Here is a 72,089-nt window from a genome sequence, read left to right as displayed (position 1 = left end):
TTTTGATACCATAGGTGATGGTATGTAGTGAGCATAAATGAGATCTTTGCTGGTTAAAAATTCAGCACCCTGAGATCTATATTATGTGCATTTCCCCATAATTGTCTACTTTTTTTTTTGTGCATTTCCCCACAATTGTCTACTTTCTTGTGCATTTCCCCATAATTGTCTACGTTTTTGTGTTAGTGCTGCTCTTGTTCATCAACCCTTTTCTTAAATTTCCATTGCTGACCTTAGCAGAAATGACATCATATTGGCCACAACCCAGAACCACAGAAACAGCTCATGTTTGGCTTTCCAGCCTTTTCTGCAGTCAACCTCTGCACTACAAACCTAGCAGTAGTTCTTTTATTGAGTGTTATGTGTGGGTTATCTGAGTCTGAAGAAGTTCAGTTATCCTGATCAGAGTTATGTGGGATGATGGGAAGAGGTTTAAAGCTGATGGTTACTACAAAGAAATGGAAAAGTAAAGAAATTCTTTTGCTCCTAGTTATTACCCCATAGAAACCTTCCTGTGTGTTCAGAACAGTCATGCCTCCTAGTCTGCCTTCCACTACGATTAAGTGTAAAGCATTAAAAAGGCAGAGTTGATGGTTATCAGAGAAGTTCTGTTTTTGCGGGATTTGCGCTCAAGTATTTGAAAGAAAAAGTTATTTCCTAAGCTGCTGCTAATTCCAAATGTGTTTTGAAAGCTGTTGGTTAAAAAGGCTGTTCTTTGTGGGTTGCAACATTCTGTATGAAAGTTTTCAAACCTAAATATGCTACATAGCAGTCTGAGTTTGCAAAAGGCAAACATTTCCTGCCCCCCATATATGAATCACTCCCATCCTTATAGATTGGATTGCTGGTTTTATCATAGCGCTGATAAAAGCTGATTTTGCTGATTTGAATATTCATGAGAAGTCTGTTGGGAGGGGGTATCTTTCCTTTATTAGGTTCATGGTTTTCATGGCTATTAAGGCTATTTTGTACCTAGTATTGCTTGTGAATACCCTTGAGCTGAATGACACAGATTCCTATCATTCAGACGTCAGTTCCCAGTTCTCAGACAAAGCTTAATTTACTTTGTTCTAAACTGAAGCCGTGGGCATCTTCCCCAAAAGAGAATGGCTTTTCTATAAATTTGGAAGAGTGCCACTCTTCCTTTTCTTCATTGCTCCTTGACTGGAGATGGCAAAAGCTGTGCCTACTTTTAAGACAAAAAGCGGATCTCATGCGTGTAAAATATTTTGACGGCTCTGTCTGTCACATTAGTCATGTATTCTGAGTAACTGATCCTTAGATAAAATATCTACTTTTTTAAACTGAGAAGTCTTCAATTATAGTAAGGAGTATAAACAAGCTGATTTAACCTTGTAAGCTTGACATTGTGACTTTTAGTTTTTGTTTCTTATGAAAGAGTTTAAACTGGGAAAATGTGCATCTTTACAATGTTTTCAGTCATGTGGTCCTGACTGTAGGTTAGAGCCTTGGTCTTCTGTTGGAATATAATCACAACTGCAGTGCCCTACCCACTTACATGGAAGACGTCCATGGACCTCCAGCAATTTATTTTGGAGATACCATGCACATCATTCCATTATTTTTTTTTATTAGTTTATAATATAAAATACAAAAATACAAAAGAAAATAATAGAAAAATAGAGGAGGGAAAAGGGAAGGGGAAAGTGTAGAAAAAAGAGGAAAAAAGAAAGAAAAGGCATTGATTTACAACTCCCTTTGGTGCAGTAGAATAAGATAACAACAAATCTCAACTTTTTACTTTTACATAATAGTATAAACTAGCCATTGAAATGTATTTGAACTAGCCATTTCTATAACAACAAAACTATCTAATCAGTAAAGCCCAAAATCAAAGTTGTATTTTTTTTTCCACCTCAAGCACAAAGTCCAGAAGTGGTTTCCAAGTAAAAACAAAAGTAATCATATTTTTTTCTTTAATCAAAGCAGTTAGTTTAGCTACCTCTGCTAACTCCATCAATTTTTGCAGCCGTTCATCCATTGTGGGAATCAAAGTGTCCTTCCATTTTTGTGCATAAATTAGTCTTGCTGCCGTCAACATATATAACATCAAAGTTCCAATTTTTTTCCAAGTCTTTGGAACCATTAAACCATTAAGTCCATTAAACCCAAAAGAAAAGTTTCTGGTTTTATCCATATATTCAGTTTGAGAATCTTCCGTATTAGGATGTGAATCCTACTCCAATATTTCTTTGCTTTGTCACTTGTCTACCATAAGTGATAAAAAGTTTCTTCTTTACATTTGCATTTCCAACATTCATTTGAAATACCTTTATACTTTCTTGACAGCTTGTCTGGCATTAAATACAGCAATACATCATCTTATAGAAATGTTCTTTTAAATTATAATTTAGTATGAATTTTAAACCTTTCAACCACATATTCTCCCATTATTCAAGCTTTACATTATATCCAAAGTTCCTTGCCCATTTTATCATGCAATGCTTTATTTATTTATTTTTATATTTATTTATAAATATATTTATATTTATTTTCCAAATTCAAATTCTTTTTTTAAAAAATCATTTTTATTAAACAGTTTGTCTTTAAAAACAACACAAAAAACAATCACACATATATAAAAACAAAACATGTTAAGACATAACGTATTGAACATTACATAACATTAATGGTAATTTTACAGCATTTCGTATCGACTTACGTATTTTGCTTTTGTAGTTCTCTATTCTATCATTTCTATTTACTACTCAATAGTAGGATAATCTCATTACTCCAGCACACACACACACACACACACACACACACACACACACACATATATATACACATTCATTGTTCTTATCTACACATTTATATTCGTTTATATTTACATCTCTTTATTTAATGTTGTCCAAATTCAAATTCAATAACAATTTATAGACCTTAGCAACAATATGTTCATCACTACCACACAGTAGGATTGCACTTTTGACAAAATTGTAAATATGTAAACCAATGGCAGACCCATCCTTCTGATTGCACATCATCCCAACTATTATGTAAATAGTTACTGATGTAGATGTATTAACAACTATTGCCTGTTTCCAAACCATTTCACCAATCTGCAAGAAAGAAATGATAGATAGCTCATGGTAGAAATATCTGCAATAGTTGCTGTAACACAAAACAGGCAAGGTTTTTGCAATCACAGTCTATCTATTCCCCTTTCTTGGAGGACAAACTCTCCATACACTCGCCTATCCTCTATCTTCTAAAGGAATCTACTTTTTCTGAGAAATGGTGGAGGTTTCCATCTCAATTAAAATATTATCAACCATTACTCCTGTTGTTTCTGCAGGTACAATGGTGGAGGTGCTCTTTTGTCCTTTCTTTCAAAATGTCTTGATCCCATTCCTGCTGTCAATAGACCACCCATGATTTACCGTATTTTTCAGAATATAAGACGTACCTTCCCCCCACCCAAAAGGGGATGAAAATTTAGGTGTGTCTTATACACCAAATGTAGCCCCGCTCACCCACTGGCCCCCACCCTTTGGCCTCTGCCTCCCAGCAGTTTACTTCCTTTCAGCTTCAGCACAGTCTAATTAGCACAAGTTGATTGGATCGGCCTCCAGACTCTCAGCTGTTTTGCTCTCAGATGTTTTGCACGGGCCTCTGCTGCTTGTTGGAAGGAGGTAAATTGCTGGGAGCAAAATTTTTTTTTCTTGTGCTAATCAAGCTATGCTGAAAACTAAAATGAAAGTAAAGCAGGCTATTTGCTGTTTACTGCAACAAGGCAAAATTGCTGGGAGGCAGAGGCAGATTTCTTTTTCTTGTTTTCCTCACCAACAAAGGTAGGTGCGTCTTACAGTCCAGAGCGTCTTATACTCTGAAAAATATGGTAGTAGAATTGGTGCTAAAAAACAACAATCGTGTTCAGCAATTTCTCAAGAAAGGATAAATACTTTAATTATTTGCATGATAAAGTTATCTCCTGTGCCAGGTAAGTACATTTCCCCCTTATTCTTTCCTTTTCTTCCCTTTTCTTTTTCTTAAGTGTCAATTGTCCCTCTTATACAAAAGGAGAATCTTTATCAGAGAAAGCCAAAGATTCTCAGCTTCACATTTCAGCTATGCATTCCTACATTTCATGACAGTCTGTAATTTCATGCCATCAAACACTAGTAGAACACGTTATACATGCCACAACCACGCATATGCCATAATCTTGCAGCTTGAAAATGCTTGTGCCATCTATCTGCTAACAAAAAAAATCTTTGAATGCTGACTCAGTGTCTCTGTAGACTCATACAGAAACAAAAATGTTTGCAAAGGGTAGAGTGCAACGGGACACTAATTTAAAGCGGTAGTCTTGATTTCCAATATGTCAATTCTTAATATGTTAATTCTGCCTGTAGTTTCAAATAATTCTCAGATTGTCTATCTTGTGTTTTATTCTAATTGCTGCTTAAGCTGATGCAAACCAAAAAACATTTATCTCCCCAAATTTCTCCTAAATTTCGAAGTGCATAATTATACGTAATTGTTTCCCATAGAAACATGCCACTATCTTTCCTACAGAGGTTGCAAATTTATAATGATGTTTCTAGAGTCACAAGCAGACCACTTATAAAATAAAAGGTTTGGAAGACAAAGCATATACAAAACAGTGGTTCCTCAGTATTCATTGTTAATTTGTTCCGGGAGGTACAATGAGTACTGAACAAATTTTTCCCATAAGGGGTAATGCAGTGAGTCACAAGGCAGTCGATACTGACCGTTTTAGAAAAGGTTAGCAGAAAAATAAAGAAAAAAATGTGTAGCATTTTTGTGGATGAACAAAAGGAAGAAGACGAGATAAAAGAGGAAACAAGCCAGCTATCAAAAGGGAAGTAATCTGACCTCAGAAAATGCACATTCTTCAGGTCCAGGGATCTCTGCAGGGTAGTTTAAAAAAAAAGTTAATATGGAAAACTTAATTATACCCTGTGCAAGAGGAACTTGCTTTTATTCACTCCAAGTCTTCATTAATCAAACTTATCCGATGTGCAAGAAGTTTAGCTGAATTTTTCTATGATGATGTAATGTATATCTATCATGTCCTTCCTTTCCACAGATGAGACCTGCTCTAGTCTCAAATCTTTTTATTTGCACTATTTTGCATTGTTTTAGCACAGCAGTTTAAGTGACTGAAAGCAACACAGATAACATTTTGTGTGTATTACACACACTGTGAATAGATTGGGGCATGTAAGCTGTTTCCAAACTTTGACCCAGTAACCGATAAAACCACGAAGGCTGAAAAAATGTAGCTCACCCTTATCCTGGATATTCAAGAGAATACTCAACTTGCTTTTGTTAACCTTTGGTCTCCTCCTAGGTCTAATGGTTAAGAGGAAATAAGTTGCTGATAAGCATTTCCTTGACTGCGAAAAAAGAAACCGAGTGATTTAAAGGTTTGATGTAAGTAGTTTTTGCCAATTAGTTTATTCCTGGGGCTGTAGTGATGACTCTGCCCCTAACAGCTGCAAGGATATTAAGTTTATTGCTTTATTAAGATAAACAATGCATTGTGTTTTGTAACTTGGCCTTGATCTCAAAAGCTAAGTCTGGTTGGATGTATTTCTTGGAAAGGAGACCACCAGGAATTACCCATATTGTAGGCTGGATTAAGAAATAAATAACTGAATCCCCAAAGAAAGCAATTTGAGATTGCTTCAGTATTGTTGCCATGAAGTCTGCATATTTATTTACTTATTTATTTAAAACAAATAGCTACTAATCAACTCTGGACAGCTCCCAATCAAATCAAAAATATATAAAATCATATCTGAAACTAAAACTTAACAGATCAAAACATTAAAAACAACAAAGAATAGGTGCTAACTCTAACCTGTAATGTGCAATTATCCAATCTTATCCCAGCATTTGGAGGAAAAGCCAGTTGTTCAAAGCTTTATGGAAGGCTTGGAGGGCAGAGGCCTGCTGAACTTCAGGAGAAGATCCCTAGGACAGGAGCAGTCACAGAAAAGGCTTGCTTTCTAGATCTCATCAAATGGCAATATTTAAGGGAAGGATCTAGGACATTTACTTGTCCTACCAGGTCCTATCTGACCTGGTTGGACAGTTAGATGTCCTTAGGGAAAGGAAGTCACACAGGTTACCTGACCCTGTGCCATAGAGATCTTTAAAGGTGATCACTAGAACCTTGAATTGCACCTGGAAAGAAACTGGAAAGCATAATGGTGTTACATGGGCAAAACTAGGAGGCCCCGATTACTGATTACTGCATTTTGAATCAGTTGAAGACCTTGAAGATGGTCTTGAAGGGCAGTGTTGTGACCCAGGCCCACATAGTTGATATTAAATGCAAAACAGTTCCAAAAAACAAACAGATTTTATTAAAACAGCTGAGAATTAACTCATTCTCAGCGTATTCTAAATGAAATGAAAGCAAAGTCCTTAAAACACTAGTCTTTAGTTTATCTCTGACCTTGGGATAATTAGGCAAACTGCCAAAGGCTTTTTTTGGCAACAGTTCAGGAACAGAAGAAATAACTACAGCCAAACAAGAAGCAATTCTCTCAACAGTTGTTTTCCGGCAAAGAGGCCAAGAGCCATTGCTGGTCTTTTAAGCCTTATGGGAGGGGCCAATCATCTCTTGGCCCTACTCCCGAGTCTGGCAGCTCTTCTCATATGTGCACTAGGAACAGGCCCCTCCTGTTCCACTGCCTCTCTACTGTCAGCCTCTGGAGGCTCCGAAATCCGCACATGACTCCCCGATGGCCCTGGCCCCATCTCTGCCTCCAACGCAGAGCCCTCATCTGGACCTTCCCCAGCCTCCAGGACTGGCCCATGTTCTTGCTCAGTCTCATCGCTGTCTGACTCCACTGCCAGCTCCGCCGGCTGCTGGGGGACCACAACAGGCAGCCCCATGTAGAGTGCATTGCAGTAATCCAAACATGCATACATGTACCTATGGATGTATACCAGAGTTCAATTCAAAGGAATCTTTATTTTTCCCTCTCCAATTTGACATCATATTCTGTGGAGATTATGATGTGGAAGTGTCAGGCGCGAAAGGTCATGTGAAGTTCCAGTTAAATGGTTTATTACTAATCATACCTATGCACAGTAACCTACTCAACAAATGATCAGCATTATCTTGGTATTAGATAAGGTTCAATGGAATTCAAGGGCGATTTGACTTGGTCCGTTTGTGACTACATGGACTGATTCTAGACTGATTCCTCCTCCAGGTTTTGCCACTCCTTCTCCAACAGGAAGTCTAGCAATCGTGACTGCATTGTTTTATGCAGTAATTACATATTTGTAAAATACATAAATCTAAGTGAGTGCAGACTCAAAATATATGCAAAGCACTTTAGAGTACAGGTAGTCCTCAATTTACTATTGAATGATTAACAATGGCTCAAAGTAACAAAGGCTTCAGAAAAAATGACACATGACCTCTACTGGCACTTAGTTGCATCACTCCTGCAGTCATATCAATCAACCATTTGCACCACCTTGTGGTCACATGATCACAATTCGGGTTCATATTTTTGTCTGGTTGCAGCATCCTGTATTCACATGACCATGATTTGCAATCTTTCTTTTGTCATTTCCAACAAAAAACATCCATTGGGGAAGCTGAATTTGTTTAATGACTGTGTCATTCATTTAATGACCACCATAAGAATTATTATAAAATTGATTCTGATTTGATTTATGACAATGATAACTTGGGATGAAAATTCCGGTCTCAACTGTGGTCGTACATTGAGGACTACCTGGGGTGTGGTATAAATGATGAATATTTAAGTATATAATTCTGTACATTTCTTTTAGTACTGTGTTTCTTTCATAAATCTCTTGAAAACATCTATTAAGCTCTACTCCAATAATAAAAACATTCACATCTCCTTTTTTTTCCTGATTTGCATGAGACTTAAATCTCTCAGACAGTATGAAGTCAAGGAAATAACACCCCTTTTAAGCCTTTCAACTTACAAGCAAACAGCTTAATAAGCAGTTACTATTTTTTCCCCCTAAGTAGCTATAGCGAAATGCAGTAAAAGAACAAGGAAGAAGTTCACGACATGGGGAAATGAATAATACAAAAGGAAAAAAAGCTTTCACCACAAAACATTCCTCACAAATTATTTTATAGCCAAGAATTCCACAGAGTACAGTGAAATAAGCTCCGTGAGGTAACTGAACTATCTTGGCAAGTTGTGCAAGAACTGTACATTTCATTTTCATCCTGAAATGAGTTTTGATGAATCTATTTTCTTTGTATGGACTAGTATGTTTATAATATGCATTGACTAGATTTCAATTAAGAAAAATTAGGAATACCGGTGAAATTTTTCAAGGAAAAATTATGCATTTTCAGATGCAAAGCTATACTACACCTTTTAAAGGTATTTTAAAATCTCTCCTTTATTACTTTACAAATAATTCAAGATGGCAAACGTATCTAATATTCCTTCCTCCTCCTATTTCCCCACAACAACAACAACCCTGTGAGATGGGTTGGGCTAAGAAAGAGTGAATGGCCGAAGTTTTCATACCTAAGGCAGGACTAAAATTATCCTGGTTTCTAGACCACTTCTTTAACTACTACAAACCCAAACTTTGATTTGCAGTCCAATCCAATGCAAATTTGCTTACACATACAAGCCACTGAATTCAACAGAACATCTTTCCTCAAAGGAAGCTTAACATTTTGAATTTACTGGTGCATGGCAGTGGTGGGTTTCAATTTTTTTTACTACCGGTTCTGTGGGCGTGGCTTGGTGGGCATGGCATTGCTTGGTGGGCGTGGTTTGGTGGGCATGGCAGGGGAAGGATACTGTAAAATCTCCATTCCCACCCCACTCCAGGGGAAGGATACTGTAAAATCTCCATTCCCTCCCCACTCCAGTGGAAGGTTACTTCAAAATCCCCATTTCCTCCCAATCAGCTGGGACTTGGGAGGCAGAGAATAGATGGGGACGGGGCCAGTCAGAATTTTTACTACCAGTTCTCTGAACTACTCAAAATTTCCGCTACTGGTTCACCAGAACTGGTTGGAACCTGCTGAAACCCACCTCTGGTGCATGGCACACAAAGAAGTGATCTTTAATTGTATTTTAGAATTTGCCAATACCTAAGAGGACAATCCAATGTAAACTCCTTATTATTCTTCACTGATTCAGGAATAAAATGCAAAAATGAATTAACAGTCTCCACAAACATGAAAAAGGATACTTATGAGCTATGGATATCTGGCAATAATTGCTTCAAGGTACTTATTGGCCCAATAATACAAATATTTCTCCCTTTGTACAAAAAGTAACTAAAACTACATATACATATGAGTGAACAAACTGAATTCAGAATATGCAATCTTAAAAATATAAAACTTGGAATTAGATTTTATTTACAACAGAATGAAATTCAAGTTGTTCATTATAGAAAGTCTTTTATAAAATAATTAGCACTATTTTTCAGGTATATAATTTGCTTTTAAAAATGTCATCAGACACTTCCCATGCCGGGTTATGAAAGGGAAAGAGCTACAGTATGAACTCAAAGTAAAGCAATTTTGCCTTTCCATTCTTCTCATCTATTTCTTGTTGCCCTCCTGAAATCAATGGAATCAAAATGTGCTTAACTTTGGTTAGATTGTCCCAACAGCACAGAGTAAATTGCTGTCATTTCACAGCCCAAAGTTGTTCTCCACATTTTTTTTTTTTTTTTGTGGCTCTTCTTTGCAAAATCACTAATGCAAGGATTGAGATTCCTGCATCTTTGAACAATGATTTTTCAACTGCAAATCTCTATTAATCTCTGAACTCAGAACTTCAAACAATTGGGTATCCAAAAACTTTCTGCCTTTTTACATGTTCTGGTGTTTTGTTATGAGAAGGTATGTTTCTGTGGATTGGACTAGTTCCAGTCACATGTCTATGGCCAAAATTGGGACCAGAATTTCCATTACTAAGCAAAGTGATTGTTAAGTGAATCATGTAGGTCAATTTTATGACCTTCCCCCCCCCACAGTTGTTTAGCAAACATTGTAATTAAGTGAATAGGGTGATGATTATGTGAATCCATTGATGTTGCTTGCTAGAACATGGCTGTGAAGATTACAGATGGTGACCTCATGAGCCCACAACCTTTGTAAATACATCCCGATTACCAAGTGCCCAAATTTTGATCACATGATGATGGGGATGCTGCAGTGGTTGTTAAATGTGAGGACTGGTTGTAAGTCACTTTTTTCAGGGATGTTGTAAAGGTGAATGACCACAAATGAATGGTTGTAAGTCAAGGACTACCCATATTTGGGCAACTTCTGAATCTATGATGCATTTTGTCACTGTTTGACATGAACATGGATGCCTCCTGAAAAATCAATAAACTTCTTTTTCTTGGGTCCTCTTGTATTTCCTCTATTTGAGAAGCTCTCCAAATTCAAATTCAATCTACAAAATAATTTAGGGAAGATGAATAGGGGCCCTGAAGTATTTACTACTGTACAGATCACAGGTTTTCCTTTTAAGGAAGTGTGTTGAATTTGATGTTAAAGTAAATTATTTTCAATACAAAATATGTAAATATCTCCAAGAAAAAAAAAAACCTGCACCATTACTGTGGTGATGTCCAAATAGCTCCCTATACAAAGGCAATAACAGACATTTGATGAGATACTCCTGTATGTAACAGAACAACATTCCTTAACATTTTTTCATGAAAAACAGTGATAAAGTTAAAAGACAGAATTTCTGCTGAGGCTCTACTATACCATCTGTTAATTTCCAAGCAACTATTTGTGCACCCCAGTAAGAATTTCTGGCACTGGCATTATAATATACAAGAAAATATGATTTCCTACACAAAACCATAAGATAATTTGGAAGACTGGCTGGCAGCCACACATATTTGCCATGAGGATGAGATGAAAACATTAAAAAAAAACAACATACAGAAAAAAATATACAATCAATTTTTATGGTTAAGAAGTATAAATATGAAAATAAATTAATGTTCACATTAGCATTAATTTTTAGCAAACACAGCATTAATGGGTGGCAAGGAATAGTCTTGAGAATGTTATCTGTGAAGAGTTTGACTCTGTAACCCCTGATGACGTGGACAGGACCTTGGGGAGACTTAGTGCGGCCACATGTTTGCTGGACCCGTGTCCCTCCTGGTTAGTACTGGTTTCCCGGGAGGTTACATGAGGCTGGCTCCAGGGAATTATCAACGCTTCACTGAGTGAGGGTTACCTCCCCACGGCCTTGAAAGAGGTGGTGGTGAGGCCTCTCCTCAAGAAGCCTTCCCTGGACCCGGCAATATTAGCCAACTACCGTCCCGTCTCCAATCTTTGCTTTGTGGCGAAGGTTGTTGAGAGTGTGGTCGCACGACAGTTTCCGCAATACCTGGAGGAAATGTCTTATCTAGATCCATTCCAGTCGGGCTTCAGGCCTGGGTACAGCACGGAAACGGCATTGGTCGCATTGGTAGATGATCTCTGGAGGGCTCGGAACAGAGGTTGCTCCTCTGTTCTGGTCCTGTTAGACCTCTCAGTGGCTTTTGATACCATCGACCATGGTATCATGCTGCGCCAGTTGGAAGAGTTGGGGATGGGGGCACCGTGTTACGGTGGTTCTCCTCCTTTCTCTCGGACCGGTCGCAGTTTGTGTTGGCAGGGGGGCAGAGGTCGACCTCGAGACGCCTCATATGTGGGGTGCCTCAGGAGTCGGTTCTCTTGCCCCTTTCGTTCAACATCTATGTGAAGCCACTGGGTGAGATCATCCGTGGCTTCGGGGTAAAGTACCACCAGTACGCTAACGACACCCAGCTGTATATCTCCAGTCTGGGCCACCCCAATGATGCCCTTGAAGTGATGTCCCAGTGCCTGGAGGCCGTGCGGATCTGGATGGGGAGGAACAGGCTCAGGCTCAACCCATCCAAGACTGAGTGGCTGTGGTTCCCGGCATCCCGATATAGTCAGTTGACACCATCACTGACTATTGGGGGCGAGTCCTTGGCCCCCACAGAGAGGGCTCGCAATTTGGGCGTCCTTCTGGATACACAGCTGTCCTTGGAGGAACATCTGACGGCTGTAGCCAGGGGGACCTTTTATCAGGTTCACCTGATCCGCCAGTTGCGGTCCTTCCTAGATCGGGATTCCTTGTGCACAGTCACTCATGCCCTCGTCACCTCTCGCCTAGACTACAACAATGCTCTCTACATGGGGCTCCCCTTGAAGAGCACCCGGAGACTCCAGCTAGTCCAGAATGCGGCCGCGCAGGTAGTTACGGGAGCTGCATGGCGCTTCCACATGACACCTCTCTTGCATAAGCTGCACTGGCTCCCAATGGTTTTCCGGGTTCAAGGTGTTGGTTATCACCTTTAAAGCACTCCATGGCATAGGACCTGGATATCTTCGAGACCGCCTGCTGCCACCAATGGCCTCCCACCGACCTGTGCGCTCCCACAGAAAGGGCCTCCTCAGGGTGCCATCGGCCAAGCAATGTAGACTGGTGGCCCCCAGGGGGAGGGCCTTCTCTGTGGGGGCACCTGCCCTCTGGAATCAACTGCCCCCAGAGATACAAAGAATTCAAGACCTCGGTGCCTTCCGCCGTGCCCTGAAGACCTTTCTTTTTCAGCAAGCCGGGCTGGCTTAACACTTTTTAAAATGTTTTTTAATAGGTTTGTTATTGTTCTTTTAATTATGGGGCCAAACATATATATATATATATATATATATATATATATATATATATATATATATATATATATATATATATATATATATATATCTTTTTAAATTGTTTTTAATGTTTGTATCTATGTTTTTTACTTTGGCTGTACACCGCCCTGAATCCTTCGGGAGAAGGGCGGTATATAAATTTGATAATAAATAAATAAATAAATAAATAAATAAATAAATAAATAAATAAATAAATGTTCATATTACCAAGAGCTTTGCAATCAATATTAATTACTCAGTAGACTACAGAGGGTTTTCTGCTCAGAGTTAAATACAAATCAAAGTAGCAGAAGCTTGCCTTAACATTTATCCTCAAATTATAGAAGGGTCCAAAGGACCTGGTAAAATTAGCAGTTTGCCCTTTGTCTTAGAAAAAGAACATTTAAAAAAAAAAAAAAAAGCAAACTGAGATTGTGAGAGAACATACATTACTGGTATTAAATTTTACTTTAGGACTAAAGGAGACTAATAAAGACTGTAAAAATAGAGTTTTGAGCTATTAATCACTGAATAAAAGCTGAGGTTTAAAACATACAAGCAAACCATGAAACGTGGTGCTGGCTACCAGCTTGGTCAGCTTCAAAAAAAAATGGGTTGGGCCAATTTATGGAAATTATGGAGAACAATGGCTATTAGCTTTGATGGCAATGGGGCTGTCTCTGAAGGCCACCTGCTAGGAGACCAGTGACCTTCCTCATGCAACTGGTTGGCCACTATAAGAACAGTCTGCTGGACTAAACAGACCAGGAGTCTGACCCAGAAAGGAACTGCTTCTGTTCTTCTGTCCCTATGTTATACCACAAACTGTAAGCTTAATTGACTTTCTGCTTTATGAAAAATCCTTATTATGATTTAAATTCCTAAATATATAATGGTATTTCCATATAGAAATTCTGTACAAAATAGAAATGTGTGGTGTTTTGAATCAACAGAATCAAAATATTTCATGTTTTAAGTTTACTGATTTCCAACCATATAGAATAATGGAAATATACATTTGCGTATGTATAGTGTAGTGTTGCGTAGTGTTGTTTGCTACCTACCTTTTATTTATGATGTAAATAAAATTTGGTCAAGAGCATTCTGGTTGCAAAAAAAAAAAAATGAATAAAACAAGTTTCCCTAGTCCCATATGGAACCAAACTCTTCTCTCTACAACTTACTTTCTTTTTACAACTACCTTTCAGTATTAATCTCCAGTGGCACAGTGATTAACAGCAATAGCAATAGCACTTAGATTTATATATCACTTCACAGTGCTTTACAACACTCTCTAAGCGGTTTACAGAGTCAGCACATTGCCCCCAACAATCTGGCTCCTCATTTTACCAACCTTGGAAGGATGGAAGGCTGAGCTGATCAGGATTGAACTCTGGCAGTGGGCAGAGTTAGCCTGCAATATTGCATTCTAATCATTGCGCCACTGTAACTCAAATTTACCATTAATTTTAGCATTCTATCACATTAAAATTTTCAATTTGCCAAATACCATTAAAACCGGAAACATACTTATTAGGTATATTTACACGTAACTATGAAAAAGAAACAATATATTTAATTACACACATTCTGACCACAGCAAGATCATTTACGCACAAAATTGGAAACTCGAAGAAATCCCAACACAAGATAAAATAATATCCAAAGTCATGGAATGTGCCAAGATGGACAAACTCACTAAGGAAATCCAAGAAAAGGAAGAATCTGACTACTATCTGGTTTGGCAAAAATGGTATCAATGGTTGGAGACAAGGAACACCAAACAAAAGAGGATCCTAAAAGAGTGAAACAAAATTCCGTACCAAAGGAGACATAACAACGAACAACTAAATTTTAATAAAATAATATTGTTATATAAGGTGAGAGGAGGAAGTATGTATAGAGGAATATAGGTCACAGATGTCGTAAGAAATTAGATATTACATTTAAATGTTTTTAATGTTGTGTATTGTTTTATGTGTACTTGTATGTGTATGTTTATGTGTATTTTGTGTGAAAAATAAAAAATTAAAAAAAAATTTAAAAAAATTTTCAATTTGCCAACTTTACAGAAGTCCACCTAATGGGGCACCTGTTGTATATTTCACTCACTTCTCTTACTTCCACTGTGACCAATATAATTGGACCCAGATTATTTGATTGTGACTCTATGAAGCTTACTATGGTCCTTTCCTTTCCTCTTCTCTCCTCTCCTCTCTCCTCCCCTCCCCTCTCCTCTCCTCTCCTTTTTTTCTGTCTCCAAATCAGGAGTCGATTCCTGGCAACTGCCTGGACAAGCCCCTAAGGTTTTCTTGGCAAAATTTCAAAAGTGGATTGATTTATGGATAATTAATTAATTATACAACAACTAAAGAATTAAATAGTCGCAGTACAAGGTTGAACATTCTTTACTGATTTCAATGGTATATTATACCCAGTATTGATTGCATTTCAATGTTGGGTGAGTTTTTCGACAGTGCTGAATAATTTCTGGGTCAAGGCTGGACCAGGTGCTTTGCAGAAGACTTACTGCTGGATCTGGAGTAGCTGGCATTGGATGAGACTGTTCCCGCTGGAGGGACACGAATGGTAAAACGGATGTTTTGTCTGTGCTTTTTAAGAGAGGTGTCACTGTGACAGTAGGTATTGTTAAGCTCCTCTCTGTGGAAAAGCTTGAACTGTTGAGAATTACTGGTGGCTGTTCTAAAATAAAAGGTTTTGTCTTCTTTGATCTATGGCATATTAGGAAGATACAAAGAACAATGGCAATTATAATGAATAAAGCAGTCACAGAAGAAAGGGGTATGATGATTATCAACCAGTTCCTGCTGCTCAATGTCTGAAGCCAGGTGCTTTCAGTCTGTGTATTTATTGTGGTCACAGACCAAACAGTATTATCTTCATCATACTGTCTATCTTTCTGATGCTCCCAATGGATTTGGTCAGACCTGAAAGTCTGTGCTGGTACATCTGTGTGCGTACCATGCTTTGGAACAACCAGATGTTCATTTTCTGTAATGTAAGTTTCTAAAATGTCAACAGTAGTTAAAAAAGGCACTTCTGGAGTAAACACCTGAACCGGTGAAGGATCCTGTTGCACTATGACAAAGTGGAACTCACCAACGGCAGGCTGAACATTGTCTGCTTTAAGTATAAAGGAAAAGGAATCATTTAATACATCAGTATTTGTCATATTAGCACTGGTTTCAAGGAAAATGACACCCATGTCAATGTCCCTTTTTGTGAAGAAAACCAGGTTCTTGCTTTCAGCGTTACTCAACGACTTCCTTGAAAGACTTCCATAAACTGGTGACATTATGACTTCAAACTGGGGGTTGCTTTTTGTCAGGTTGGCTAACTGTGTAGCATCCAAATAACTTGCATTGAGCTGGTAAGACATCCTGTTGGGAATGGTCACATTAAGAGCCATTTGCAAAAGAGGTTGTACTAAGAGCTTCAGAACTTGTCCTGTTAGATTACTGTCTCTTGTGAACACTGTAAATTCTAACGCATCGCCAAAAGCAGTGAAGTCTGCCATACAGTACAACAATTTTTCTGCATATAAATCTCTTTGGTGAAATGAGGTCACCTGTTCATTCTCAATCAGAAGACTCCCATATCTAAAAGGCTTTGTGACTTCAAACCTGATTTCAGGGTTCTTCCCATTTGTTATGGCCGAAAGATGAACATTTGTAATAGCAACTCTGTCCTGTCCCTGTAGAAGAACCACTTCTGTGAAGTTAATCAATGTGATGGACACCGGTATCACATCAAGCTGAAAGAGTTTATACTGTGGACGGTGCTGCCCATCGGTCACACTAAAATAGAAAACCCCTGAGAAAGGGCTCCCATCTTGTACAAACCAAACGCTGCCATCATTAATATCAGCTTGTGTGAAATTTTTGATAGACTCATTCAAACGAGTCCACAGTGCTAAATGCCCATTTTGGGGATCAGTTATAACGGTATATTTAATCTCTTCTGGTGAGTTATCCAAATCTTCAACGTTTAGGTTATCTTGTCCTAGAACTGTTCGATCTCCTTGCAAAACATTCAAACACAGCAGTTTTGACTTTAGTTTTGGAACCTGGTCATTCACTGGTACAACAGTAATATTAAATGCCTCTTCTATAACATCAATATTGGGTTTCACGGTAGACTTGCTTTTCTCATTTAGCCACACAGCAAAGATAAAGTGATCGGTGAGTGATTCAGAGTCATCGTGAACATAGGTAATTCCAAATTTGTTAATGATATACTGGGAGAAATGGGGTTTGTCTCTAGTAATATTTCGTTCTCCCACAATAATTCTGCCATGTTGAGGCAATGCTATGACTTCATACCACACTTCAAATGAAGAACGCTGTGTCTGGGGTAATTTAGAGAGTAGGTTTGAGCTATCCAGCTTAGTTTTATCAATTAAAACTTTGCCACCTTCCTGGACGACAACACCTACAAAAGAAAAAAAAACCTTTCAATAGAAAATTGGAGAGTGAATCTTAAACATAATAGTGTGTTGAGACATCAAGCAATCCAACTGGAATTCTAAGGGAAAGGCCATCCACTGGTTACTTGTGTGAGTAATTCCAGTGGGCAGAAAATATTACAATGCAATTTTTTTTTCTGAGTAAGAGCAGAATTAGTTCTGACAAATGTTGGAAAATTACCATTTGAATAGAAGAAAAATGTTTTGCTATGTTTTGCAACTGGCACAGAAGAATCAAATGTGAAAGGAACACATGGAAAGACAGGTAGGCAGATCTTACAATTATAAGCAGCCCTTTTCCTTCCCATTGCAGTAGAAAAGCAAATTGGGTAAATGAAAATGGAAATGCAAATGGTGGCATTTCAGTGCCAGCTGGACTATTTAAAATATACAAAGCTGGGTTGGCTCCAGAACTGGCAATCTTTTTCACTCATGCAGACCAAGTAATGCACATTCCAGGAGACAGGAATAAGGTATCATAGTTCCATTCTACAAACAAGGTAGGAAATGCATGCAGGACGTGGCTTCAGGAATTCTTAATAGGAGCTCTATTTTGGGTTAAGTAAATGAGAAGGAGAAGAGGAAGAGGGACATTTAGAATAGAAGAGTCACTATCCTTCTGAGCTGTAACTCTCCAATCCCTCCCATAAAATGCCTTGGGAACTTTGTCCTAGGGTTTGTTTCAGGGGTGAAATGCTCCCAGATCGGGCCGGATCGCCCAGTCCGGTAGCGATCTTGGCCGTTGGTTCAGCGATCCGGTAGCAATGGCAGAGTGAAGCTCCACCCACCCGCCCAGGTGTCATTACTTCCTGGTTTTAACCAGGAAGTAATGTGGTTTTTACCTTCTGTGCATGCACAGGTTTTGCGCATGCGCAGGTCTGCACATGCACGTGATGCACGCATACATGTGCAAGCAAAGCGAGTGCGCACGCGGTGCTTGCGCTTCCGAACCTGTAAGGCAGGTAAGTAGATTTCACCCCAGTTTGTCTGTTTTCTGCAAATTCCCTTGCAGGGTCCAGCCCATTTTCAGTCTCAATCTTTCTTTTCCAGCTTTTGTCCTTGTATCAAATTTGGCTATATTCCATTCAGTTTTGAGAGAGTTTATCCTCATCAGAGATGGACAGTGTTCTGAATTCTTTTAACATAAATTTCTTTTCAATACTGTATCCCAGTATCTTGGGATACTGGGATACTGTATCTTGGAAAGAACTGAAAGATGAGAAAACTGGCCTCCACACTGTATCGAGTTGCCGAATACTGCAAATTAAACTATCTAAGGAGCCTCTTTAGAAAAAAAAACAGGACAGGGGGAATAAGTGTTTTGGCAGTGGAATGTCAGAGCTCAAGAATATATCAATCCCTTTCTGATTAAGTAGCCTGCAAGAGGCAATTTGCATAGTTATTAGTGGAGTTAAAATCAGTTTGAATTCTGTCTATTAAAAAAGCTATGAAAAAAATCAGGTAGTCTTCAATGGGTTGTTATTATTAATTAATTAATTAGTATACTGCATGAAAGTACCTCAAGCCAATTTGGATGGAACATCTATGCATACTATTCAATCAGATCCCAATCTCCAAAGAGATTGAGCCAAATGGTGTATTGCCTCCCACTCTACTTCATTTTTTTATAAATGGCATAGTAGCTTTCTAATTAGAACACCGTGCCTTTAAATTACCTCATAAGCTGCAGACCATTTAATTTTATGATAGTAAGGGACATATTGAAGAAAGTACATGTTCTCTAACCTGGTAACAAAATTTCTAGTGAGGGAAGCCGAAGCAGAAAACACAAGAGAACTCCATTTACCAAAATAGTTCAAGAGACATTAATCCCAGAGATTTGAGAGATCTCAAGGAAGCAAGTTCCAGCAAGCTTCTGCCCTGAAGCTTCATTTAAGTGACCATCAAAGTTGAGTATATTATTATTTTACTTTTATCCTGCCCAGAGTCTGAATGATAGGGAAGATTAGCAATATTGTTAAAAAAAAAAAATTCAGAAAGAAACATATGTGGTATATAAATGGAACTCAAGTGAAACAGATCAAATCGTTTATATCTTTGGGAAATTACATTTTATTCTTTCTTTTCTTTTAGATCTAGTATAGAAAAAAACATTAAAAACATAACTCAGCAAATGTTTTATGGTTCCCTTATGTACAATTATAAAGACTAGCATTATTTAAGTGCCATTGAGTTGAGCCCAATGTTGGTGACTGTATGGGTAGAGTCACTCTCTCAATCTGTCTCCAATGATAATCCATAACTCTTCCAAGAAAATACTATTAACCTTTTTGACCTGTCCATCAACTTTATTATAAGGATTATAGATCACTGTAAAATGTACATGTTTTGTTTCAAACTCTGCCATGCACAATGAAACAAGGATGTCATCCTTTAAGACCAGATTTCTGTTACTTGCCTAAACTAATACTTTCCAGATTATCGTTTCTAACTCTTCCAGGTGGTTTAATTCATGCTGGAAAAAAAAGAGTTGAAGAGGATATGCAGAAAAATGTGAGCCCTCTTCTTAACTTTTGAGATTTTGAGACAGAATTAAAGTTGCGGTTAAGGATGAATACTTCGGAGATATAAGAGAACAACTCCTTATCAGGGGTAGTATTCACTTACCTTCGCTACTAGTTTGCAAATTTTATTTTATTTTATTTTATTTTATTTGCTTTAATTTATATGCCGCCCTTCTCCGGAGACTCAGGGTGGCTTACAATGCGTTAAGCAGTAGCCTTCATACTTTTGTATATTTATACAAAGTCAGTTTATTGCCCCCACAATCTGGGTCCTCATTTCACCTACCTTTGAAAGGATGGAAGGCTGAGTCAACCTTGAGCCTGGTGAGATTTGAACTTGCAGTAATTGCAAGCAGCAGATGTTAATAACAGTGCTTTAGTCCACTGTACTACAGGCTCTTCAATTTGATTTATATGCTGCCTGTTTCAATATTTTCAGGATCAGACTCAATAAGTTTAGTAAGAGTTAAAGGTTTAAATATATCTCCTTTTATTTACAATAGGCATTCTATATTCACTGAATATTCACAGATAGAAGCAAGGAAAAGGGTGCAAACAGCTCCTTATATATACAATGGGAGGAGCTAGATATGGGAGTGGTGAATCATGAATACATTAAGAAGTGAAGAATAAATTAACCCCTGATACCCCGTTCATATACTATTTACACATTAGAGAATAAGGCATTTATATCTGACAAATCCCCCTCTAAATGCCGATTCGTTATGCAACACCAATTACATTCAGATTCAGGACAATACAAAACATACAACTTAGAAGTTAAATATTTGTGCTGCTTAGAAGGTAAAGGCTTTGTCAATATGTCAGCTAATTGTTCTGAAGTATCACAATGCACTGCTTTAATAAATCCATCCTGAGATAATTGTCTTACATGTTTAAATTTTATATCTATGTGTCTGGACCTTTGTCCAATGGCGTCAGATCTAGATATTTCAATGGCTGCTTTATTGTCTTCATGCATAACAAAAGGCAAAGCAGGTTTTTTCCAAACATCTGAAATTAAATCATTAAACCATACAAGGTTATTTGCAGCTTTGGATAAACAAACATATTCTGCTTCTGTCGTTGAAGTGGCCACTAGTTCTTGTTTACCAGTGTACCAGTAAACTGGACAGTCATTTAAGAGGAATATATAACCAGATGTACTTTTTCTACATGAGGTGTCTCCAGCCCAGTCTGCATCTGCGTAACATGTAAGCTTTGGTTCTTTATTGTCGTTAGGTTCTAACATTAAGCAAAAGTCTAGTGTACTTTTCAGATATCTTAAAATTCTTTTAACAGCTTCCCAGTGGTACATTGTTGGCTTGCTGACATGTCTGGATAATAAATTGAGTGGTAAAGCGATATCTGGTCTTGTCCAATTAGATATATAAAGAAGTGAACCTATGACTGATCTATAAAATGTGTTATCTTTGAATTCGGGGGATGATTCATCAGTATTTCTTAGAAAATCAGTTTGCATAGGAGTATCACAAGGTTTGGCATTACTTAGATTGCATTTATTTAAGAGTTCTATGATCTTATCTCTCTGAGTAAGTTTGAATCCTCTTTTAGTCTTATTAATTTGAACACCAAGATATTTGTTTACCTTGCCTAGAGATTTCAATGAGAAATGTTCATTTAGCTTAGATACAAAAGTTTCTCTTCTCTCTTTATGTTTTCCTATGTATAAAATGTCATCCACATAAATCAATACAAATTCTATGTAATCATCATCCTTTTTGACAAAGAAACAGTTATCAGCAGTGGTAGCATTGAAGTCCATGGTTTTAAGTACTTTTACTAAACAATCATACCATCGTTTACCAGATTGTTTTAACCCGTATAAACTCTTGTTTAACAACCAAATCTCATTCTTGTTTGTGTATTGACTGTGAGGTGCTCTTACATATATTTCCTTATCTAGTTTTGCGTGTAGATACGCAGTCTGTATGTCATATTGGAATACATCGAGATTGAGTGCTGATGCTACCACTAGAGCTGTTTTGACACTCTCTGTTCTTACTGTGGGGGAATACGTGTCAGTATAGTCCTCCGGATATTTCTGTGCATAACCTTGTGCAACTAGTCTAGCTTTGTATAGAGTATTGCCTCCCTCTAAGTTCTTAATTTTATATATCCACCTGGTACCAATAATTGTTTTATCTTTAGGTGCAATTGCAGGTGTAAATACATTTAATCCTTGTAAACTTTCCATCTCTTTTTTCATTGCTAATTCCCATTTTTCTCTTTCTTTATGAGGGAGTTTTAACACTTCCTCATATGTATTAGGTGTTGTTGACTCACCATCCATATGCATTATATAATCCTTGTATTTATTTGGCATTTGATTTCTGGTGTTTCTAATTGTTTTTTCAGGTTTACTATTGTTATCATGCAAATATCTTGCTTCCTTTTTTGTTAGTGTGTCTGTCTTTATTTTGTGTTGGCTATTTGTCCATGTTTTGGTTTTGTTTTTATATTTGTTGATATTTTGCTTTTCTATAGTCCCTTTCTCTTGATATTTTGTATCTTTGTTGTTATTTGGAAATATTTCATTAAGATGTATTTTAGACCAGTTGGCCTGTTCATGGAACACAGCTGTTCTAGAGACTATAAATTTGTTATTACTATCAATGAATCTGTACCCTTTAGTGCCTGTCTCATATCCCATAAATCTGAGTCTTCTGGACACGTTCTCTCCCTTTCTTCTTAATTGCTTAGGTATGTGTACGTCTGCAGTGACTCCAAATATGTGCATGTGTGCTAATTTAGGTTTCCTATTATACATCACTTCATATGGTGTCTTATTTACAATGCTGGACCAGGTTCTATTCTGTGTGTAATTGGAATAATGTAAGGCTTCTGACCAGAATTGTTTGCTTAAGCCAGCATCTTCCAATGTGCATCTAATCATGGTTTGTAATGTTGAGTTCTTCCTCTCTGCAATCCCGTTCTGGAACGCAGAAAATGGACTAGATGTGTAATGTAACATTCCTTTGTCCTTTAACCATTGGGAGAATTCTTTAGACATGAATTCACATCCCCTATCTGTCATGATTTGTTTTATTTTGGTATTGTGTTGCGTTTCTATGCGTTTATAAAATTCTTTAAATTTTTGAAAGGTTTCATCTTTGTGTTTTAATGTATAGACAAATCCATAGCGGCTATAATCGTCTACTATTGTCAAGAAGTAACGTTTTCTATAAGTGATTGATGGAGTTAGTGGACCAACTAAGTCCATGTGTACTAAATCAAAAATTTTGTTGGTTGATCTAGTAGATTTTCTTGGCCTGGGGCTAGTTTTTAGTTTTGTAGATTTACATACTGAGCATTCCAAATAGTTTTCACAATTTTTTATTTTAACACCTTCTGCGTGTTCAGTCATTTTTTGTACTACAGGAAAACTGGCATGTCCTAACTTCCTATGTAAGATGTGAGCACACTCATCATGAATTGGCTTACCTATTTTTGGTTTTTTTTCATTGTGTGCATCTTTGTGATCATGAGATATTTTACATTCATCATTGTCACTGTTGCTAATATTTTCATCATCTACTTCAATACAATCTTCCATATCTGAATCAATGTTGTATAACCATTTTTCCTTTGTTATTAGATAAGGTAGGCCTCCTTTAATTATCACGGTGCCTATATCTATTTTATTCTTCTCCAAAGTCGCTTTTCCTTTAGAAAAAACAATGTTAATGTCAGAATCTCTACTTAGTTTTATGGCACTTAGTATGTTATGAGGTATTTCAGGTATTAGCAATACCCCCTCTATTTTTCCTAGACCAGGCAGGGTCACATTCCCTCTACCTAATACTTGAACCTTTTCTTGGTTAGCTACCTTTATTACAAATTTATCTTCTACAAATGAAGACAATATATTTTTGTTATTAGTGGTGTGGTTAGTTGCTCCAGAATCAATAAGCCAATTATTGTTCTCATTCTGCTGTATGTTAGTGTTGTCTTGTTTATTTAATCCATTCAGTGAACCAGATTTTCTATCCTTTGAATTATCTCTGCCCCCTCTATTCTCTTTGTAATTTGGTGGGCTTCTATATCTATGTCTATCCATGGAAGACTGTCTATAATTGTATTTGTTTCTATATTCTGACCTATGTCTTTCTTTTGAAATTTTGGGGCAATCTCTCCTATTGTGTTCCCTGGATCCACAGTTGTGACATTTAAATGTTTCATTATATTTTTCTTGGAAAGCTACTTTCCTATATGGTTTGTGTTCTATGTGATTGTTAGAACGATTCCTTCTTGAATTGTCTTCTGCTATTAATTTATTGGATAGACTTTCTATGGATAAGTATCCTAGATTGATTGTGTCTAAATGTGACATATAATTGTCCCATGATGGATCAAGTGAGTTGATAATAACACTTTTCATTGTTTGGTCTGAAATCACCTCCCCCCTTAAATGCAGCTCAGCTCTTATTTTGTTTAAAGATATTAAGTGCTCACTTATGGAAACCCCTGGTTTTATCCTAGATGAAAAGAAATCTTTAGACATCCTTGTGGTGGTAGCTACACTGTCACTGTGAAACAAATTGAACATGCATTGAATAATTTCTGAAACAGTCAGATTTGGCTTAATGCTGTGATACATTGCAGTAGACACACTAGATATTAATAAGAAAAATGCTCTATGGTGTAAACAATCTATTTTTAGAGTCCAAGGTCTTTTTGGGGGACTAGTGATAAAAAACAGTAAGTTTTCCTTCATAAAGACAACCTGGAGCTGCTGATACCATTCTTGCAAATTAATGCCATCTATCCTTAGCTTTGGGAAGTCACTGGGTAAATTTCCGACATTATTAGGTCCATTACTTACAACCTGAGGTAGTCCGTGGTCTCGTAAATGTAGAAAGTTACAAAACGGCGTGGGGATGCTCGCAACGAGCCTGCACGGTCTCCTCGCCAGTTCATGTCTTCCCGGACCGTCTGCGTAGTCTTGCGCATGCGCGTTGTCCATTTCTTCCCTGGAGTCGTCGTGAAAGGTTCTCTTCATTGCGGCTCGCTCGTTCTGCTCCTCCTCAGACGAATCGGTCTCTGGTTCGATTTTGGGAGTCCTGACGACGGCGGCTGCTCTTCCTCTTCTTTTGAGGGCGTTGGTGCTTGTTTCGGTCTGTGGCGTGGGGCGGTATCGGCAGGGCTCTCTGGGTTCGGGCGTCGGCGCTCTCGTAGCCAGGATGGGAGCGGGCAGGTCTTGAGTCATTGGCTTGCTCGCTCGCTTCTTCGTTAGCTTTTTTGTAATTTTTAGTTTTGGCGCAAATGCAGCAAAAAGCGTTTTCATTGCTGATTTTATTTGATTGTTTGTTGAATCACCTTCACTTTCTGATTCTGATTCTTCTGAGGTGTTTGAATCTTCTTTTTCGTTTTCGTTGTCGGATAATGTTTTTCGCGCCAGAAATTTTGAATTGAGCTTTCTGATTGGCTCTGCTTCGCTCACCCTGGAGGCCTGTTGAAACCAAGATGGCTGCCATTCAAAATTTCGCACGGGATCACCGTTTTTCTTCTTCACAATAATTTTTTCTGCAGTCATATCACTCACTATTTTTGGGTCTTTTGACTTTTCATTAGTGATGTGTTTCTCTCTCGCTGCTCCGCTGTTCTTCAGCATATCTTGGAGGTTCGCGATGAGGCTTTCATCGTTCTTCTGGCTCTTTAATAGTTTTAATATCTCTGACCTGAGTTCGTTATTCTCTATTTCGATTTCCTCCTGGTCATCATTTTCATCTATTATTTCTTCGTCTTCAGTGGTGTATTCTTCGGATTCTCTCGAAATTGCGTTTGTGGATTCGTTGATTATTTCTTGTTCTGTTTCCATTTCTTTGCTGTATGCCCTGGTGTTGGGCCTATCTTTCTTAGACATTTTTAAGTTTTTTATTGAGTCAATTAACCATCCTCTGCTACCAGCTTGTTTCAATATTTTCAGGATCAGACTCAATAAGTTTAGTAAGAGTTAAAGGTTTAAATATATCTCCTTTTATTTACAATAGGCATTCTATATTCACTGAATATTCACAGATAGAAGCAAGGAAAAGGGTTATATAAGCTCCTTATATATACAATGGGAGGAGCTAGATATGGGAGTGGTGAATCATGAATACATTAAGAAGTGAAGAATAAATTAACCCCTGATACCCCGTTCATATACTATTTACACATTAGAGAATAAGGCATTTATATCTGACACTGCCCTTCTCCGGAGACTCAGGGCGGCTTACATTGCGTTAAGCAATAGCCTTCATACTTTTTGTATATTTATACAGTCAGCTTATTGCCCCCACAAACTGGGTCCTCATTTTACCTACCTTAGAAAGGATGGAAGGCTGAGTCAACTTTGAGCCTGGTGAGATTCGAACTTACAGTAATTGCAGACAGCTGGTGTTAATCACAATGCTTTTAGTCTGCTGAGCCACCTCAAATGTGAGTGTAAGTGTGCACAGGACCTTCCGTGCATGCGCAAGACTTTCCGTGCAGGCGCAGGACTTTCCGCGCATGCACAGAGCATAAAAAACGGGATGTGACTGACATCCAGGCGGGTGGGTGGAGCCTCTCACCGCTACCGGTTCGCCTGAACTGGATAAAACTGGCTGAATACCACCACTGCTCCTTATCATCTTAGAAGATGGGTAGACAAGCTAGGTTTATTATCCTCCTAGTCTCCTATATACAGTCTGAATGTGCTTTAGCGTAATTCAATGTTTTACCCTATTCGGCCTACTAGAAGGATAGTATCCTTATTAATATGCATGTCTTTCTGTTTAGAAGTTGAATCAGTAAGCCATATATTACTTTGATGTTTATTCTGCATCCTATTCAATTTATATAGCTCCTTTTTATATAAAATCCAGGAAAAAGAACACAGAAAGTATAAATAATATGTCTTTTTCAGACCAAAATATGGAAGTTGTCTATAATGCTGACGAGGTTTCTCCAAAGTATACGATTTTGAGATAATTCCATTAAGTTTCTGCAAAGAAGATCTCTCCTTCCCTGAATTTCTGCAAAGAAGATCAGATAATATGTGATTCCACATAACTTACCTGTGTTGGCCAGTAGCTGACTGCTCTGATTATGTGCTCTAATTTCATAGGATATGTTAATATGGAACACCTGCGGTCCCAGAGCAGCTGGTGGAGAAGAGACGGTAAATGTAAAATAATCTTGTGTGCTCCAATCAACTGATTGTTTGTCTGAATGCTCGTAGATGATCAATCCTTTATCCACCTGGGAAGACGAAAAAATGCTGAATTTGCTGGCAGTGAAAACAGTTACAAATACATTTTTATTTAAAGCTTTTGTTTAGTAAGAATGAATGTTTCATATCTTAATCAAAACTTGGTGTTAAAATCTGTAAACCTGTACAAGTGTTGTAGGTACTCCAAAACCATACACACCTTAATTTTGTGGATAGTTTTAAGATTGCAATCATAATTACCTTGAAACAGTTTTAATCTAAGTGATGTGTGCTTACAGAGCTCAGAGATTAATTCAAAATTTCCTTCAACAATCACAATAAAAACAGATTTGCCAATTATGATTATGGTTAGAGAGGGCAAAAATCTGAGAATGAATGTCTTTGAGTTTTAGAGAATGTAAACTTGGATGTGGAAAGCAGTTATTTCATTGTGTCTTCGGGGAATAAGTGGGATGACTTGGCAATAATAACAATATTATTATTGTTGTTATTTTTATTATTGCCAAAAAAATTCTTCTTTTCCAGCAGTTCTTGGATTGACAACATTGGCTTTATATCTAGGCTGCAAACAGATAGATAGATAGATAGATAGATAGATAGATAGATAGATAGATAGATAGATAGATAGATAGATAGACAGACAGACAGACAGACAGACAGACACAGACAGAGATTGTCAGGGTTCTGACCAATGCCCTAATTAAATCATAAGGCTCAAGCCAAGCTTCAAAAGAAATCCAGTTATTTATTAAGAGCTTCATGTCAGCACGATCAGATCAGGAATGCTTTGCAAGTTGACAGAAATGATAGTGACAGAGAAATAGCGATAGAGATATATAATTTAATGACCCTGTAATTCCTTGCATTGGGTTGGAGACGGGGTGACTGCACCCAGAGAGAGAAATATCTGCTGCTACCTAGGATCGAACTCACAGCGTCCAGACTGTGAGGTGAGATTTCACCTCTAGGCCACCACACTGCTCAGATTGAAGCGGTATATAAATGCTATAAAAATATCTGGGACAGGCCTGCTGATGAATATTTAGTAGAAAGAAATATTATGTACAGACTTATTGATATGGGTCTCATAATTACATTAAACTTCATTTCCTATTTATAAATGTGGCTCACAACAAATTCAAGTCTTATTTCTAAATTGTTGGCTTACTTCTCCTAAATCTTTCAGTCCTTTTCCTAAATTTAAGTGGGATTTCTTTGTATCCCACCTTTATTATTTTTGCAACTAACTTAAGGAGGCAAACCTATTCAACACATCTTCCTCCTATTTTTCCCACTACAACAATCCCATGAGGTGATTTAGGCTGAGAGGGAGGGACTGGTTCAAGGTCACTCAGATGGCTTTTCAAGCATTAATCAATATTGACAGTAGCCGCCAAACCCACTTCATAGTAAGGCTTTTCATAGTACTGTCTTCAACTACTGACTATTTTGAAAGTTAAAAGAAATATCTCCAACATTTTCATATTCCACCTAAATATCATTCTAAAAAAGATTAGGCAATGAAGAAATGTTTGTAAATGAGGCATGCTTCCAGTTTCCTAAGTAGATGAACACTTACCATAGATTGTGTAAAACTTGAAATATCCCGTATGTTATTTTCAGAAAATATACAGATCAGTCTTCCAAGTTTGGGGGAATTTGCAATTGTAAAAACAATTGTTCTGTTTTCTACCTCAACCACATCATTGGTGACAGCCTTCAGATGGTAGGATGTAATTGGTTTCCTGGAACCTGAACAATTATAATAATAGTGCAGAAGGATAATAATATTGTCAATACAGTTTATGATCTTCTTTAATCTTAAATTCTGTCTGCCCTTGAGCAGTTGAATCATTTAAAAGCAGTGCAATCCTCTGAACATTCATTGAGAGGTATTTTCAACCAAATGTATAATTTCAAATGAGGGATCTCATAACAAACCATTATCCTGTACGGAAGCTCTTTGCACCCAGACATCTCACCCAGCTGAGTTGCCTGATCATCAGAGAGGCTTTTCAAAGCATTTTTTAAAAAGCCTCTCTGACGATCCCAGCTGAGTTGCCTGATCGTCAGAGGCTTTTGAAAGCATTAGAAAAAATGCTTTGAAAAGTTAAAAAAAGAAAGAAAGTTGGCCATGCCTACCCAGTCACATTACCCCCCCCCCCACCAAGCCATGCCCACAGAACCGGTAGTAACAAATTTTACATTTCACCCCTGGTGTGTGTGTGTGTGTGTGTGTGTGTGTATGTATGTATGTATACGTATATATTATACAGTACATACAAACACACACGTGTGTATGTGTGTGTGTGTGTGTATATATATATGTATGTGTGTGTGTGTGTGTATACATACATTCATACATACATACACATACACACAAGCTTTTCATTCAAATCCCTCATTTATACTTTATGCCCTGGGGAACATCAAACAGCCTGCCAGTCTCCCTTTCGTCTCTGGTGTAGATGGAACTATTTTTGGTATTTTGGACATTAGATGGGGATGGATTAAGAATGGGCACCTGAAGTTTTCCTAATGAATTAAGGGGCACCTAAAATTCTCTTCCAACATAGGGCTGTTCCTCTTCATTCTCAGTGTAGATATTGACATGCTACGCAACGTGCTATTCTAATCTTAATCTAATCTATTCTATTAATCTATTCTAATCTATTCTATTAATCTATTTTATTCTATTAATCTCTAATCTATTCTTAACTTTTGTACTATATGTGTTTTAAGTTTGGCTGTCCACCGCCCTGAGTCCCCCTGGGGAGAAGGGCGGTATATAAATTGAATTAAATAAATAAAATAAATAAATAAATAATGCAGGCTTCGTGTTGATAGAGGTTGTGCCCTACAATTTGAAGTGATATAATATGTAGTTTCTGCACTTTGACCCAGCTCTTTATGAATGATCAAACCAACTGTTATTTTACAAAGATCAACCAGGCCAGAGTTTAAAAGAATTAGATCAACAGAAGGGTTTTTAAGCAATGTTCTTACATTCTTTCACTGAATACAAAGGGTGAAATCGAATGTGATCTAAAATCAAATAACAATGCAGTTCCAAAAACCTATGAGCCATAATGCATAATTATGTATGCTGCTAACATTTACATTTGTATTTATTTGGATAAAAAGTAAATGAACTGTATACTCAGCAGGTAGCAATAATAGAATGGATCAAAAAGGTCAACAAGGAACTCATCCAAGCTTGGAGAAAAGACAGTAAAAACAAAGAAGGTAAAAAAAAAATTCTAACAAGGACATTTGGCAAGAATTTTTTAAAAAACAAAACAGCAATTATTGCATTGTCTATAAATTCTGGTCAGTTAGTTTTGCTTTTGTATGGAGAATTGGTGGAACAGGCATAGCACACTTCTCCAAACAGAGAGTTTCTGAGTCTCTGGCTAGGAATTGTTGCAGTGCCAGCAACAGTATTGGCTGTCTGGTTCATGTTATTTATATCTATATATATTTATTTATTATTGGATTCCTTTATTTTACAGACTTTCAGGGCCCATTGATCAATTTGACTCTAAGTGGCATACAATGAAGCAATAAAATACTGTAATAATAACCAACGGAACTCAAATATTATACAGGAATATTATAAGTAAAATTACATTCATTCTGTCTCAAATGCTGTTCAAAACTATTATAAATTTATAATAGTTTCCAAATGTGAGCAGTAAATATATCAATTTTATCTCTGGAAGGAAGGAATTCCATAAGAGGGAGTTTTTGCAGAAATTGCATGCCGCTGTCCTCTTCTGCTATATTTCTTGGAGGTGGGTGAGGGATTCCATTTAAAAGTATGCCATATAACTTAGCTCAAAGTTATGAAAAATGTTAAAATAGCATCTTGAATTGCATTCAGAAATGAATTGGCTGTCAGTGCAGTTCCTATAGTATTGATGCTAAATAGTCATCTTGAATAGTTCAATGGAGTTCCATCTATAGCATATTGTAGTAATCCAACTATAAATTAATGGGAGTGTGAGTGGACTGTTGTTGTTTACTCTAGAAATGGCCACAAGGGGCATGCCAGCCGAAAATGGTCAAAATCTCATTTGGCCAGTCTTCACTTGCTGTTCCAACAAGAGATGCATACTTGTCAGATCCTTTAGATAGACCAGACCAGAAAATCCACAGACTAGACCTATATTTTATTGAGATTGTCTATAATCTTGTGCTGTTCCTCCCCTTTCTTCTCAGTGAATTAGGGAGATGTTGCCTGAACTGCTTCCAAATGTTTCCTGGATCTTAAAGAATGTTTCAACCCTCTTTGTCCAGGTAACAGTTCTTGAGTATTTTTTTCAAAACCATCTCCCTTATTTTTCTATAACGCCAGAGTTTTTTTCAGGGAGGATAAATCCATCAAGAGTTAAAGTTGGCCTTTAACTGGCTTCTGGATCAGAAGCCATTCTGTTTTGCTTGGGTTAAATCACAACCTGTTGCTTTCCACTCAAATCCTTACAGCCTCCAGACATCAGGCCAGGACTTGCACAACTTCTCTCAATTGGTGTAAGGTAGAGGTGTATCTATCTACCTATCCGTATCTCAACACACTGAATGACCTCCAACAGCAGGTTCACACAGATGAAAGTCAAACCTTGTTGTAGCTCTTATTATCGTATCCTAAAGTTCTACCTTTCTTTATAGGTTGGAACCAACTGCTCAAGAAATAAAGCCAGCAAAGTCCAAGTTTTTGTTATTAACATTGCTTCTGTCTCATCTGGATTTAATTTGAGCTTGTTCCCTCTCTCATCCAGCTCATTACTGACATTAAGCAATATTCAAGGGTTCTGGTCATTTTAGACAGCTAAATCATAAATTTTTATTCAGTGACTTTGGGCCAATCACTTTCTCTTAATTTAACCTCTTAAACATGTTATGAGACTAAAAGGAAGGAAATCACACATGCCAGCTTGAAGCAGCCAATAATAAACAAATTGTAAGGTAGAGATCAGAAGATTATGTATGACAATGTTTTCATGTTTTAAAACAGCCTTTAAAAATACCAGTTTTCCTTAGTTCTCGATTATGAATGTCAATTTTGGGGAAAATGTTGGCATAAAGCAGAGGTCTTCAAACTTGGCAGCTTTAAGACTTGTGGACTTCAACTCTCAGAATTCTCCAGCCAGCTATGGCTGAAGTCCACAAGTCTTAAAGCTGCCAAGTTTGAAGACCTCTGGCATAAAGGAACAAGACTCAGCCTTTTAAAATGTGTCATACCTAGCTTGCTTATAATTATTTTCACTTCCTATGAGCATTCTTATAAAAGAATATGCCTCAAGGCATTTTTGTGACCAAATGTCAAAATGAGGATCAAAAGCATTAAGCCATGTGTCAAATATGAATCACAAATTGCAATTTGCCACTGAGGTTGCTAAACATGTTTTTCTACCAGTAGCACATCTGTATTGCTGAAATAGTCTAGTTTCCTACCAGTTTTAATCCAGAAACCACATAAAATAGGTTCACATAATTTTAAAAAGTAAGCAGTATGTCTACATTGCCTAATCCTGACTTAGGATCAAGTTGGACATAATTGCATTTTGGAATTCCCAGTGTTGTTTTCTTTTTCAAAAAGAATAAGTTAAATATTTACCAATCATCTCATTGTTTATCTTAGTTTATTCCAAATAAATTAAGAATACAAAGCTTTACCTGGAAAAATTTCTAATCCATTATTATTTTCAAGGCGAATAACCAAATTTCGAGCTGTGATGCTAAATATCTGACGAGGTGCAAAGTTTATGCCATCTGTAACTTGAAAACTGAAACCTCCAGACATTGATCCTAGAGGAAAGCATAGTCATAAAACAACAGCAATAATAATAATTTAAAAAACATGTAGCAATTAGCATGCAACAAAATAAATACATTTAATTAAATTTAAATCAAGAATGATTATTTAAATTATTTAAATAAGAATGATTAGTTCTTCAATGCAGTCTTTTTGTACTGATAACCGACTTTGGGTCGAGGAATTATTTCTGAAAGATCAAAATAAACATTGTTCCTGTTGAATATTTTCAATCAATACATTATGGTATCTGTATGCTTTGGCCAAACCTACAACTGGCTGCTTGTTGGGATTAGTAATTAAATTGATTGTGGTCCAGTGTTTGAATTTGATTGCATTTGCTTCTTACATTCAGACAATGTTTCAGGGAGTCAGGTAGATCCCACGAAAAAGTAATAGACAATGTCAAAAAAACACTGGCAGTTGGAAATTGTGGCTTGATTTGCATGGCCGCAGTTTGCCAAACTGTGGTTCACTGCTTGCATTTTTTATTCATCAGAATTATTCTTCTGGAATTGCTACCTATCCTTGCATGCTTATGTGTATGTGCATATGCAAATATTGTGCAGGGAAAATATATATTCTAGTATTAGCCATAGCTCTTACTTGTACAGTAATCACTTCATTTCATTTGCATTTTAGTAGAAAGAAAAATGCTCATGCATATTTCTTATCTTGGTGTTTATCTGTCTTGTTCCTGAGTTTCTGGTATGGACTTTCATCTATTTGTTTTATTGAGCATGGTAGGAACATATCTGGAAAAATTTCAGACTATATTAAGTCATTTAATATTCTCTGGATTAATGAATATGAATTTCTGTTAAAATAGCTTGCTTGCTTCCTATCCCATCCACACACACACACAAAAACCAGTCATAGATATAAAAGCAATGGTGTGCAATGGAAGCTTTATTTACATGCTTTTATATTTCTGCTCCCCTCCTAAATCCAATCCAAACCTTAACTCTGCTTTCATAAAGCCTAAGTTTTATGAAGTTTGCTTTCTGAACATAAAACATAAAAGGATTCTCCTTGCAGCTAATATGTTATATATGTTATAAATCATGGAATTATCACAAATGCCATTCAATTCTATCTCTATGAAACTGATTTATTAAAGATCCCAGAAGTATAAAATATGTGGTTCTCCTATTGGGTTTGACTCTTAACTAGGCTATTTTTAACAGAAGTAAAAACATAATTAATTCTAGCATGAAATTCCATCAACAGTGCAAAATACCTCTATGGACGAATACCACTTGTCCTTCTTCAATATGAGCTTGGGTAAAATTAAGGATATTCTTGTTTGGAGAAGACTTGAGTGCCAAGTGGCCATTATTCGGAGGAGAAACAGAATACAATAATTCTACTGGAGAAGAATCTTTATCTTCTGCCAAGAGTTCATTTGTTGTTATTTCAGTGACTGATCCTACCCACACCTTAAAGAAAAAGAAGAAAAAAGAATTGTTACTCAGATTCTGGCTTTGTTGTTAAATATATAGTTTGGTAAACAAAGCTGGTTGAAAAAGCAGCTGAGCTTTGCTGATATATCTTTTTTAATAACTTTTATTGTAGATGTTTTTCAAAAGAATTAAAAACAGTACAAATTTTAAGTTAAAGAAGTTTAGAAGGGAAGGGAAGGGAAGGGAAGGGAAGGGAAAGGAAGGGAAGGGAAGGGAAGGAAAGGAAAGGAAAGGAAAGGAAAGGAAAGGAAAGGAAAGGAAAGGAAAGGAAAGGAAAGGAAAGGAAAGGAAAGGAAAGGAAAGGAAAGGAAAGGAAAGGAAAGGAAAGGAAAGGAAAGGAAAGGAAAGGAAAGGAAAGGAAAGGAAAGGGATTCTTTTCTGATATATTTCTTAAGGATTTTCTATAGGTTATAATACACAACATGGGGTCCACTAGATGTTTTGAACTATAAAAACAACTTGCTGATTCTAGGTATTGGGAACTATGTCCAGAATGTAGAAGAAACAAGTTACAGTATCTGCTCTGTAGCTAATCAATAAGAGTTTATTACTGTAATAACAACAATAGCATCCAACTAAATTAGATTATTAAAATAAAGCAAGCACACAATGATTGGGCCCTTGTGTGAAAGGCTCGTGAACATAGTTCAGTTCTGGCACACAGAATAAATCTCTGGTCTCGGAGGCACCTTGTTCTTTGATGTTAAGTTTGCATCTGACTATGATTAGTACATCAGTGGGCAATTTAAAAAAAAACATCTGACAAGACTGAAACCTACCCATCCCACTGTTGCATTTAAAACTCATTTCAAAAGACTTCAACTAAATATCAAACCACATCCTGCATTAATTCATATCTAAAGAAACACGGCATGGAATCGCATAGCCTGCGAGCATACAAATATGAATGAAGATATCTGAGATCACTGAAATAGCTTTGTTGTCTCAGTACCTGTCTCAATAGTATCAGTACTTCCTTGCACTTTGAAGTACAGATGGATCTATGATTAAAACAAATGGAGAAGTAACTGGGCTAAACTGATGTCAACACTTAGCTGCCTTTTGCTGACCTGGCTCAAAAGAGAGACAGACGCCAGGCTAAAAGAATTTGGAAGGGTGCCCAAAAGTCATAATATCTTGGACATCCTACTGCAACTTTCAGATAGGCACCGGATATTGTAAGCATGTTTGCACACACCTATACACACACACACACACACACGTAACTTTCCCAGTCTCTTTAATGTTTTTGCTGTAACAGAATTCCTCTGTATCAGAATTTCAGGACAATTCAGCAAGGTTTCCTCCCTATGTTTATATTCCATGCTTCTACCGTTTATTTAAAAATTCATAGACAATTCAATTGGATAAGATCTGACTAAGTATGCATTAAGTTATCTAAATTTCTATATTTCCTGATACTCTTCTATTCGCCAAACACTGGTTCGTCAGCTGGAACAAATTTGTGAACAAATTTAGATGACTGCTAAAAGCTCTTTTTCTTTCCCATATATGCATAAACCTAAGTCTCATATCCTCAACTTCGCTTATCTGGATTCCTGAGGAGCTTAGTTTACACATAAAACTACTCACACATACAAAGTATGGTCATATATTTAAATCTATTCACATATACAAGGTAAGGAAATATATCTAAAAGCATGTTTGATTTGATTGCTTTTGATGAAAGACAGAAAATTAGTAAAAGAAATGTTGATGAAAAATTCTGAATGTTGGACAGATTATTTCCCCCCAATAATGTAAAAAAAAAAATCAAAAGGATCTTGGGAGAATAGAAAGATGTGGAAGAAAAACAAAAACAAAGTGCAAAAAACAAGAATGAAAAAATAATTACTGCAACTACGGAATATATGAGGGGAAAAAAATTAATTTCCCAACAAAATAAGTAGATACGACGTTGTGGAAGTTATGTGGAACAAAGTAAAAAAAATGCTCAATGACATAATGAAGCTGTAAACAAGGGGAAAAAATATGCACAGGTAGTCCTCCACTTACAACTGTACATTTAATGACGGCTCAAAGTTACGACGGCCTCAAAAAATGGGATTTGAATCTTGTATTTGCACTTATGACCATCACACCACCCCCATGGTCATGAGATTGAAATTTGGGGATTGGCAAATGACTTGTTCAATGTGTATCTGATGGCTGTAGTAGACAATTGGAAGAAATGTATTACTGTTTCACTCTACAAACAGAAAAATAGTAAGAATGAATGCAAAAGCTACTGAGGATTAGTTTGTAAGTACACCTGGGAAAGTGTTGGGCACAATTGTATCAAAATGGGGGGGAAACCTGTTCATGCAAATAAGGAGTTAAATGGTAATAAAAGTGAAATTTTCACAAGTGTACTGAACATTGTTAGGTGAGGAAACATACATAGATGGTTTAAGAAGTGTAAACACTGACAGAAAAGTGATGAGTTGTATGTGGCTTTGGATGAAAAAACAGTTATATAAAGAGTATACTTCTGTCTACTTTGACAGTGAGAGATTGGTATATCAGGAAAAACAAAGAAGAAGATTGCATTGCAAACAGATGTGCGTTTGGTAAAACATGAAAAGGTAATGTCATGAATGAGTGAGTATTGAATGAATGTAGACCAGGGGTGAAATCCAACAGGTACTGACAGGTTCTGGAGAACGGGTAGTGGAAATTTTGAGTAGTTCGGAGAACCGGCAAATACCACCTCTGGCTTGCCCCAGAATGGGGTGGGAATGGGGATTCTGCCATATCCTTCCCCTGGAGTAGGGTGGGAATGGAGATTTTGCAGTATCCTTCTCCTGCCATGCCCACCAAGCCACGCCCACCAAACCACACCACGCCCACCAAGCCACTTCTACAGAACTGGTAGTAAAAAAATTTGGATTTCACCACTGATGTAGACTGAATACAAACAAGAACAAGGACTGGACACAAAACAAACACCTGAATTTTGCATCCAAAATTTATCACATTTTGAATTGTGAGCAGTCCAGAGTTGTTTGCTGAGATGGTTGACCATAGAAATAAAATCAAAATCAGTAAGTAAGTATGTCAAGGGGAAGCCTGAAAATGTCGTAGTTAGAAAGTTAGATGGACCTGATGGTTATTCCTAGGGAAAGGAATTCCTAGAAATAGTTCCTTTAAAATGGAACTGTCAGAATTTTAAATATCAAAAGGCAATAATATATTAACATGTTGGGAAAAGGCTGATTTGCAAGCATAGAAAGATATGGAGCATTATAGTGAACGGCTTTGGTGTAAATTAGATTTAACTATGTTTCCTTATTTCCTGGCTTTAATTTCTTTGACTTTTTCTCACTTCTGTTACACCATGTTGTATGCCCAGAAAAGGTGATAATGTGATGGTTATCTATCCATGCGTGTATGTGCAATTAATCAACAAAACACTATTACAGTAATCTGATTATTAATAGAAAAGATAGGAGAGAAGGAAGTACTCCAATCCTTTGGTAGTGGTTTGTTGGCTCTATCATAAAGCATTTAACAACACGTTTTAACCAAAAATGCTTTTAAAAGAGCTGTCCTTGATGGAGCCTTGTGACAGAACGAGATTACTAACTGAAGCAGAAAACAAATTTTTGCCTTTTTAGAGGTTCTGTTTGCATTTTTTCTGATTTAGAACATACAGTACATTGTAGTAGAGAATGAATGAAGCACACTGCAGAAAAATAACTTATTCCCAATTACCATGATCATAAGAACCACTGAAAGTATTGAACCAAGGACCTATAGCAGTGATGGTGAACCTATTGCACGTGCGCTAGAGGTGGCATGCAGCTCCCTCTCTGTGGGCACATGAGCTGTTGCCCCAGCTCAGCTCCACTGCACATGCACGCAGCGCCTCCCATCTTTGCCATGCATGGGAAGGGGCAGAGCACATGTGGGGGCCCCACGCATGCATGCCTGTGTGCATGCATATGCAGGGGAACTGGGGTGCATGCGTGGGGGCCACGTGCACATTGCATTTTGGGGGTTCATGAGCGCGCTTGCACGCTTTGGCACTCAGTCCGGAAAAGGTTAGCCATCACTGTCCTATAGGCTGCATATGGTAGTTTGCCTGCTCTGTGGTTACACAGACAGATGTGAAGGGAGGGATAACCTAGTGAGAGCAATATGTCAGCACTGTGGATTCCACACAATTGTTCTTTAGAAAGATGACTCATGTGCTAGGTTTTTACCATTTCCTTGCCATTAAATTACGTCAAATTCGAAACTGCAAAAATGTTTCATGTAATGCACGCATGGAAAACGAAGCTTAACAAATGTTATTCTCTTATTGAATATTTTTTCTTTAAGTCACATGTTACGGATGTTGACCTTCCTGAAGACTTTTCAGTGGCTACATTTGATCCCTTAAGAGCATCTTACTCAGCATTAGGCAGTACTTGTACCCAGAAACACAAAGAGATGGAAATCCATTTAAAATCCAATTTAAGTTTTTCAAAGAGCCACGGGAAAAAATGATATATGCAAGTTCTAAACAAAGCTAAATTATAAACCAAAATAATTATATCTGTGCAATCCCTCCCACGACATTTATCAATGATTTAAGGGAAAAAATTGTCATAATGTGAGAATGCTGCATTTTCCCCATCTCATCATCATGGAAGGCTGCTTTCAGAAGTAATGAGTCATGCTTTGGTCCCTCTGAAATCAAGATCTGAGACGACTAAATCCCAATTGCAATGACTAACTTCATCCCAGCCCAGGCCATAAACTTTCTGAAAATGATGGTGAGGTAAAGGATATTCCTCCAGCCCTGAGCTTCGGTTAAGCTGATCTACTTGAGTATTGAAGCTTAAGAGTATTGCCTGAATCTTTCAAAATAAGCACAAGTTATACAGTTGTGCTTTTTTATGGATTACTGCAATATCACATACAGGTAGACTTACAATCGTTCATTTAGCAACCATTCGAAGTGACAAAGAGTGACTTAAGACCGTTTTTCACACTTACAATCGTTGCAGCATCTCAAAGGTCACGTGATCAAAATTCAGGTATCTTGGCATCTGATCTCATATTTATAACAGTTGCAGAGTTCCAGGATCACGTGATCACCTTTTACGACCGTCTGACAAGCAAAGTCAAGGGGGAAGCCAAATTCACTTAACAATCGTGTTACTAACTTAACAACTGCAGTGATTCACTTAAGAAATGTGGCAAGAAAGGTCATAATATGGGGTTAGCAACTTAACAACTATCTCATTTAGCAACATAAATTTTGGGCTCAATTGTGGTCGTACATCGAGGACTACCTGTTAATGTTCCTTAGGTGCATTAAAGAGATTCAAATTGGATTTGAAAAAAAAATATTACCACCTTCAGAAACTGACAATCAGTGGTGGGTTGCCCCCGGTTCGGACCAGTTCGTAAGAACTGGTAGTAAAACCGGCAGGAGGCTCCACCCACCGAACTGGACGTCATCAGGAAGCTTCTGCGCATGCACAGAGGCATGCATGCGCATGATTGCAAACTGGTAGTAAAAGTAAGTACAACCCACCCCTATTGACAATCAAATAAAAGTGAAAAAAATACATTAGTGTGTACAAGAAATCTTTATATACTGAATCCTTCCAAAATAAAAACAGAGCTTACTTTGCCAACAGAAGATCTCAGGAAGCAGCTTGGAAAAGAAAAAAATGATTTAGCATCACTGACATACTGAAAATATTCACATTGTATGCTATCCTATCTTTATAATGTATTATCTGTTTAAGAGCACATTTTATTTTCATTTATCCTAATTTTGTCTCGCATATTCTCCACTATTACAGGATTTTTCTTTATAAAATTTGAGAACACCAAATATTTGGCCCAGATGTATACACTTTTTTATTTAGCTTTTCCATTTCATACTTTCATTTTGAAATGTTAATATTAGCAAATCCACAGCTCTGAGATTTCCCCCCCCCCTTTTACGCATGTTTCTAAGGATCACACTCTGATCTTCATTATTAAAATGAACACAATGCTTAATAATGTTTTTGATAAAATGGGGAAACTTCCATAAAATTGAAAACGGATCTCCCCCTTCTGGTTACGCTGCAGTACTTGCACTAAAAATCATGCCATCTAAAAATACAACTACTTTTGCTTATTTTTAAAATTTGGGGTAAAGGAGGATCTTTACTAAAAAAAATAAGAGATAACTAATGTTAGTATATCTGTGACTAAAAGATATTGGATAGTTATCTCCTTAACAATTTAATGCCTAAGGATATTTTTTGAAAAATAACTTCAAAATACCTACCCAGGTAAATAGATACAAAAAGAAAAAATCAATAAGAATTTGTTTCACACACCAATGGACTAGTTAATCCTGTAACCCATGAAAGGAACTTAATGATTGTTAATATTGTCCTCTATTAGTTCCAACTAGTCTGGACAAGGATAATGGGGTTTGGCTGAGGCATAGATACTTCAAGCTATCAGAAAGCAGTCGGTACAATTTGGAAAGAATTCCAGAGGAAACTTATACACTAACCTATTACTCCTATGACAATCAGGAGGAAAAGAAAGCAATAGAAAAAAAAATGAAGAAACTAATGCTAAGGACTTTAATTTAAATTTAATTTTAAAAAGGAGAGGGGGAGAAGAACGTTTACCGTAATAATTGACGTAAAAATTTTAGTTACTGAGGTTTATGTATAGATAATGTGGAGACAACATAGCAATGTGGAAAACTGCTCCCATTCCATTTGTACCTTCTCATTCAGAACTCTGATTGAAGTTATTTGCAAATGTTGGAAAGTTCCAAATAGGCTCAAAATTGTATGTACCTGGTTTTTTTTTTAAGACAGGTAATGAAGACTCCAATGCTGGAGATCTTCAAGAAAAGATTGGACAACCGTTTGTTCAGGATGCAATAAGATCTACTGCCTTGGGCAGGAGGTTGGACAAGAAGACCTCCAAGGTCTTTTTCAGCCCTATGATTCTATGAATTAATTGACTGAATTACCAATCAAGGGGCAATTCTTGAATATAATAAAGGGATGCAATGTTTCCAGATACATATTATGTGAAAAATCAACTTTCAAGCATTCCAGTGTAGAGATGGAGAGATAATTCTGCCCCTTTGCAACATACTTGTTCAAATTAATAATTTCTCATCATTTAATCCGGTTATTAACTTATTTTAAACAAGATCAACTATATTCTAGCAATAACAGCACAGAGTTGGAATATGAGCATTAAAAATAAATCAAGGACACAATGAAAATGCATTACTTGTCTGCCTTGTCTTTTTTGCTGTCCCCTGGATTTCTTTTAAATTCAACAGTAGTAAAAGTGAAAACTGTCCAGATCAGTGGTGAAATGTAAAATTTGTTACTACCGGTTCTGTGGGCGTGGCTTGGTAGGAGGTAATGTGACTGAGTGGGCGTGGCCAACTTTTTTTTTTTTTACTTTTAAAACCATTTTTTCTATAACCTCTTCGGCCGAAGAGGTTGTAAAAAAAATGCTTTTAAAAGCCTCTGATGATCCCAGCTGAGCCGCATGATCATCAGGGTTTTTTTTTTTACTTTTAAAAGCATTTTATCGGCCGAAGAGGTTGTAGAAAAAATGCTTTTAAAAATTAAAAAAAAAGCCTCTGATGATTGCGCGGCTCAGCTGGGCATGGGGGTGGGCAGGGATTTTTGCTACTGGTTCTCCGAACCACCTGCTGCCATCGCTATCAGATCGGGCGATTTGGTCTAAACCGGGAGCATTTCACCCCTGGTCCAGATGTTTTAAACATTGGTATAACCTCTTGAGAGAGCCAATTTGGTGTAGTGGCATCAGGCTAGAAAACAGGATACTATCTAGTCTATCTTAGGCACAAATCCATCTGGGTGACCTTGGGCCAGTCACATTCTCTCCACCCTAGGAAGGAGGCAATAGCAAAACCACTTCTGAAAAAACTTCCAAGAAAACTGCAGGGACTTCTCCAGGTGGTCTCTGAGATTTGGGCATAATCTGAATGGGGAAAAACAGCAGTTCTCAAAATGTGATCTGTGGATTCTTCAGACTCCCTGAGTACCTTTCAAGGGGTCTACAAACTCAAATATTTTAAAATTTCTCAGTCTCCATTTCCAATATAGTTAATATTGATAGATGTAAAGCAATGTTCTATGAATTTAAAGTAACTTCACTTCTTTCCTGATAAATTTATTCAATGCCACTCCAAGAAATTAACAGTAACATTCATATTACGGAGGCTCAACTATAGTCCCAATTAACTCCTCCCATTTTAGAATATCTTCTTCCAGGACTTTGGAACCCCTCAATCATTTTTAAGAATGTAAAGAAATCCTGAGATCAAAATGTTTGAGAACTGCTGTTCTAGATAATCAATGGCTATTCATATCGGACAGTTAACCCAGAGACAAGTGCTATTTTTCACATATATGAGATATTTCTAGTAATGTGTTGATTACCTTTGTTTTTCTATTTGCACTTCACCTGTTACAAACAGAAGACCATCATGTATTACCAGTTAAACATTTAGATCTTGAATTCCTCAGGACATACCCGGAGTGCTATATTTCTCTTTATGATGGGAGCTTCATCATTTACTGGTGTAATAGTCACAAATATGATCTGAGGCAAGCTATGCTTCCATAGTTGTGTGCAGTTTGCAATAATGGTAAAATTGTCAAGCAGCTGTTCACTGTCATCATGAACATAGAAGATCAAACCTTGTTCTACCTAAAACAGGAAAGTCACAAAATTTAAAATGCATCCACTTTAAAAAATTAAACCATAAGCATGTAATCATTTCAGTTGTTGGACTAGTGTTATTTAATCTAAGCACATTATTTTTTCTCTTTGAATTACCTGCTATATTATATACAATAGTGGAGACTGTACAGTTTTCCAAAAATAGGGAGGTTCTTGAAGCCTGAAGTCCAAAAATAGGAAAGCTCAAGAAGTTTTAATTGTTTTCTGATATATGATTTCAAAATCTAATGATAAAATTAAAGCCAGAAACATATTTATAATAACTTTACCTGTTTTCTGGTAAATTTAGTCAATGCCATTCCAAAAAAATGAGAGTTTGCAATTCGTCCATGTTTTGGTGACTCAGCTAGACCGAAGTCACAATTAACTTCTGCAAAGTGGCTATTAGAAATTTTTAGAATATCTTCTTCAAGGACTTTTGAATTCCCTTCAGCAACTGTGAAGTTGTGTACTTCTAGTGGGATCAGCTTTGGCATGATGTCCACAGTAATTTCTATTCCACTGACTGTCTGGATGCCATTGGTGACATCCAAGGAAAAGTGGTCTTGGAGTTGGTTGGAGATGGTCTGTATGTACTGGATAATACCATCATTGATGTCTTGTTGAGTAAAAGACAAAACTGGATTTTTTTCTGCTCCAAGGTAGTTTTCTTTTGATATAAACTTCCAAAGATAGCCATAGACTGGAGATGATCTTATTTTGAATTCTATCTCTGATGGCAAGCTGTTTTCATGCACAGCCTTAAAAAAAATATAAGACCAGGTCATTAAGGACATAAAGATAAGCGCTGTTTTTCTAAATACGGCTCTTTATATTTAAAATATAACAACAGCACTGAACATTCTGATAATAATACTAATAATAATAATTTTATTTCTATACCGCCCTTCTCCCGAAGGACTCAGGGCGGTGTACAGCCTATTTAAAAACACAGACAAAACAATGATATAAAATTTAAAATAATTAAATAAGTGGCTCAAATTTAAAACCCCAATAAATTTAAATACCCCAATTTAAAACTATTGTGTTGATAGTCCGGCCTGGCGGAACAACAGGGTCTTCAATGCGCAGCGAAACACCCGGAGGTCGGAGATCTTACGAATTTCCGGGGGCAGTTCGTTCCACAGGGCTGGGGCTCCCACAGAGAAGGCCCTCCCCCTGGGCGTCGCCAGCCGACATAGCTTGGCAGATGGCACCCTGAGGAGACCCTCTCTGTGGGAACGAACTGGTCGGTGGGAGGCTATTGGTGGCAGAAGATGATTTAACTATGTCCCTACAGGTATAGATGGCTTCTAAACCAGTGTTAGGTTTCAACATTTTTTACTACCGATTCTGTTGGTGTGGCTTGGTGGGCGTGGCATGGTGGGCGTGGCAGGGGAAGGATACTATAAAATCTCCATTCCCTACCCAATCCAGGAGAAGGTTACTGCAAAATCCCCATTTCCTCCCGATCAGCTACGAGTCAGGAGATAGAGAATAGATGGGGGCGGGGCCAGTCAGAGGTGGTATTTACCAGTTCTCCGATCTACTCAAAGTTTCTCCAGAACTGGTCAGAACCTGCTGAAACCCATCTCTGCTCCAAACTCTTTCAATCTCTCCATCTGTCTACCTATGTGTCTTTTTTGCATGTTCCACCTCGCGTTCTGTGACACCACTACCAAACATTGGGAGCATGGTTTGTCATTTTGAGATAGGAAGCACACAAAACCTTTACTATTAAATAAGGGGTTTAAAAAAATAAGTTTAAAAGATTTCCTGGTGGTCTCTGAGTTTGCTTACAAATATTTCATTACCCAACTAGGTAATATGATCAGTGCAAGTGAGCGTGGTGTTTGCTGCTTATTTCCACATTGGAAGTCGCTTGATTAAAGCATTGTTTTCTGCCTGATTGTTTGATCACAAATAGAAGCATCTTAATGACTTGAATATTATTAATCAAATATATTCGGTAAATATATTTATATACTACTCCTTAGATTGAAGAATCTCAAAAATAGCTTTCAATAGAATCAGCAATAAAGTAAATAATAAACAATACATTAAACAATATAATATAATTTCAGTAAAGTAAAACATATTCATTAAAAAAAGTTAAGGAAAATAAAATACACAGATGCTCTTCCAATGGTTCAAATGAAGAAATTTACTGAAATCTTTTACTGAAATCAAGGAAACACAATACAAAAACTATTTAAAACATTTGCTATAAATTACTAGATAACTTCATCTTACCAGCAATTTTCCATTACTGATTTGAACAGGTTTCCCTTCTTCAACCAAAAGGCTGTGGTTATGTAGGATCACTGGTGGACGCTGATGGCTTTCCAAATATATCTGAATGTTCATTTTAGCATACAAGTGGAGTCCTTTAGCATAAACAGTGAAGTTCAATGTGTCAATCAAATTATTGCTATCATCATGTCTATAAGTCACATGTTCCATTCTGAGATCATGCTGAGTAAAAGTGGCCAGTGCTAAATTATTAACAAAGATTTGTCCATACTTTGGGGAAAAAAATATCTCAAATCTAATTTCATGATCACTTCTAATATCTTGATTTGTGGTAGCACTCAGGTTAGTTGTGGTAATAACTGCTTCTTTTCCTTTTTGGATCAATAATCCTGTATTGTTTGCTAGAAGGACATATGGTTCAGAAGCACTTACTTCTAGCAAAGATGATGTATAATGTTTTCCATCAGTTACAAATAGCACAAAACGACCATAAGTTGCACCTCGATGAACAAAGAGGACTTGCTTTTGTATAAGGTCCTCTTGCTTGAACTGATAGAGTCTATATGATGTTTCATTGACAAGAACCAAGTCTCCATTAGGAATGCCACGCCTGGTGTATAACAACTGATTATCATCAAAATCCGTATCAGGGTCATGATAGCAAAGATCATCCAAAGTCAAGAGTTTCCTTCCGTTCTTAACAACGTGAAATACCTTATCCACTACTCTAATTGGTTTTTCATCATTTTTCAGGTGGATAGAAATATTAAATTTGATCTCTACTAATAATGGAAACTCTGTATCTAAATCTTCTTCTCCAAATTTTATGGCAGTTGCAGTGATATGAATTTCATCGCACTGCGTCTCTGAGTCATCATGAATATACATAAGACGTTCTCCATATATATCCTGATTAGTGAAACTACTAAGATTGTTGTTACTTTCTGGGGAATCAGAAAAATTAATAAGCATTAATTTCCCATGTTGAGGACTTTTTGTAACCTTATACTCAAAAGTCGTATTACTGAAGGTCTGTGCAAACAATTCTGATTTTGTTATCAGTGATCCTTCACCTTCAGTAACAGTAAGACCACTGTTTATCAAAATAATGGTTTGTGGGTTTGTTTTGATCTTGATTTTGAAATCATAGATATCTGATATCACATACTGGGTACTAATGAAGAATCGAAATGAATCCAGACTTTCTTCGTGGGACTTCCTGTATAATTGATATTCTACTTTACAATCAGAAATATTCTGTTGGCTGAAGCTGGAATTTATTTGCAGTGGGACATTATCAAGCAGAATTCTTCCTTTCTCAGGCAAGGATTGCAGCTTGTAAAAAAATTCATTTTCTGACAGGTCTATCTGTGGTATGACCGCAAGAAGGTTATTAGAATTAAGATACTCTCTATCCGATTTATCAATAACTAATGGTGCATATTTCAGTAAATTATAAGTCAACCATTTTACTCTAATAGCAAACAGAAACTCTTGGCTTATATTGCTACCGATGATAATTCTAAATTTAAAATGTTCGTGGACATTATCTTGCTGAATTGCTTTGAAGGTAGAAAGATACCTCACACGACCACGTTCAATGGATCGTTGAGAAAAATAATTAATTTTTTTCCATTCTCGACCAGTAAGCCTCCTCTGAATTTCTCCAAAAAAGGGTTCTTCTGTGATTTCATATCTTATCTCCAGCTCTTGTTGAAAAGCATTTATTTCTGTGGCCAAATGTTTGAGTGTTATCAACACTGTGGTGCCTTGCACCACATCAACTCCCGTGTTGTTGACTAATTTATAATCCAGGGGTACAGCCATGACACGCAACACGACTGTGTTGCTAACTTTCTCCCCATCGCTTGCTCGCAGAACAATCCTGGAATTCTGAACTCCAGTATGGACAAAGAAAACATTACCATGTTGTAAATCCTCATAGGAAAAGGTAGTAATTGTTTGCCCAGGAGTCTTGGAATTTTCTAGAAAACCTGCATCTGTGTTTGAATTTCCAAGGACTGTAATACTAAGATCTGCAACACTTGTGTCGTTGTCCACAATATTTACTGAATCTATGCTCAGGCATTTCTTGGAGTGTTCTAAGAGAAGAAGTAAGTTTCCATTTGGAAATATGAGTTCTGGAGCATCATTGATTGGTCTCACTGTAATAGTAAACATATAGTCATCATTTCCTTGGAGATACAGAGGCATCTTCCTTTTACTGCTTGTAGAAACAGAGAAAGTGAAATAATCATAGCTTTCTTCAGAACCATCATGAATGTATAAAACTTTGCCTTGCCACAAATCTAGCATACTAAATGTGAAGTTTTCTTGCTTTGACACAACATTCAACCTCAACTGGCCATAAGAAGGGGGATGTTTAATTCTAAAAAGAATTTGTGACTGACGAATCCCCAGTGCTTTGAAGTCCACACTGACTTTAATGTGCTTAGAACCAAGAAATGCTTGCCCACCTTCTGGCACAATCAAGTTGTTGACAAACAAAAAATGGTCATAGCTTTCTTTCCTAAGCAATTTAGGAGCAACAGTACCAGCAACAGAAATGGAAGAGGCTATTCTCACAACCTGCTTTTCTGGTGTAAAATTAGGTATTGTACATCCGACTGAAATATCCTTAGTCACTAGAACATTTTTCAAGGAATATTTTTGGGAACCAATTATCAAATCCTTCAAGCAGCCTCTGAAAGATCCGCCTTCTCCGTATCTTCCAGAAACCGAAGCTAACCCGTATTTTAGCACTTCTGCACGGAGTGCATCATTTATTCCACCCACATATAAGGCCCCTTTAAGGACAGGAAGCCTACTATGAGAAGGCAATGGAGTTTTCACAGTTTTCTTTTCTAGAGTGAGTTCGACATATTTTATGGAAAATTTTAATCTGATAACATGCCACTGGTTATCGTTGACAGGGCTAAGAGAAGAAAGTTCAAGTCTATTTTTACCCATTCTAATGTGAGCTCTAATGAGACCATTTTCAATTTCCATTGCAACAAAGTCTCCTACGGGACCAGAACTGTAGAGCAGCAATCCCCTCTGAGCTGTAGTTTGCACTGAATATTCCAAAACGCCTCCTGCTTGGACATTCCAAAGAGGAAATGAAACATAGGATTTGGAACTAAAAAAACTTACGGGCTCTTCTTCCCCTGCAAAAAATTCATTGCTACAGCTCAGTGATACTTCGTGAATGTTTTTATTTCTTACAGAAGATTTCAGGGAGGTTAAGATATCATGGTTGTTAAGTATCACATCATTAATACATCCTCGGAAATTAATTGGTGTACTGTTAAGATAGTGGACATCAAGGGCACCTCTCCCACCAATATAGAGACCATATTCAATGTTTAGTTCAAATACTAAGGAATGTGGCACTATTGCACTAGTTTGATAATTTTTATCAATCACTAGAGTAATATTTTCTCTTTCATGATGAATTTCAAGAAGATGCCACTCTAAATCATCAAGTTGTGAGTGCAACTGGGAACGAAGGATCTGTTCATTTGTTCGAAAGTTGATCTTCACCTGTAAAAGAGGACTGAGTTTGAATCATCCAAAGAAAACAATGAGAATATGTTCAAAACTATTCAAAAGAATTGCATACATATTTCTTCAATCAAATTACTGAGGAACAGAGAAAATATAAAATATAATTCTGAATGCAGAATAAACTATTATTTTCCATTTCACCCAAACTCAAAAACGTGGTATAATGTTAATTCAAAAAAGCTAGGACCAAACCACAGTTTTAAACCGTGGTTTGTTGAATAAGTCACATTTTTTTTATTCATACATAATACTAAACCATTATAGCAAGGTTGATACATCAAAGTAAACCCCAAACAATAAACCAAATAGGCAGTAAGCAAAATAATCAGATCCATAATCATATTTAATCCAGATAGGCAATCTATACAACAGCCACTTAGTTCAGGTGTGATTTTAATTTGTTCAAATCCAAAATGGAACATGTGTCTAACCATTAGTTAGTTAGGCCTTATAAATGCAGCCTTTATTATATATTATATATTATTATTATATTACATTATATATTATATATTTACATTATATATAATATAATATATAATTACATTATATATTATAATACAAACATTAAAATTATATTAATGTGATAACATCTAAAATTACAACAAAGTGATATCTATAATTTAAATGAATTACCGTTAAATAGAAAACATTGTGAAAAATTTACTTATGAGGGTCTGATATGTCTTCTTGTCATTGCACAAAACAGAGCTACATGCACTGTAAAAAAAAGGCAGTTCGTGAGCAGCACCTGGGCATGGGCTGAGTCTGGGCAACCAGCGTATCTACTAATCAAAGGTAGGATGAATCTGGTTCAAATGTTTCTATAAAAGCAGCAATGAAGAAGAAGATGTTCTGTAGTTTCCATCTCTCTGGAATCACAAGGACTGACCCTTTCAAGCAATGATACTTGTTTATATTTACCATCCAATACTGCAGAGGGCAAAGCATGACATTGGGCAAGAGAGAAAGCTGGGTGTTCCTAGTTGGCAGCATTGCCAATATATCTGATGTGTACTGGTACAGGAAGACAGGGTCTGTCTTCCTAGATCTGCTTGCTGCTCCCTATCCTTTATCCTTTGCTTCCAGATTTGTTTCGTCTGATCATATTCCATCTTAAGACCTGAAGAGGGAGAGTAGCCTAGATTTAAAAAATTAGATTCAACAGCCTTGATCCATGTGGATTGAAAATTATCCTGAAGAAATAACAGTGCTAGTTCTTGAAGACAGAATTTAAGCTTTAATCAAAAATTTATAAGAAGCTAGACACAATCTTGACTCAACTTCTATAATACCTGTCTCCAGGCCTAGATATGTGTTTGAGACACAGCAAGATAGGAGGGCTGCTCTAATGAATTAGATTGTACCCTCTCCAAGTGAAACAAGAAACTGGGGAGTCAACCAGAATCCAATAGAAATGCTGGACTAAGAGCTGAGGTGGTGCAGTGGTTAGAATGCAGTACTGCAGGCTACTTCTGCTGACTGCCAGCTGCCTGTAATATGGCAGTTCGAATTTCACCAGGCTCAAGGTTGTCTCAGCCTTCCATCCTTCTGAGGTCGGTATAATGAGGACCCAGATTGTTGGGGGTAATATGTTGACTCTGTAAACTGCTTAGAGAGGACTGTAAAGCACAATGAAGCAGTATATTAGTCTAAGTCCTATTGCTATTGTTAACAGCTTAGTCTGAAAGAACTTAACCACAGCTTGTACATAATACCCTCTCTTAAATCCAAAAATTTGAAGATAGCATTGGTAGATCTTAGTGGAATGCATGATTAGTCTTAAATACATAAAGTCATTTGTTCTATTCTATGGCCATTAATGGTCCATAAATGAAGCTTCGGAGCTTTTTTGGCAAAAGCCATAATCTTGGTTTTCTGATGATCATTGTTTCAGTATTGGACCAAAATTCTCAGAGCTCTTTTAAGGCCTATTAGTCTTCTGAAAAGAACTACAAGGTCATCTGCACATAGCAGCAGGGCAATGCTGTGGGGATAACATAAACCAAATGAGGCTTGCATGAACTATAAATATATTTAGCTGTTAAAAAGAGGGTGGGAGCAGGATCAGATCTAGCATAAATTACCTATGCAAATTTTATAATCTTACCTGTATATTTCCAGAATTTAATTCCACCAAAAAATAATCTTCCTTTCCAGGAGCAAGAAAAAGCAATCCATCAGGTCTACTTGTCTGAAAACGTAATTTCAGTGATATTTCAGACAGTGTTTCAGCAACCTTTAATTGTATGTAGCTTTCACCATAAAATGATGCTAAAAAGCAAAGTAAGTTATTGTAACTTCATGATACAAATAGTTTATCAAAATTACATAAATAAAGTATTTGGTCACAGTTCTTGCTCTTGAGTAGGAAGCAGTTGTGGCCAGGAATACATAGCTTTATCTGGTGTACCAGTTACAACATTTCTTAGATCAAGAGTTCTTTCAGACAGGCACTTATGCCATAATCATCTTGTGGTTCAACTACTACAACATAGTATGCATGGGGCTGCCCTTGAAGACAACTCGGAAGCTTCAACTGATCCAGAATGGAGCAGTGAGCGCAGTGACAGGTATTCCTCAATATGTCTATGCAACACCCCTGTTTTGTAAGCTGGGTTGCCACTTTGCTTCTGGGTGTGATTCAAAATGCTGGTTAAGATCTATAAAACCCTGAATAGCCCCCATAAGCACGGCTTCTCTGTCACAGTGCCTGCCTTCTGGAATGAGGTTCCTCCCGAGATCTGGCCGATAGCATTCCAGAAACCTGAAAGACCTGGCTGTTTTCCCAGGCTTTAGGCTGGAGTGGTTGGAGCCACTATGTATGTTGCTGTTGGCCGGATTCGCCATCTTGCTCTATTGTTTTTTTATCTGGATTGCACATTGTTTGTTTTTATTCTGTGAGCTGCCCAGAGTCAATAGGAATCAGGCAGTGTTCGAGTCAAATAAATATTTCCCCTGCACATTTCATACTTAACTCATGACAATGTTTTTAAGCAGCCCAATTTACCACTCGTATGTGCGCCCACATCCCAAGTTTTAGTCCTATTCATGAGAAGGCAAACATATAAACTGGGCTAATAGGTTACAATGATGCCAGCCATAAGACCTAATTATGTTTTTCAGACCATCCATTGGTATGGAAGGCTGCTCTTATTCTCCTTTTAATTTCTTTTTAACAGACATCAGCCTGGTTATTGCAAATAAAAAATGAAACATATAATAGAGTTTTCTTGTACGGACATATATCATCAAGGGTTTTTGTTCAAATGATGAGGGCTGTCTTTTGTTCAGGAAATCCACAACATACGGCGAGATTGTTGCACCAAAACAATCTTGTGGAGCACTGCACTGCATTTTTTAAAGTGGGGGAGGGGATCACTTTAAAGCTTAAGGGATAAAGACAAAGCCTCAAAATGAGGTTCAAATCCTTGTGATTTTATGGAGATATTCATATAGCTTTCTTGGTGATGTTGAAGTGTCTTGCCTGGGATGCTATACTGACTTGCTTGTTTACCCTTCCCCCCCCCACTTAGTCTCCATCCAAATTCAACCCTGTTTAGGATTTGGGGGGGAGGGGGGTGTTGGAAACCAAAGATATCTAGCTGCTGCCAACTGGGTCACTTTAATACAGTATTAAAAATGGACACACCACCTAACTGCCCTCCCCCAACAAGACTTCATACATTTCCCCCTTTAGACTCTTTTAGCCTGATGAAAACATTTGTATTCATATGGTTCAACAAAGATTTTTTTAAAAGTATAGATCTAACTTCCATCACCCTAGAAGGATGCCTATCGCTTGCATTCTGAAATAAAATAATTCTCAACTTTTTTTCTGAACATGGAGCATCAGCTTCCATATTCTGTGAGACTGTAGAAAAGATTGACCAAGAAGTTGCGGAGTTCCGGTGGCGGTGACAATGTTGACAATGACGTTATGTATCTGAAGACTTATTTATGTTGATGCTTTATCTCGAAAAGGGAAGAGAAATGTACCAAAACAAGATTTAGGAATGAGAAAACTCTTTGAAGTGAAAGCAGAAATATGTTAAGAAAGAAAAAAAAAGTATGGATCTTGTTATAAGATTTGTAAAGTATATCTGTCTATATATGTAAAATAGAGGTCATAAACTAAACGTTTCACAATCTTTATATTGCCATTGCCCAATTGTGTTCCAGCACAAGTAAAGGTTTTATGCATATGGTTTTATAGGTTCTGAATGACATATATTTGATGATGCAATTTTCCCAAAATTCCAAGTGTCTGCTCTGGCTCAGAAGACATTGCTAATAACCCTTTTTGTACTAAGTGAACTTTTCTGAATCGGCCTCTTAAACCCTGCTAAATATAGAAGCTCTCTGATGCTCTGTTACAAAAGTTGTCAATAATGCTAAAAATGTAAAAATATAGATAAAGATTTGCAGAATTCAAATGCTTGCCAGTGCTTGGAAAACAATCAGACGAAGTGATTGAAGTATCACCAAGCTAAAGAATGAGAGCTTACAGATCTGGCTTCCAAATGCCTTTTCGTGGCCACTAAACTCTTGATAGTTTGCCAGGATTTTGATGACAGAAAAGAAAGAAAAAAAGAAAAAACACAATTGTTTTTGTTGGGAGAAGAGTGAAAACTCCAGCCCTAGTCATTTGTATGACATATGCCTTGCTTATTTTCTTTTACTACCACTGCAGCTTTTAGCTCCTCCAAAGCTGCTAATTGCAGCTCTTGATCACCAAAGTCACAATCTGTGTAACTGTGGCTGGCTGAATAAACCACAATCAGTTAGGTCCATAAACACACCAAGTTGTAAAGCTTGTTTTGGAAACCACATATTGGCTTGGTGGACATGTTAATTCAACTAGCATAACATGGAGCTGTTCATAACAGACCAGAAAAAAACCTTGGGCTCATAGAAGATAGCTTGGTGAAGGAAACTTAAATGTGAGCTAGCTGTGAAAATGAGGCATTCTCTATGTTAGGGATCAGTAGGGAATGAAACTGGAAACACCATCATTGCAAGGTCCTTACAAATAAATGGCTGTATTCACATCTGGACTACCATGCACATTTTTGTTGAGAACATTATTATAGAGCAAAGGAAAGTGCAACAAGGAAATGATCTTCAATACCTTCTCTATGAAAAAAGAATAGAGCATTTTGGCTTGGGAAAAATTGATGGAAGGGAAGCATGACTGAGATGTATAACGTTTAGCAACCATATGAAGTGACAATGACAATGAAAAAGTGACTTATCCTCACAGTTAAGTCCTTACGCTTAAAAATATTGTAGCATCCTCACCGTTAAGTGATCAAAATCCAGGTGCCTGGCAACCAGCAAAAATTTTGCAGTGTTCTGGGATCATCTTCAACTTTTTCAGCTGACTTCTGACAGCAAAGTCAATGGGAGAAGCTGGATTCGCTTAACGACCATGTGATTCACTTAATAACTGCAGTGATTTGCTTAACAACCATGGCAAGAAAGGTCATAAAATTGGCCACAACTCACTTAACTGCTTTGCTTAGTAACAGAACTTCTGGACTCTATTGTGGTCAGAATTGGAGGACTACCTGTATAACACATACATGAACTGGAAAAAGTAGACCAAGAGAAAATTTTCTTCTCTTTCTAACTACTAAAACTAGAGATCATCCACTGAAACAGATTGTAAGAATTTTAGAAATGTATTCTTCAGATCTAAGTACCCCGTGGCATTCATTTCAAGATGTGTGATGGTCACTAAGTTGGAATGTTTTAAAGAAGAGAAATTCATGGACAGCAGATCTCTCAAGGGCTATTAATGTTAAGCTACAATGCTACTGCCCAGTTAAGGGCAGCATATCTCTAAATACCAGTTGGAGAGAAATCCTTCCTTTTTTGTAAGTGCTCCAGAGGCAACTGGTTGAACCTGATAAGAAACAAATTACTGGATAAAGATGGATACAGGCCTGATCGAACTGAGGTCTTTTAGCCATTCACTCTCCAGCCCACTGTTTCTTAAGCTTGGTAACTTTAAGACAGGTGGACTTCAACTTCTAGAATTACCCAGCCAGCTTGTTGGCTAGCGAATTCTTGATGTTGAAGTCCACCCATCTTAAACTGGCCAAGGTTAAGTTGGCTGTGTTGATCAGTTTTCCTAGGACTGGCTCCTACATGCAACTCCACAGTGCTTTGCTTTTATTTGAACTCAGGAATTTTTAAGAAGCAGATCTGGAATGTGTTTGGGGAGGGGGGGAGGGAGAAGAGGCTGTCAACAGACATACTGTGAAAACATTTTCAGCATATTACAGGCCTGTAGTCATAAATCAGGCACAAGGAGAATAATCCAAATCCTATTAGAGTTAAGTGAAAAAAACAATTATTGATTTCCATGGTTCTGGTTTCTTTCCAGACTCTTCTGATGAAATATGATTTGAAAACACAAATGCAAAACATAAACACTAATTTGCATTCTGCAGTTCATCTTTTAAAATGGTAATAAATTTTCTATCCTCTGCAGGTCAATAATTTTGAGTTTAAAATGGTTTAATTTAGACTCTCAGTCAGAAATCTGTCTTTATAATGCAATTTTCTCTGAATGAAAAACTCAAGTGGCCAATAAACCAGTTCACATGCAGTAAAGTATCAAACCTTTCCACAGATCTAGCAACAATCCCGTACCCCCAAGTCTTGCATACATATCAATCAGGTTATTCTTTTTGCAGGTAAATAATGTTATGATCGTCAAACAAATCCACCCAGTTTTCACTATAGGCATAAATGACCAGGCTCATCTTTGGACACTTTATGCAGTGTCATAGCTCCCTAAAGAAGGCTCTCATGATGGAAAATGTGAAAGGAAAGAGAAGAATAAGACTACCAGCACCAAGCTGGATGGACTCAACCAAAGCACCCATGGATGCAACCTTTTGAAGATCTGAAAGACCAGGTTAGGAACAGATTGTCGTTGAAAAATTAACCAACAGTGTGGTTGTCATAAGAAACACAAAAATGGAATAAGAAATAGAAGCCAAAGAAATTAATGTTACCAGAAAAGAAAATATAGCTAAATCTAGCTGACATTAACATTATGCACTATACTTCTCCACTAGAGTTATTTGGATCTCGCACCCTGGACATAAACTGTTTCAACTCCTACCCTCAAAACGACCCTATAGAGCACTGCACACCAGAACAACTAGATACAAGAATAATTTTTTCCCAAACGCCATCACTCTGCTAAACAAATAATTCCCTCAACACTGTCAAACTACTTACTAAATCTGCATTACTATTTTTATTAATCTTCTCATCATTCCTATCACCCATCTCCTCCCACTTATGACTGTATGACTGTAACCTTGTTCTGGTATCCTTAAGATTTATATTGACTGTTTCCTAATAGGATTTGATTGCTTATTTGTTCCCTATGACTATCATTAAGTGTTGTACCTTATGATTCTTGACAAATGTATCTTGTCTTTTGTGTACACTGAGAGCGTATGCACCAAGACAAATTCCTTGTGTGTCCAATCAGACTTGGCCAATAAAGAATTCTATTCTATTCTATTCTATTCTATAGAACAGGAAAAATCTGTTTTGAAGCCAGCACTGGAACTCACTTTGGCCCTTAAAGGAGCTATGCCTTTGCCTGGGTTCATGTGACAATTGGGTGAGGTCAAAAAAATTACACATTTTGCAAAGTATTATATAGTGTTGCCCTGTTGAGCTCTCTTTTTAATGCTCTTTTAGCCTCTCCTGTAAATGAAGCATGTATTTGGAGTTAGCTTGCTTTGCAATTACCAAAATTCTCAGCAATTGGGATGGTAGTTTGGAACTGCTGGACTTTTATTTATTTGTAACATTTATATGGCTACCCATCTTAAAACAACTCTGGGTGCCTCCCCCCCAGCTATAAAACCAAGCCATAAAATATAAAACGCAACCCTGTGCTTCAGTTATCCCTTTGGGATGCTACAACCATACTACCTCAGCACCTGAGCTAAAAGCCAGATTTTAATAGCCTCTCAGAAGACTAAAAGGGTAGAGGCTTGCTGTATCATTAGGGATGGGTGTTCCATTAGGTAATGGCATCCATGGAAAGGCACATTTCCAATGTGCCAATAGACGGCAAGATTTCAAGGAAGGGAGCATGTTTGAACTGGTGGGACAGGCAGATACTCTCAGATTGAGGTTCCTCAGGGTGAGTTCCTGCAGATATCCTGGTGCCATCCCATATAAGGTTTTAAAGGGGGTGAAATGCTACCGGTTCGGACCAGTTCGGAGAACCAGTAGCGACAGCAGCGTGAGGCTCTGCCCACCTGCCCGGTCATCATTAGAAGGAATCTGGGAACCACTGTAATTCATGCAACAGAGGTGTAACATGGGCAAACCCAGGATCATCCAACACTGTATACACTGCTGCATTCTGGACCAATTTTAGCTTTCAAATGGTCTTCAAGAGCAGCATTATGCAAGGCACTTTGTAAGAATCCAAACAGGTGACTGAGGCATAAACTTAATCTTAAATGTCACACATCTTGAGTTGCCAAGGTGGGGAAACATAGTGCAACTGAGAAGATAGCATAATTGCCACCATTCCTCACAACTGGTTATGCTAATTGAAGCCATTGAAGCATTAAAGGCCAAGGTTTGTGGTTACTGGAAGATGACATAAAGGCTGACCTAAACCACAGTGTTTGTCTGGTTTTGTTCAGCATGTTATGTGGGTGCTGTCATTCTGATCCCCAAACAGTGATTTAGGCTCAGGAGGCTGCTTCACAGCACACATTTGCCCACAGTTAACTTATTCTGGCTTGCTCAGTCCAATTTCTTGGATTCCAACAAGCCATAAGCTAAGAATTCAGCATAGCTCACTAGAGTAAACAGGAGTTATTTTCAGGTTAAGTAGGTGCTGCAAAATGCTCTCTGGTGCTCGAGCCAATGCTCAAGAATGCATGCTCAGCACAACATGGAAGTAAAGAACGGTTGCTGGAATTGGGTATGTGTAGTTTAATGAAAAGAAGGACTAGGGGAGCCATGATAGCAGTGTTCCAATATCTCAGGGGCTGCCACAAAGAAGACAGAGTCAAGCTATTCTCCAAAGCACCTGAGGGTAGAACAAGAAGCAATGGGTGGAAGCTAGTCAAAGAAGCAACCTAGAACTAAGGAGAAATTTCCTGACAGTTAGAACAATTAATCCGTGGAACTATTTGCCTCCAGAAGTTGTGAATGGTCCAACGCTGGAAGTTAAGAAGATATTGGATAACCATTTGCCTGAAATGGTATAGGCCAGGGGTTCCTGCCTGAGCCATGGGGTTGGACTAGAAGACCTTCAAGATGATTAGATTAGATTAGATTAGATTAGATTAGATTAGATTAAACTTTGTCACTTTGAATGTACACTAATCAGCATACATTAAAATGAAATTTCCTTGCATACAGCTCTCAAAGGGTCACCACCTCCAATATACACTAAAAGGTTCCTTCCAACTCTCTTATTTTGTTCTGTTCTTCTCTACAGTCTACACAGATGTGCACTCATCTGGACAGTATAATTGAATGAGTTATGCTGACATTTGTCCAAAAGAACCAGTAGGGTTCACCCTCCCCTTTTAGATTTTGTTTGGCTGAGGAATGAATCCCCCCCCCCCACTTCTCCGGCCCCAATGACGGCTTTGTTTCTCCCTCTGCCCTCGCCCGGCCTGCCTTCGCCCCTTCCCTCTCCAAGCGCTGCCGCCGGCACACAGGTGGCGCCGCGGAATCCAGCCACTCACAGCCGCGCCTCAGGCGCCAACTCTGTCAGCCTGGCCCATCCTTTTGCAGAGGCAGCCGGCCCAGCAGGAAGAATCTCGGAGGAGAAGACGCTCGAGGACGTAGCCCGGGGCTCTTGCGCGTCCAGTCGCCGCGCGCTCGCTCACCTGTCCGCCCGCAGGCGCAAATCGAGCCCTACCTGCGAGCGTCTCTCGGCTCCTAGCGAGCATCAGAAGGAGCAGCAAGAAAGCTCTTGAAGACCAGCCGGGGGCCATGCCGTCTTCTCCGGGGGTCGGAGGGCGAGAGCCCCCGGCGGCCCAGACTAACAGAGGCCGCTTTCAGGGCCTGAATGGCGGGGCTCCGCCTGCCAACAACTGGCGCTCTCTTGCTGGCGCGCTTGCAGTTCGGGTCAGGTTACACCGAGGGGCGAGGAAGGGGGAGAGGCAGGCAGGAAGGGGGAGAGCTAGGAGGAGAGCAGGGCAGGCTCATAGTTGTCCTCTTTCTAGCTGTTGCAGTTGCCCGTCCGGAGAAGCCCTGGGCACTTTCTGAGGTGCTTCCAGTGGCCAGCTCCACCCGAGACGTCTGATCTGGCATCCACAAACACAGCAATATGTTATTGATCACACTTGACACAATTGCAGTCTGAGTCTTCCCCACGGGCACACCTTCCCATCTCTTCAAGCTCTGAAGAAGCTTCTTGAATGAGAAGCAAAACGTCTTCAAAGAAAAAACAGAAAGTCTAGTTGCCTCTTGAAAAAAAGCACCTTTGGGTAAACTAATGGTGGTTAAATTGAGGCGTACCCAGTGGTGAAATCTAATTTTTTTTACTACCGGTTCTGTGGGCGTGGTGTGGCTTGGTGGGCATGGCTTGGTGGGCGTGGCAGGGAAAATATACTGCAAAATCACCATTCCCTCCCCACCCCTGGGGGAAGGATATTGCAAAATCTCCATTCCCACCCCACTCTGGGGCCAGCCAGAGGTGGTATTTGCTGGTTTGAAGAACCTCCGAACTACTCAAAATTTCCACTACCGGTTCTCCAGAACCTGTCAGAACCTGCTGGATTTCACCCCTAGGAGTATCTTTACATTATTCAAGAGTACTTCAAATACTGGGACCTAGAATTTCTATTCCTTGGTTGGGATGGCTAGATACTTTGAGATATGAAGCCCAACATAGCTGGAAGGCATCTAGTGTAGTGTGCTGCTTTCTGTACACCTTCTGTTCTTTGAGAATATTATTTTGTATTAGGACATGTTTAATTGGTGACCACAGCTTGCACTTGGCAATGATTGGGCTAACTGGTGAATTCAGGAACTTAAAGGCCACAGCGCCCAGTCTAAAAAGTGTCCAGGTTGGGAAAACTGCTCAAGAATATAAGAGTAAGAAGTTTTATGGGAAAGAGAGATTGACACAAATTATTCTATTCCTGTTTCCTTCCAATGAGTTTCTTCTTATCAGTTCTTTCTGCAAATGGAAGGATATTTCTGGGCCACTTATGTCAGCATGCTTTGCCAGCTGAAACTTGTAATGAGGCTTTGTACTTAATTACGAAATGTGGAATTAGGTTGATAATGTGAAGAGTTCTATGGAAACATTTTTTTTTTATTGCAAAAGTTTTACAATTACATTTTCACCCCTTTTTTCACCCCCCCACCTCCCTCCCCAAACTTCCCATCCTCCCTAACCCTCCCTGACCCTCCCCCCCAGACTTCCCTATTACATACTCATAACTAATAACACTAATATATAAACCTGAACCCATCCCTCCCCCTATATAATTTTTCCTCTTTATCTCTTTACATTAAAATATTTCTAATACATTATTTTCAAATAAAAGCTATTTGATACTTTCTAGTTTGGTATTTGTTCTGAACATATTCTATCCACCTTTTCCATTCCCATTCATAAGTCTCTTGTGAACAATCTTTTAAATACGCTGAAATCTTCGCCATCTCTGCAAAACTAGCCATCTTCAAAGTCCATTCCTCGATAGTAGGCAAAGCTTCATTCTTCCAATATTTACCTATCAACAATCTTGCTGCTGTTATCATATACAATATTAGTTTTATTTCACCCCGTGTAAAACCCTTAACTATACCCAATAAAAACAATTGTGGAGAAAATTGAATTTTTTTCTTCAAAACATTCTGCATGACCCACCAAATTTTTATCCAAAAAGCCTTAACTTTCCTACAGGTCCACCAAACATGATAATACGTAGCATCCAAACATTCGCATCTCCAACATTTTGGCTGAACATTAGGGTACATACATGACAACTTTTTGGGATCTAAATGCCATCTATAAAACATTTTGTAGAAATTTTCCCTCAGGTTCTGGGACTGTGTAAATTTAACATTCTGAACCCAAATATTTTCCCATGTCTCCAACATCACTGGTTCTTCAAAATTTTGTGCCCACTTAATCATACAATCTTTAACTAATTCAGTTTCTGAATCCCTTTCTAGCAAAACATTATAAAGCCTTTTAATATGCATTGGACCTTTCTCTCTTATATGTCTAACCAATTCTTCCTCATGCAACATAATACCAGTTTTTTGGTCCTCTTTCCATCTCAATTGTAATTGATTATATTGTAACCAATTTAAATTAATTCCTTCATCCAACAGTGTCTGTAATGTCTTCAGCTGCCATCTGCCCGCATCTGTAAAAAGAACCTCTTTATATAAAAACCCCCTGAGTGACATTATATTTGTATTCCACATAGTATGACCAAGATCCAGCCATAACGGTATTTTATAATCCCATTTGAGTCGGTGCTTCTTCCAAACTCTCATCAAAGATTCTCTAAGTATATGACTTTTAAATACTTTATCTGCTTTGTCGTCATAAAATAAATAAACATGCCATCCAAATTCAAGATCAAAACTTTCTGCATTCAGTATTCCAGTCTTTTTACTTCCAAACCAATCACTTGTTAAAGTTAAAGCTGCTGCATCATAATATAACTGTAGGTTTGGGAGTTTAAGGCCTCCTCTTTCTGGAACATCTTGCATAATTTTCAGTTTCACTCTCGGCTTCTTCTCGTTCCAGACAAACTTATTCACACCAGACTGCCAAACTCTCAGTTGTTTATCACTTTTAAGCACCGGAATCATTTGAAACAAAAACAGAAATCTTGGCAAAATGTTCATCTTAACTGCTGCTATTCTTCCAAGTAAAGACAGTTGCAGCTTTTTCCAAGTCTCCATATCTTTCTGGACCTCTCGCCACAACACCTCATAATTATTTTGAAACAATTTCATATTTGATTCTGCAACCTGAACTCCAAGATATTTTACCTTAGGTACAATTTCAAAACCTGCCCTCCTTTCAAGCTCATGTTTACGATCTTGTGTCATATTTTTTACTATCATTTTAGTCTTTTTTGAATTCAATCTAAAGCCTGAAACTCTACCATAGTCTTGTATAATGTCGTTCATCAAGATTATTGATTCCATTGGTTGTGATAGGGTAACAACCAGATCATCTGCAAATGCCTTTATTCTGTAATCCTTTTGCCTTATCATTATGCCTTTCAAAATTTTAGAGTCCCGTATTGTGTTTAGCAAGACTTCCAATGTTAAAATAAATAAAAGTGGGGACAACGGACATCCCTGTCTTGTTCCTTTTTCAATTTTAAACTCTGTCGTCAAACTTCCATTAATAATAATCTGTGCCTTTTGCTCTTGATAAATTGCTGAGATCGCCTGTATAAATTGGTCCCCAAAGTCCATCTTTTTTAAAGTCTTTAGTAGAAAATTCCAATCCACTCTATCAAAGGCCTTCTCTGCATCCAAAAAAGCCAGCACTGCAGGAATCTGTTTATTCTTATCAAGATATTCCAATAAGTCTATTACTTGCCTTACATTGTCCTTCATATATCTGCCTTCAATAAATCCCGCTTGGTCCTCATGAATCACCTTTTGGATTACTGGCATCAACCTGTTGGCTAATACCTTCGCATAAATTTTATAGTCTGTGTTCAAAAGAGATATTGGTCTGTAATTCTCTGGTTTTTTAGGACCAACTTGTTCTTTTGGTATCAAAGATATATAAGCAGTTGTCCAAGATGGGGGTATTTTACCCCCTTGTTGAATGTTACAAAATAAATCTCTAAGTTGTCCCACCATTTCAGCTTGCAAAGTTTTATAATACACTGCAGTCAAACCATCCGTGCCAGGAGCTTTGGCTGTTTTTAACTGTTTAATTGCTGCTGTTATCTCCTCCTCTGTTATGGGATAGTTCATTCTTTCCTTTTGTTGATCAGTAATTTTTGTAACTCTCTTATCATTTAAATATTTTTCTATAAGTCCATTCTGCACCTCTTCTTTAGCATATAATTTAGTATAATAGTCCACAAAAGCTTCTTTAATTAATTTTTGTTGAAAGATTTCTTTCCCGCCAATATCAATACTATCAATAGTCCGTATACTTTGTTTTTTCCTCAATGTGTAAGCCAACCATCTGCCCGGTTTGTTAGCGTTGCAAAATGTATTATGCTTCGCATATTGTAGGCTTGTTGCAACTTGTTCCGCCATAAGCATTTGAAATTGGTCTTTCAGAAGTTTTATAGCACTTCGGATTCTTTCATCTGTTGGATTTTTAATAAGTAGCTGTTCTTTATTCTTTATTTCCATTTCCAACTCAATTCTTTTCTTTTGTCGGAACTGTTTATGTTTAGAGTTCATATAGATAAGTACCCCTCTCATATAAGCTTTACTTGCATCCCAAACAATTTCAATTGGAGTACCTTTATTCAAATTTATTTCAAAAAATTCTTTCAAATGCTTTTTAAGTTCTATTGTATTTTTTTCATATCTAAACAAGTTCTCATTTAATCTCCAAGAACGTCTCTCAACCTTATCCATCTCAATTTCTATCCATACAGGGCTATGGTCAGTCAAAGTTCTTGGAAAAATCTTTGTTCTTTTTGTCTTAACAAGTAGATCATTTGACAACAGGATAAAATCAATCCTAGAAAAAGATCTATGTCTATCAGAAAAAAAAGTATAATCCAATACGTTTGAATTATGTATTCTCCAAACATCTTTTAATTCCATATCTTCTTTCATATCAAAAAAAGTCTGTGGTAGTCTAATTCTAGACTTTGCCAAGCTCTTTTTATCTAGTTTAGAATCAATTACTCCATTCCAGTCTCCCATAATTAAAATAGATCTATAGTCCCATTGCAATATTTTAGTATGTAACATCTTATAAAAATAATCCTGTTGTTGGTTGGGAGCATAAATTCCAATCAGAAGAATTGGTCCATTTGCTGTAGACAATTCAATTGCTACAAACCTACCATCTTGATCTGCTTCTATAACTTTCGCTGTTAATTTTTTATTTACATAAATAACCACGCCATTCTTTTTCTGCGAAGTCGAAGATATAAAATGTGCTCCTAATTTTGAGTTTATCAAATATTTTTGATCTTGAGTAGTTATATGCGTTTCTTGTAAACATATTATATCATTATTAAATTGTTTCAAATATGTAAATAATTTCTTCCTTTTCTGTGCTGAATTCAACCCATTGACATTCCAAGATAGACACTTAAAGGTCATCAGCCTCTTTCTGGAGCGCGGAGCAATATCTTTGAAGTTCATCCGAAAGCTTCGATCTCGCTCCTCCCATAGCGCCACTCTCTTGTACGGTACTCTTACCTGCCTTCTTGTCTTGTCTTTCCTGTTGTTGTTGTTGCTGTTGTTTAAATAGCTTAGATTGAGCTCTAGTTATACGTTGATCTTTCACTTCAGCCAACTGAATCAAATCCAAAATTGGAGAAGAATCCAGCAAGGGCTCACTCAAAAAACCTCCTTCTGCACCTTGCACTGTTTCTAATTCCTGCTTAGACTGTTCTTTCAATTGCCTCTCTTCACTCTCCTTAATCTCCAAAACTGTAGATGTACGTGGAGATGGAGTTCTTTCCTTAAGTATAGTACTATAAAAATGTTGTGCCTTCTCCACGGTATTCAACCGATATCCTTCTCCCTTGTATCTAAAAATTATCCCAGCTGGTGCGTCCCACCGGAAGGGTATCTGTAAATTTTTCAATTCCTTAACAAGAAAACCAAATTCTTTTCTAGCTTTCAGCATTTTAGGAGGTAATTCTTTAAAAATTTCAAGTCGTGAACCCCCCACTTGTACAGAAGTGTGAAAAGATTTTTGCAGGATATGATTTCTAATTTCTCTATCAGTAAAATATATCACCACATCTCTAGGCAGTTGTCTTTGTCTGGCCACCCAAGAGTTCACTCTGTAAATTTTATCTATTTTATGAAATACCAAATCAGGATTAGCTTGTAAAATCTTAGCCAAGGCTTCAGAGCAAACTTGTCTCAAGTCCTGTCTCTCCTCCTCTCGAATTCCCCGAAGCCGTATAGCAAATTCCATCGCCCGAAATTGTATCATAACAATCTCATCTTCAATTCTCTGCATTTTATTGTCAACTTCATCAATTTTATAATCATTGTCTTTCATCTTAACCTTAACTTCTGATTTAAATTCTTCAACTTTAAAATCAACTTTCCCAATAAATTCTACCAGGCCAGACGCCACTTCAGATATTTTTTTGGTCACCTTTTTTTGATTCTGATTCACCATGTCTTTAACTTCATTAATTTCCTGCATAAATTCCTGATGTGATTTTTGAAGTTTATCATCTATCTCCTGTTGAGATTTTTGAAATTTATCATCCAAAGTTTTAGAAATAAATTCTTTTAAATCTCCCACATCAAATTCTTTTTTCTGAGTTTGTAACTGTTGAGCAGGGGGAGGTTGCGTTTCATGTTTATGTGTGGGGGATCCCCCCCCCTGATGCCTTCCCTTCCTGCTTCTTTGAAGCCATCCTGGCTCGTGATCTAGTTTTTCTAAAGAGGGAGGTTCCTTTTCCTTTCCCTCCTGCACAAAAACTTCTAAAAAAGTCCCCCAGATTTAATCAAATAAAGACTAAAATAAAGCAAAGTCCAGTATTAAAAAGGGAGAAATTGTTGTTTCTCTTATAACAAGCAAGGCAACTTTGTAACAACTTGGAAACTTTGTAACAAAACAAGATAACTTCACCAATCCACATTCACTGGCTCGTTAACTCTGAGGCTAGACGCCATGTTTTTTTTTTCTTTTCAAAGCACTTTCACTCACTCGGATTTCTCAAATTGAAAGTCAATAGAGTGCTAATACTTGCGTTTCCAAATTTCAGGATTCAGGTAATTTCGCTGTTTGTTAAAGCCGGTTCTTTCGCTTTAAGTTTCCTGCAGCCGGCTTGTTCTGCAAAAGCAGAATCGTCCCACGTCGCCCGGAGTTTCAGCAGGCTGGAAGGGAGCCACGCCTGTTCTCTCCCCAGAAACTTCCCTGGGGGGTTACAGGGGCTCAACCGGTGCCCTGCGGTCTCTCTTCTTCAATCCTTTAGGATTTAGAAGTTTTCGAGCCGCTTCTTCGTTTCGAAGCGGCTCTACAGGCGGCGGGGCTGGCGGAGCTTCAAAGAGCGCCGCCGACGCCGAAGACAAGGAAACCGGAAGTCCTATGGAAACATTTGTTGGTATAGTATCACATTTGTGTCTCAGGCTCCATCGTCAAAGACAGATTTCTAAGGCTTAATAAATAAATTGCACCTAGCCTTTCATTTTTAAGCATTTGATGTTCATGGCAATATGATGTTGAGAGTACAGATGACAAATGTTTCATGTATTTGCAACATAACTGAAATGTGACTGTAACATCCAAGAGATAGCATCTTATCATTTTTATGCAATTGTTAGGAAGACTTTCAAATAGAGTTCCACTTAAAATAATAATAATAATAATAATAATAACAACAGCAACAACTTTATTGTCATTGTACGTGTATACACAGTATATCCATACAATGAAAAAATACTCCCATTTTAAGAAATTTTAAGAAAAGGGTATAATCATTTTGCTATATGGTCTCTAAATTATATCTGAAAATCATATCATATCTTCTATTATTTCAGAGGATTTTTCAAGTCATACAGAGCAGATTTTGCAGAAACAGTGCAAAAACTGAACTATTTGGAGATTGTTTGAAATTTAATTTAATTGAAGTGAAATTTAATTAAAATTTTCCATTGGAAATCCCAGTGATAAAGTTAGGCTTTGGTTAAAGTCCCCAGGCTTCAAGAAAGCTCTTCGGAAAAGGCTTTTTTTAACTGCAAGTCAAGGTCAACTACCATTTTCCTCTTCCATAGCAAATTACTACTACAGATAGTCCTCAACTTATGACCACAATTGAGCCCAAAATTTATGTTGCTAAGTGAGAAATTTGTTAAGTGAGTTTTGCCCCATTTTATGACTTTCCTTGCCGCGTTTGTTAAGTGAATCACTGCAGTTGTTAAATTAGTAACACCGTTGTTAAGTGAATCTGGCTTTCCCATTGACTTTGCTCATCAGAAGGTTGCAAAAAGATGATCACATGACCCCAAGTCACTGCAACCGCCATAAATGTGAGCCCGTTGTCAAGCATCCAAATATAAATCACATGACCATGGGGATGCTGCAATGGTCATGAATGTGAAAAATGGTTATAAGTCATTTTTTTCAGTGCCGTCGCAACTTCGAATGGTCACTAAGCGAACGGTTGTAATTCGAGGACTACCTGTGATTAGTTTTCACAATTGCTATGCCACTTGCTACTCTTCTGAGTGTAAAAAATGGCCTTATTAATAGTTGCAGAAATCTTGATCTTTAGAACAACTTCACTATAATATATATTTTCCCCGTTGCATCTAGTATGTATGCATCTATATCAGTGTTTCTCAAGCTTGGAAGCTTGAAGATGGGTGGACTTCAACTCTCAGAATCCCCCAGCCAGCGCTGCTGGCTGGGGGATTCTGGGAGTTGAAGTCCACCCATCTTCAAGCTACCAAGGTTGAGAAACACTGATCTATATGGATCCAAAGATAAAATACATCCAACAAAGAGAGCAATATAACCACTGGAGGGCAATGTAAGGCTGAGGACAAAGAGGATATCAACTCTAAAAAGCAAAAATAGTATCTGTTAATTTTTTTTGATATTTTTATCTCTCCTTTATTATTTTTTTACAAATAACTTGAGGTGGCAAATATGCATAATACTCTTTCCTCCTCCTCTTTTCCCCATAACAACAACCCTGTTAGGTGGATTGGGCTGAGAGAAAGTGACTGGCCTAAGGTCACCCACCCTAATATGTTTTCATGCCTAAGGCAGGACCAAAGCACACGGTCTCTTAGTTTCTAGGCCATCACCTTCACCATTATATCAAACTGGCTCTATTTATTAAAACAAATCCAAATTAATATAATAATGTGCTCTTTTAAAACCTGCATGCATCCTTAACAGCATGCTTGCAATGATGAAATTTCAGTATACTTCATTGTTTATAAACATACAAACACTAATCGATGCAGTGTGTTCATCTTAATTTGCTGAAAGTGTATTAAGGAAGTCTATTTTTTAAAAAAGTAATTTTAACAGTGGTCAAATACACCAAACAATTAAAAAAAATACAAATGTTTAGTTAAAATATCTTATTACATTAAATATAAGCAATATTATACATGTATTAAATATAAAGAATATGTTACTGATCTCAATTCCTTAATCACATAATACATACCAGTGTTTCTCAACCTTGGCATCTTTAAGATGTAAACTTCAACTACCAGAATTCTCCAGCCGGTATGCTGGCTGGGAAATTCTGGGAGTTGACGTCCATACATCTTAAAGTTATCCAGGCCGTGAAATACTGAGATATACTAATCCATTACCATGTTATATCATTTATGTGAATGCTCCTGCATGCATGAAGCTCCAAAACATACTACAGGTAGTCCTCGACTTCCTTTAGTGACCATTCCAAGTTACAATGGCACTGAAAAAAGGGAGGTATGACTGTTTTTCACACTTATGACCGTGACCTTCAGGTGCCTTGGAAAATAGCTTGACCCCTTCCTCTCTGTGGCAGCCCCTCAAATATTGGAAGACTGCTATCATGTCTCCCCTGGTCCTCCTCTTCACTAGACTAGCCATGCCCAGTTCCTGTAACCATTCTTCATTTGTTTTAGTCTCCAGTCCCCTAATCATCCTGGTTGCTCTTCTCTGCACCTTTTCTAGAATCTCAACACCTTTTAATAATGTGACCAAAACTGGATGCAGTATTCTAGATGTGGTCTTACTAAGGCTTTATAACGTGGTATTAGTACCTCACTTGATCTTGATTGTATCCCTCTGTTAATGCATCTTAGGAATTTGCATTTGCTTTTTTGGCTGCCGCTGCACACTGCAATTACAAAGATATTAAACAAATTCCAAAAAGAAATGCAATCTATATATGTTGTAATATCTTTCATTTTAAATTTCCTTTTATTTTTATTTTGTTACTATTATTATGCCATTGAGGTCTTAATTATGCCAACTATCCACGCCAGGGGGCAGCAACTAACCAACTCTGGTGATCTTAAAGGGAAGCAGCTTTAGTCCTGATCAGAACTGGAAAAAAGGCCGGTAGGAAATCTCAAGAATAGTAGGCAAGACTGGGAAGTTGGGAAAACATTTCAGGAAAACGTTTTAGCAACATTTAGCAACAATTCCATGTTGCTATCAAGAAAACTGCATAGGCATGTCTACAATAAATCTGAAATGTTGCCTTTTCCAGTTTTATCCTACAGCTTTATCTCTCCATCTTCCCTCTTTCACTTATATATTCCAATCAGTAGGTTTCTGCATGAAGTTCTAGATGCTAGAAGCCACCTCTAAAGTCCAATATAAAGAACTAGTTTGGTCTAGTGGTCAAGACACCAAGCTAGAAACCAGGAGACAGGGAGTTCTAGTCCCACCTTAGGCATCAAAGCCAGCAGGTTGACTTTTTTTTTTTTTTTAATTTGATTTATATGCCGCCCTTCTCCGGAGACTCAGGGCGGCTTACAATGCGTTAAGCAATAGCCTTCATTCTTTTGTATATTTTATACAAAGTCAGCTTATTGCCCCCACAAACTGGGTCCTCATTTCACCTACCTTAGAAAGGATGGAAGGCTGAGTCAACCTTGAGCCTTGGAGAGATTCGAACCAGCAGTAAATTGCAGGCAGCTGTGTTAATAACAGGGTGCGTAACCACTGTACTATCACTTTGGGCCAGTTGCTCGCTCTCTCAGCCCAACTCATCTCACAGATTTATTGTTGTGGGGAAAATAGGAGGAGGAGAGAGTATTAAATATGTTCTCCCCTTTGAGTTGCTTATAAAAATAATAAAGGTGGTATAATAAATATAGTACAAAGCCTAGCTCTCTCATGGACTGCCTTTCCCCAGTTATTTCTACCCAATGAGCCCAGGCAACTGGAGTGCACCTGTTGAGGGTCTCCATCTACCTGGAGGATAGTGAGAGGGGGCTCAGTGACAGGCATTCTCTAGCAATTCCCACACACTTGCCTCCTCAGCCATTTGGCCCCAGTCCTCATGCCACCCACTTCACTCCATTCCCAGAGTTTGAGGACTAGGCAGGTGGGCATGAAGACAAATTTGCCATCCTCCAAGAAAGTAAACAACAAAAACCATAGATGAAGAATGTTTTCCCCTCCTCTCTGCTGAAAGCAGTCGTGGCCCCAGGAAAGAGAAATACATATTGTTCTGACAAGGACATCTTGTTCTCAACACAGGAATTACAATGATTTGGTGAAGAGAAATCTTCTCTTTGCATAATTTTTAAGGATTATTTAGGAATGGGAAAGGTTTCAACATAGAAATATCATTTCAAAAATTTTACTTAATAGACATAAACATATTTCATAAGATATTCTTCTTGTTGTTTTTCCCTGAGTTTTTTTTCTTATGTATCCCCCATTTCTACTTTAAAGTAGATACATAGGTTAGTCATAACAAACTTTATTATTTGTTATTTATTACATCAATTTCTATAGCTGCCCATCTTACAATTGCATGCCTGAGCAGCGCACATGGGAGTAAAGCTGAACAAAAAACAACACAATAATTAATAATGAAGGAACGGGGTTGTGATTAGTAAGGAGAAATAGAGAGAGAGATCTTGATTTCTAACTTAGTTATCTTCAGTGGGCTTTAATACATTTTCTTAATACAGAAAGAAATATAGATTTGTTTCTCTTCCAAATAAACCCCAATGGCCTTAAGAAGCATATTCTTAGAGATATTTGTGCCTCGTGTTCAACACAATACTGAAGGTTTTACACACATATACAAAGTTCAGTGTGGCAAACAGTCATGTGTTTTCTGCTGGGACATTTCTGATAGACTCATACGAGGTTTTTAAGGCTTATAACACTTTTGTGTTCTCTATAATTTTGCACATAATGTCACTGTTATTTTTATTTCATGCTTGTCTCCAGTGGGAAAAACAGCTAATGGCTGTTTTTTCCTGAATCAGATTGGAAAAGATGTCAATATAACAAGTTTTTAACCTTTATTTAATTAAAGAAGGCATTTGTTTCATCCTATTCAACATGATTTTTATTACAATAAATAAATTGTACTTACCAGAATATTGCTCAAAGAATAAATAAATTTATTTGGAATGGAAACACACAGCCTTGTGAATTGGATTATTTGAATGATTTTTTTAAATTTTCTCTAATTTTGATTCTTGTCACTAAACATTCTTGTATGTAGATTTGATAGGTGCAGGGGGTGAATCCAAACTCCAAGCATTTAGGAATGCTTAAAACTAGTTCAAACTCACAGGGAAAAACTGTAGGTCAGAAGCAATGCACATGGTATACAGATAAAAGATACCAGTTTCACTGACACCTTAAGGCAGGGCGGTGTTGCTGTGTAGTTAAGGTGTTAGTATCTAAACCAACCACAACTATGGATGTTCACTGGATGACTTTGAATTAGTCATTCTTTCCCAAGCTATAGCTTGGCCACAGCTATCACAGGAACATTTGAGTCCAGGCAGATCCCAGATTATGAACCAGTTCAGAGGGATGGAGTACATCATATGTGTCCAAGACTAAAGATGGCATATCTCTTCTATTAGATGGTCTCTGAACGCACAGCCATCTTGTTAAGACTGAGCATAAATATGTTATTCCGCATCCAAATTTTCATAACCTCAAGGTGTTGGGACAGCACCTTGACTGCTGCTCCATATTTGAGCTATGCACAATGTATATACTGCACATTATGGGATTCGACTCCCATGTCACAAATGATTTCCCCCAGTGGTTTCATGTAGTTAGGAGGGGAGAAAGGGTAAAACATAGTGCCACTACACAACAAAGAACCTCGGGACTCAACCTTTTGTTTCTCACTGTCATTGATTGGTAGTTACCCTGGAGGAAGGATAAGAACCACTGCAAAATAGTGGTTTCTCTCCCTTCTCTCCCTCTCTCCACTGGAGATGGTTCAGAATAATATCATGTATTGAAGACAGCTGAGAAATCAAGAAGGACTAGGAGAGCCAATTCCTTATTCTGATCCTGCCACAGGTCATACAGAAAGAGCCATTAATGGGGTTTTAGGACTGTAACCCAACCTGAAGCTCACCAACGTTTCCTCCAAAATCATCTGCAACTGCAGGCCCACCATATTTTCAACAGCCATGCCTGATATTGCTTCAAAA

At 37.6% G+C, this 72,089-nt stretch overlaps 1 protein-coding gene across 1 annotated transcript; it reads right to left on the bottom strand.

Annotated features, from left to right (window-relative positions):
- Positions 1 to 15,137: 15,137 nt before the first annotated feature.
- On the bottom strand, positions 15,138 to 58,765 carry LOC139311456 (chondroitin sulfate proteoglycan 4-like). The gene is made up of 10 exons (XM_070935890.1): positions 58,690 to 58,765; positions 50,869 to 51,032; positions 45,195 to 48,737; positions 43,232 to 43,702; positions 42,753 to 42,929; positions 33,995 to 34,193; positions 32,616 to 32,747; positions 28,519 to 28,691; positions 26,785 to 26,968; positions 15,138 to 17,161 (listed from the first exon to the last, which is right to left on the bottom strand). The coding sequence occupies exons 1-10, from the start codon at positions 58,763 to 58,765 to the stop codon at positions 15,138 to 15,140; spliced, it is 7,143 nt and encodes a 2,380-aa protein (XP_070791991.1).
- Between the last annotated feature and the right edge of the window lie 13,324 nt (positions 58,766 to 72,089).

The sequence above is a fragment of the Pituophis catenifer genome, unplaced genomic scaffold, assembly GCF_029215685.1.
Source record: "Pituophis catenifer annectens isolate HBS135680 unplaced genomic scaffold, rPitCat1.0.hap2 SCAF_2, whole genome shotgun sequence".
Classification (NCBI taxonomy): Eukaryota; Metazoa; Chordata; class Lepidosauria; order Squamata; family Colubridae; genus Pituophis; species Pituophis catenifer.
Note: the sequence above shows the minus strand (reverse complement) of the source record. Positions and strands in the feature narration are given on the sequence as shown.

Bases quoted from the DNA above. Each gene is read 5' to 3' on its own strand.
- LOC139311456 (XM_070935890.1), bottom strand. From the start codon at position 58,765: ATGGCCCCCGGCTGGTCTTCAAGAGCTTTCTTGCTGCTCCTTCTGATG. The intron at 43,703-45,194 runs GTAAGATGAAGT...ATTTTTTTTAAG, and splicing joins TCAGTAATGGAAAATTGCTG to GCTGTGCATGAAAACAGCTT. The intron at 32,748-33,994 runs GTATTTTGCACT...GCTTTCCTCTAG, and splicing joins AGTGGTATTCGTCCATAGAG to GATCAATGTCTGGAGGTTTC.